The sequence below is a fragment of the Sarcophilus harrisii genome, chromosome 4, assembly GCF_902635505.1.
Source record: "Sarcophilus harrisii chromosome 4, mSarHar1.11, whole genome shotgun sequence".
In the NCBI taxonomy this organism is placed as follows: domain Eukaryota; kingdom Metazoa; phylum Chordata; class Mammalia; order Dasyuromorphia; family Dasyuridae; genus Sarcophilus; species Sarcophilus harrisii.
Window position 1 is genome coordinate 99,259,518 of NC_045429.1, and position 72,089 is coordinate 99,331,606.

Here is a 72,089-nt window from a genome sequence, read left to right on the forward strand (position 1 = left end):
ATTAATGGGCATCCCCTCGAGTTCCAATTTTTTGCCCTGAGAACAGAGTTACTACAAACATTTTTGTACCTATGTCTTTTTCCTTTTTTTCCTCCTTTTAAAAATATCTTTTGGTATTCAAGTCTAATTGTGGCATTCTTAGGTCAAAGGATATGAATGAATTTGTAACCCTTTACTATCTTTTGATCATTTATCAATTGGGGCATGGCTCTTATTTTTTATAAATTTGACTCAGTTTCCTCAATTTGAGAAATAAGGCCTTATCAGAGAAATTTACTTCAAAATTCTTTTTACAATTACAAATACAATTATAATTAAAGGTAATTTTTATAATTACAATTACTAATTTAGGATTAGTGCTAACTGTATTTCCCCCCATTTATTCTACTTTCTCTTTTATCCTGCCCATAATCAAGTGTTTTGCTATTGATTCTCCCAAAATGCTCTCTTTTATCACCCTTCCCCCTTCTATTACCCATTCATCTCCTATTTTTCTGCAGAGTAAGATAGGTTTCTATTGAGTGTGTATATTATTTCCTCTTTGAGCCAATTCTGATGAGAGTAAGGTTCATTCACTCTCCCAGTCCTCCCTCTTTTCCCCTCCATTGTAAAAACTTTTTCTTCCCTCTTTTTTTATGGTAGGTAATTAAAACCTATCATGCTGCCTTCCAAAGCCAAAGGTCATGTTGGATTATTTCAACTATCAATTGATACCCACTCCCTTTCTCCTCACCCCAATTTTTTACTTATCTATGAATAGTTTGATGCGACTTTTGTTTTTTGACCTCCTTCTTGTGTAAATACCCCAAAAAAGAATGCATGGATCAAAAGTGATCACTTTTCTTGCACAATTCCAAATTGATATGCAGAATGATTGGACCAGATCTCGACTATACCAAAATGAATTAGGGCTGGTACCACCTTTTGTAAGGATCCAACCAATTGGAGAATATGTAGAAGGGAGGCTACCCAGAAAGCTAGGAGAATAGAGATCAGACATATTTAGTTTAGCTTAGAGAAAAGGAGATGATGTGGGGATGAGATCTGACAGCCTAAAGAACTATCATATGTGAAAAAGAGTACATTTGTTTTACTTGATTCCAAAGGACAAAACTCGAAACCAGGGGGTTGCAGAGAAGGAGGCAGATTTCAGTTCAATGTCAGGAAGAATGTTCTGCCATATAGAGCTATCTAAAAGAGGCATGAGCTTTCTTGTGAAGTAGTTGATTGCCCCTTCCTAGAGGTCTCTAAGGGGAGGTGGAACAATGACCTCTAATTTGGGATGCCATAAAGCAAATTCCTGCTCAGCTACAATCTATGCCAGAACCCATTCTGGTTCATTTCATTTGAGATCCCTTCCAACTGGAGGGGAAGAAACATGAAGCCTCAAGCAGCCCTCAAGTCCCACAGGGAAGATTTAGGATCTTGTGAACCCTCCTCCTTCACACCTCCTCTTCCCTTCTCTTTCTCAATTTTATCATTTCTGTTTTTGCCAGGTGGACTTGGGTTTGGCTGAGAAGATGAGTCACCCCAGGGGGGCTTCAAGTCCATAAATGGATCCTCCCACTTGAAGAAATTTGGAAAGATCAACTTGCTTATCCCCCTGCTTGGTCATGCCATGGTCAGGCAGACCCCAGTGAATGAGTTTCCTTTCTGCTTAAAAACTCATGTGTGATAGAGGAAAGAACACTGATGAACGCCAAATGGTCTGATCTCAGCTCTAACATTAATTTCTTTGTATGACCTTGGATACGTCACCTTCTGTGCCTTGATTTTCTTATCAAAATTGAGGAAGCTGAAAGAGATTGATTCATAAGATTCTATCCTGCTCCACCATTCCCTTAAAAAATATTTTTACAAGCATTTATCATTTCTCTGTTACTCTCCCCTCAATTAACTAAAAAGAGAAAAATCCTCATAATAAATATCTTTGCTACAGAGCTGAAAAATCTTAAAGACTTAAGATTTTTCAGTTCTGTGGCAAAGAATCCACCTGCTACCTGAACTCATATTCCAACCTTGTACAGCCCCCTTTAAAGGAGAAAGTGGACGAGTGTAAAAGCCTCTGACCCCCAGTCCAGAGCCAGCAATAGAAATCGGAAATCAGGGGATTTTGCTTCTTAGTCTGGGAAAACCCCAACTTGGCCAGCCGGCAGTGTCTGTTTATCAGCAGATATGAGTCAGAGAGAGCTATCTCTCTCAAGGGCTGCTTCTGCCAAAGAATTCCATTTGTCCAGAGCCAGCTTGAGGCTCTTTTTCCCATCTCTGGGGAATTCCTTTGTCGGGAGGAAAGGAAGAGCAGTCCAGGCCTATCCCAAGAGACTTAAACCGGAGATATGACCATTTATGGACTTGAAGCCCCCCTCCCCCCTTAAGCTGACTCATCCTCTTACCCAAACCCAAGCCTCCTTGGGAAGATCAGAAGTAATACAATTGAGAAAGACGAGAAGGTGGGAAGGAAAGAAGGGTGGCTGGTTAGAAAAATATTATAGGAATGAAGACAATATGGTACAGCAAACTTGATAAGAAGTGGGGAGTAGATTGGAGATAGGGGAAGAAAGAGAAGAAGGCTTCCAATCAAGGAGTGAAAAGTAATGAACTTGATGGGAACCACATCATGTTAAGCAGCTAAGTTGAGAGCTTTTTTTTGGAGGCAGATTTCAGTGACTTGCTCAAAGTCACACAACTAATTAAGTGTCTGAGACTAGATTTGAACTCAGTTCCTCCTGATTCCAGGGCTTGGTCTCTATCCAATGTACCACCTAGCTGTCCCAGCTAAGCTATTCCATTCCTTTTCAGGAGTGGCTCCTACTTGGTGGTGGTCCAAAGCAGAGTTCATATCGAAAACATGGCTTTCAATTCAATAAGGTTTTAATTAATCATCCCAGGGCACTGGGCATAATACACAAATACAAAATGACAAATAGTCCTGGATCTCATGGAGCTTACATTTTATCAAAAGGAATTCTAAATCTGGAGTCTATGAACTTTTAAAAAAACATTCTTGATAATGTTATTTCAACATAATTCATTTCCTTTATAAGCCTATGTAATTTATTCTATGCATTTAAAAATATACTGAGGAGTCCATAAGCTTCATCAGACTGCCAAGGGGGTCTGAGACACAAAAAGGTTAGGAACTATGGCAATCTAGTGCTGCTTGGAACCCCAGTGTTGCTATGCTATGTGATCTTTAATCTATATTTACTCTTGGACAAATCACTATTGTTTCAAATCCAGAGTTTTGTTTCCACATCTGTAAAATGGATTATCTATCTCTACTTGGAGATATTCCAGAACCCTGGTCTATTCTATACACTATCCTTTGGTGGGAGATTATGTGCCCTGTCATTCCTTATCAGTCATCAGAATCTTTCTATCTTATCTATCTTTTCTCTATACATTGTCTCTCCAAGTAGAAGGTGAGCTCTCTGAGAGCAGGGACTATTTCCTATTTGCTTCCCTAGTATTTAATAAGAAGAGCTTAATAAAGTCCTTCATTATCACTAAGGTCTCTTCTAACTCTTAAATCTAAGGATCCCATGATCCTTGGAACCCTTGTCTCCCACGGAATGGCATTTCTGATGTTCTTAAAGCATAAAGAATGGTTTGTTTGTTTGGTTTTTTTTTAAGATACAAAATGTCATTAAATTGAACAGGAAGGGTTCAGCCAAGCCCCTCATGTTATAGTATGCTGAGCCCTAGAGAAGTAAATAACACTAAAGACTATTTTTTCCCATCATCCTACTTTGCAGAAGCCCTCAGTCCTCAACATCCTCATCAGAGTCAGACATCTGACATCAGGAAGTGGGGAATGAGCATAACAGTGGGATGATTCAATTGTATCAAAATAAAAACAACAGTAGCGAATACTTATATAATGCTTTGGGGTTTGCAAAGTGTTTCACTTATCTCATTTAATCCAAACACTGGAAGATGGGCATTATAATTCTCCATTTAATAGATACAAAAACAGAGATACATAGAGATTAACTGATTTGCCAGAGTTGCCCAGTATTTGAGGTGAGATTTGAACACAACTCCTCCTGATTAGTGGAGAGTTGCTAAGAAGCAGAAACTTAGTCTTGGTAGTTGGTTATCAACCCCTAATACCCTAACAGATGGTAAATGATGCTTGTCACATCTTACATCCTAATTCCCTCACCCTAACCTTGTTACTGGTCATTTTCTCACAAAGTTACTGCTAAGCAATTCTGCCACCATGGAAACAGCTGCCCACTCTATTCATAGAATCACAGAATATTAAGGAAGGGATTTTTGATGTGACCTAGATTCACTTCCCATACTGTTCAGTAGTTTCTCTTCTCTAACATCCTTAACAGATGGGCAAAGATATCTCCAGTGACAAGTAGTTCACTGCCTTCTAGGGAGGGATGTTCTATTGTTGGACAGGTTTAATTCTTAGGGAAAAAAATTTGGGGAGGGGGGATAATATTTACCTCTAGTGCCTTCTACCCACTGGTTCTTAACTCTGCCCATAGGAACCATGAAGAAATTTGATACTTCTTTTGCAATATATCTCTTCAAATTTTAAGTTCAGCTATCATGCCTCCCTTTTCCTCAAATATCTCCTCCAGGCCAAGTAACTCTGGTTCTATCAACTGTTTATTTAATTCAATTAGGAGTCAATATAGTTCATCGAAAAGCTTACTAAATTTCAAATCAAATTTCAAATTCAACTTCCATTCCAGAGAATGTTATGGGAGAGAACTGGTAATGATAGTGATACAAAAGAGAAAAGATATTTCAAAGTAAAAAAATACACAGAAGGTAGGAGGCGGTTCAGGAGACAGATAAGTAGGGCAGAGTTTTTTTTTTTTTTTTTTTTTTTATTGTGTTAAATTAAATCTATATTAAAATTTCACATAAAAGACACAGTCTCATGGAAAATTGTCTTTATTTTTTGTTTATTGAAGTGTTTATTTTTCATGTTTAAGTATGACAAAAGTTTTTTTTTTTTTTTTTTTTTAAGAATTCTCAAATTGATTTCAAGGTTTAAACCCCACTGGTTTAAATCCTAGAATTGACATTAGTTAGTTAGATAGGTGGCACAGTGGATAGAGGGGCTTCGAGTCAGGAAGACTCATCTTCCTCAATACAAATTGAGTCTCAAATACTTACTAGTCACTTAATCCTGTTTGCCTCAGTTTTCTCATCTGTGAAACGAGCTGGAGAAGGAAATGGCAAACTATTCCAGGATTTCTGCCAAAGAAACCTCAAATGGGGCATGGAGAGTTGGACATGACTGAAACGACTCAATAGCAGCGGAATAAAACACTCACCTCCATAAGCCTCAAGTAGAAGAATAGAGTATCCTGTATTAATGAAATTCCAGATCTTTCATGAATGCTAAAACTAGCATGATACCTTTTACATTGAAACTGAACAATAAACATATGAATTTAAAACAAACCGTGGGCAAATAACATTTCTTTGGTCCTCAGTTTCCAAATCTGTAACATATCTAGATATGTTAGCAGTAGACAAATATTCATTATCCAGTCCCAATATACAATGCTTACCAATAGTTACAAAAAAAAAAAGGGCTTAATAAACTTTAAAGTACAACATAAATATGGGTTAATATCTTCATTAAGTGTTCAGTCAGCCTCTGAATCTACTCTACTTGATGAAATGCTTCTGGTGTATTATTTATAGCTGGGGAGATTCCTGTAGGAGCAATACCTAAACTAAAAGCTTGGGGTGTGAAGGATCCTAAGACCCTGTTATTTATCTGATGCCAGGGAACAAAGGGGAAGCCCCAAGTCGCAGTGGCTGGAAATCAGGGGGAGGCCCTAAGTCAAATGGATTTAGGGAGTCTTACAGAGGAAGATGGATGTTAAGTAGCCAGTTTGGGGAGCTTCCTCAAAGAGAATTCCTGGTCTCTCTCCAAGGGATGGGGAATTTCCATTTAAGAAAAGAAAGGATATTCCTGAAGAAAAAGAGAAGTTGGGGAGGGAGGGAGAAGATTGGGGATTGAAGGATGGAAGGAAGAAGTTTTCACCAAGGAAAAGGTTCCATGATGTCCATACAAGGCTCTTTCCTGTTCTCCAAAGTTGCCCAAGGTCACCGTCTGGGTTATCCACATTCCGGAAGTGTTGATGTGGCACTAATCATTCCTGGAGTTTCAGACTCCCCTTTCCCCCCCTTCCCTGGGCCCAACATCATTTCCCAGAGGTCTGCTTTCAGGAATGCTTGTAGCTCTGAGAAGCCAAGGTGTGTGGGGGGAAGGGCCGAAGATCACAGGAGCCTGAGACTCTCTGCCATCAGCGGAGTTCTGGCTCTCCTCTTTCTAAACATGCTCCATTATTTTCCAGAAATCAAATGGAATTCCACTGCTCCACCCCACCCCCATCCTCTCAGCCCAGACATAAGTCCCGCAGTGAGAGCAGAGCCAACCCAGCCAGGGCCAGTATGGGGTTTGAAGGGGTTAAGTAAACACATGAAATAGAGAACAAAGGTCTCAGAACAGGACATCACTGGCCCTTCCTTCCTTCCCTACGATTACATATCCCCTCCTTAGCAATGACATCAGGATCTCAGCTTCCTCTGAGCTGCTTACTTAGTAGTTCTAGATTTCCCTGGTTTCCAAATCTCTTTTCAGGTTTTTAGGTATATTTCATATATTAGTCTGGAAGAGAGGATAGGGGAACACGGCTCATATTGCCTTGTTGCCTCTGTGAGGACGACCTAGCTCGATAGCCACTGTCAGGGAATATTCCTGAGTTATAAGAAGTCATGAATAGAAGACGATAGAGAAGAATGAGAAGAAATAGGAAATTATTCAGTGAAAATGAAAAGTGAAATAACCAGAACCAGAATAATTATATACCCAGTTACTACAATGATCTTGCATTACAGTAATGCGGGAGCCAGTTAGGTGATACAGTGGCTAAAATACCTGGCTTAGAGTCTGGATAGAGTTCAAAGTCCAGCTTCAGAAAATCACTAGCTGTGTGATCCTGGACAAGTCATTTGTCTCTCTTTGTTCCAGTTTCTTCATTTGTCAAATGGGAATCATAATAGCACCTACCTCCCAGAGTTGCTGTGAGGACCAAAAGAAAACTGTAAAGCTCTTAGCACAGGACCTGGTACATAGGAAGCACTAGATAAATTTTAGTTCTTTATTTATCTGGTCTCAGACATTTACTGGCTATGTGATCCTGGACGGGTCACTTAACCCTGTTTGCCTCAGATACTAATCTGTAAAATGAACTGGAGAAAGCAATGGCTTTCTCCCATGTGGTTGCCAGGAAAATCCCCAAATAGGATCATGAAGAATAGGACATGACTGAAATAACTGATTATTATCTACCTCACAGGGTTGTTGTAATGACTAAGTGAGATTAAAGGTGTAAAATGCTTGGCCGAGTAGCTGGCACATAGTAAATGCTATATAAATGTTAGCTGTTGGGGTAATATTAATAAGTGGGAACAATAGCAAAACCTCTTGCCCCATTAAGTGTTGTTTTTAATTATTCTAATGATGAAACTAGTCACTAAAGAACAGATGAGAAAATGCAACTCCTTCTCTTCCATTGTTGGATCAGTCCATTTGTTAGTTTTATTGATCTGTTTTTTTAAAAAATAACTTATTTTCAAAATACATGCAAAGATAGTTTTCAACATTCACCCTTGCAAAACCTGATATTCCAAGCTTTTCTACCTCTCTTTAGATAGCAAGCAATCTGATATAGCTTGAATATGTACAATTAAAGCTGCCTATATCTTTGCTACAAATTTTTTCCTTCCCTTCCTCCCATCCCCTCCCCTAGACAGCAAGCAATCTATCTTAAACCCGTGCAATTCTTCTACATATATTTCCACAATTATCATGCTGCACAAGAAAAATCAGATAAAAAGGGAAAAATGAGAAAGAAAACAAAAAAGCAAACCACAACAAAAAAGGTGAAAATACTATGCTGTGATCACTCTCAGTCCCCACAGTCCCCTCTCTGGATGCAGATGGCTCTCTCCATCACAGGTCTATTGGAATTATTCTGAATCACCTCATTGTTGAAAAAGTCCATCAGAATTGTTGATCTATTTTTCCCCCTCTCTCTCTTTTTAAATTCTTTGTTGCAAGGGATATAGCTCTCTGGATAAGGGAACGGAAAGAGATATATTTGGAAAGGAAGATGATGTAACAAAAGCTAACATTACGATAACAACAACAAAACCCTAGTCGCATTGATTTTTTTTTATTGCATTTGACTCTCACAGCTCCTTGGGTAGGAAGAGCAGGTATGATTAAACCCGTTCTGTAGATGAGGAGACTGAAAGAGAGAAGAAGGGCTTTGCCCCAAATCACCAAGCCAGTAGGGAGCAGAGCTAGGTAGACCCTTAGATAGCCAGACCCATTCTCTGATTTCAAGTTCAATTCTATACACTTGTTGGATTAAGAAGGGCTTGAATGCGGTCTCTTCTCCAGGTTTAAGGACGCTTTCTGGTCCCCCAGGTGTGTGGACAGAGAAATTCAGAGAGGAGAAGCCAGGTGAGGGGTGGGAGTTCGGGACTGCTGGGAGAACAGGTGTGGATCAGGGAGCCAAGGCCCTCAGCTGCCCCTGGTTTTCCTTTTGTCCTTGCCGTGCCCCATCTGTCCTCAGATTTCCTCGCCTGGGAGTTTCTCAATGAAGCAGGAGGCATGTGGGGAATGCTTTGCAGGGGACCTAGATGATGGCACGAGGAGAAGGGGGAGGGGAGAATTGACATTCCAAGCATTCCCTTCCTCAGGGGGTTGGGGGTGGGGGATTGTCTCAAACTCCCCAGGAACAAAAGGAAGTTCAGAAAGGCGGATTTCTTTGGAAGGCCAGAAAATCAGAGGCTCTGAGAAATCTGCTGAGCTTTTTGTGGGCTGCTGGGGTATGAACCCAGGACTCAATGGAGCTGCTGCTCCATTTAAGCAGCTACGATTGTTTCTGTCCCCCACTAATAACCGTTCAGTGGTTTCCCATTGTCTGTGGGATAAAGCATAAACTCTTGATCCTGGTATTCAAGTCTCTCCATAATCTGCTTCCAACCTAAATTTCCAAGCTTGTCTCAAATAGCCTACATTCCAGCCATATTGGACTGCATACCCTCTGTCGCAGTTCCCCGTCCTGCCCTCCCCCTTTCTGAGCCCCTGTTCAAGCTGTCCACCCTGCACGGATAGACCATCCCAATCTCCTCTGCCCCTCAAATCATGTTTCAATCTTTTCTTTCTTTCAACAAGGGACAATGGCATAGAGTGGCAAAAGGGCCAAACCTGGAATCAGCAGAAACTTTAGGTCAGATCTTGCTTCTGACACTAACTGAATGATCATGAATAAGTCATAATGTTACAGATTTCAAACTGGAAAGGACCTCAGGGGTCATCTAGTTCACTTAACCTGTCACATTCTCAGTTTTCTCAATTACAAAATGAGGACAATAATGCCTATAATACTTATTTCTTTTTTTTTAATAGTAACTTTTTATTTTCAAAATATATGCAAAGGTAAAAAGTTTTTCTTCCTCCTCTAGACAGCAAATAATCCAACATATGTTAAACATGTGCAGTTTTTCTTTTTTTTATATAAAGGTTTTGATTTTCAAATCATATGTATAGATAATTTTCTTTTTTTCTTTCTTTTCTTTTGCTGAGGCAATGGGGATTAAGTGACTTGTCCAGAATAACACAGCCAGGAAGTATTAAGTGTCTGAGGTCAAATTTGAACTCGGGTCCTCCTGACTTCAGGGCTAGTGTTCTATCCACTACACTAACTGGCTGCCCCCGTGAATACTTTTCAGCGTTCATCTCTGCAAAACTTGTGTTCCAAATTTTTTCTCCCTCTCCTCCTTCTACCCTCCCCTAGACAGCAAGTAATCAAATATATGTTAAACATCTGCCATTCTTCTTTTTTTATAAAGCTTTTTATTTTCAAAACATAAGCCTGCAAAACCTTGTGTTCCAATTTTTTTTCTCCTTCCTATCCCCGAGACAGTGAATAATCTAATATATGTTAAACTTGTGCAATTCTTCTATACATATCTCCACAATTTTCATGCTGTACAAAAAAAAAAAAATCAGATCGAAAAAGGAAAAAAATGAGAAAGAAAACAAAAAGCCAACAAACAACAACAACAAAAGGTGAAAATACCATGCTACTCTGTTGTGATCCATATTCAATCCCCACAGTCCTCTGGATGCAGATGGCTCTCTCCAACACAAATCTATTGGAATTGTCTTGAATCACCTCATTACTGAAAAGAGCTACATCCATCAGCGTTGATCATCACATGTTCTTGTTTCTGTGTATAATGATCTCCTGGTCCTGCTCATTTCATTTAGCATCAGTTCTCCAAGCCTCTCTGAAGTCATTCTGATGATCATTTCTTATAGAACAATAATATTCCATAACATCCATATACCATACTTTATTCAGCCATTCTCCAACTGAGGGGCATCCACTCAGTTTCCAGTTCCTTGTGTAATACTTATTTCACAAGGTTGTCAGGATGAGATAGAATGTGTAAAATTCTCAACAAACCTTAATGTGTTAAGGGAATGCCAACTTAGTATTATTTGAGGACCCAATCTAGGTGTTACCTGCTCCAAGAAGTCCCTGACTTCCCTCTGAGCATAAGCACACACACACACACACACACACACACAGAGAGAGAGAGAGAGAGAGAGAGAGAGAGAGAGAGAGAGAGAGAGAGAGAAAGACACAGAGAGAAAGTAATCTTTTCCTTTCAAATTTCTCCTTGGTGGTTGGTGTCCATCATTCTCTCAGAGGACCAAAATGACATTAGGGTGTCAGAATGACTGTGACTGACCAGACCACTATGAGCACGGAACCCTCTACCACAGGTTGTGCACAAATAGTCCACAGGAATATTTGGAATGGAAATGTCTCTAAATTTGCACATCCTTTATGCGAACTGCTGCTGAGTGAAACAAGCAGAACCAAGAATACTTTGTACACAGTAACAAGATCAATCATAAAAGACTTAGTTCTGTTCAGCAGTTCAGTGATCCAAAGCAATCCCAATAAATTCTGGTTGGAAAATGCCATCTATATCTAGAGAGAGAACTGTGGCCATTGAATGTGGATCAACATATGCTATGTTCACTTTTTTTTCCTGGTTTTTTTTCCTATGTCATAGTTTTTCCCTTTTGTTTTGATTTTTCTCTCTCGATATGTCATAAAAAATGTATATTTAAAAAGTTAATATACATGTAAAAAATGAAATACATGTGGGGAAAAAAATAAAAACAAAATAAATTTGCACATCTTACGTTTCTTTTGAGCTATTGCAATTCTTTCACTCATGGAGCATATCTTCTCTGACGGGGGCATGCCATGCTGGACAATCCTGTGTTAGTGTCTCCCATGTCTTACAGTCGATTCCAAAGTTCTTTAGAGAGACCTTGTATTGCTTTTTCTGACAACTGTGTAAATGTTTGTCTTGTTTCAATTCTCCTGGTAAAATAGTATTTTCAACGTCTCATAGGCCATTGCTAACAGCTCAAGGGAGGCTGAGATATGTTTACTTATCATATCTTACCTATTAAACTCCTAGAGAACAGAGCTTATCGCAGTTATCTCTGTGTCGCCAATACCTAGCACACAGTAGGTGCTTAATAAATGTTGTTGGGAACTATTCTCTTAAATCATAGATAAATTGCAACTTGCTTTCTTATGATTTTCCTTGAGTCCTTCCCTTAGACATTAGATCTATGAGTAAATGTAATTCACCCCACATTCTCCCCACACACTTCCCCATAGAATCTCTGATCTTGGACTCATACAAGATTTTTTTAATAGGTGGGAATTCATTTGGGGAGAGTGGCAGAAGAGAGATTGTCTCTCACAGGGTTGATGCTCCTATATCCAGAGCTAAAAATTGGAGAAGTAGGTTCTGGAAGACTGAGACAATGACTAGGACAACACAGGGGTTAGGGAAACTCAAAGCCATCTAGACTTTTCCCTGCCAAGAGCAATCAGAGCAAGAAGAGTAACAGTTCAGTGCTCTCCGCAAATAACTCTCATTATTTTGGGGGTGATTTTTACAGTCCTTATTTCTCAACACTACAGGGGGGCTAAAATAAGAAACAAAGGTATATTTGTCTCATCACAAAAGCGCTTGCAGTTAACCTGGGAAGCTGGTTGAACTGACATAGATATCCTTGACCCTGGCCTCCTAATTGGGCTTTCTCCAGACAGAGTCACGGCTTTTGAAGGCATGTGAAGAGCTCACAAAAACTTATGAACAACCAGCTTCTTGGGAGACCAATAATGAATCATGTTCCCCACTTGTTGGCAGAGAAATGAATGGATTGGAGGTAGAGAATAAGGAATTCGTTTTCAGACATTGTCTATGTCTAATTTGTTTATGATGTGTTTATGTCTGATATGACTATGTGTGAATTTATTTTACTTGGCTATGTTTATTTGTTACAAGGTAGGACTGGGGTTTTTTGAAGGGAGTATAGAGAGAATATGAAAAGAGAGGAAGATTAATGACCTCCCCTTTCTCAGCTAGCCTTGAAGAAAAAGCTGTCTATAGATTTTTTGTTGTTGTTGTTTCATTTTTTAGTTTTTTAATAGATTTGTTTTTCCAAATATATGCAAAGATAGTTTTCAATATTCATCTTTGCAAAACCTTATGTTCCAAGTTTTTCTCCCTCTCTTTCTCCCTCCTCCCTCCCTAAGACAGCAAGCAATCTGATACAGGTTGAATATATACAATTTAAGCTGTCTATACTCTTTGCCTCTACTTTTTCCTCTTTCCCTTCCATCCCTTGCAATCTGGCTTCTGACCTCATCACTCATTTGAAACTGCTATCTTCAAAATTACCAGGGATCTCTCACTTTCCAAACCTAATGAGCTTTTGTCAGTCTTCATCCTTCTTGTCCTTTCTGTAGCATTTGATACTGATGGCCACTCTTTTCTACTGGATATTCTCTCTTCTAAGGTTTTTTTGTGACTGATCCTTCAGTCATCCTCCCCCCATCTGTTTACTCTTTCTCAGTCTTGTTCTCTGTATCATCATTTACCTCCCACCACTTTATTATGAGTGTAAACACCTGATTCTGTACTGGGCCCTTTTCTCTTTCCTCTATTCATTCTCTCTCAGTGATCTCCTCAACTCCCAATGATTCAAGTACCATCTTTTTATGGATGACTCCTAGATCTCTATTTTTAGCCCCAATGTCTCTTTTGAGCTCCTGTCCCAAATCACCAACTGCCTGTAGGACATTTGAAGTAAATATCCTTAAGTGTTTCAAACATCATTTCCTCCCAAATGCATGTTTCTGCCTAATTTTTTTTTTTTTCTGTAGAGGGCACCAACATTTTTCTAGTCACTCAAGTTTATAACCTCAGAGGCAGCCTAGGTGCCTCAGCTACCTTATATATCCAATAAATTGCCACCTCCATATAATTTTTCATTCTCCTCAGGTGAAAGTGTGTTTTCCCTTCTCAAATTTGCCTAGATCTCTTTGCCTGGATCTCTCCTATGCTCATATTGCTTTCCACTTTGTATTACAATTTAGGCGCTGATTAGTGTGAACAATGAATCCCTTGAAATGGTCTTATAATTCAAATTTGTATTACATATTTCCATTGAGCTAAAACAAATGACCGTATTTTACATGTAATTATAACTTAGAAAAATGTGAATCCAAATATGTGACTGCTTCAGAGAATTCATTGTTCATTATAATTGAGACCTAGCTGTATGTTTCTCTGTGTGTGTAAACGCTTTGAAGAGGCAAGAGAGATGTGGCCTTCACATGCCCTGAATTTAGGAAATTCAGGAGCTTTTTTTCAATGATTCCAAGATACTCACTGGTATACAAATCCCACTGATATTTTCCCAGTGTTGTTATATTATGGTGGTTAATTATTGAACCCCATATTCTCCAAAGAATTAACAGTGTGGGCAGCCCACAGAGCAATGGAAAAACAAATGATAGATGACGGTAGGTTGAAGTATAGTACTGATGAAGATTTGAACAAAAAAAAAAAAAAAAAAAAAAAAAAAAAAAAAAAAAAAAAAGAAGGAACACTCAATCTTCATAAGGATATGTGACCTCATTGAGATGAATATATCCTCCAAGAAGGCAGGCTTACATTTAAAGGAACTTTGCAATTTCCCAAACATGATCTAGCCCACTTTACTCCTTTTTAATTATTGGCCCAACTCAATATATTGACCAAGATCTAATCTTTCCATGTCTACCCATCCTGTGCAATTTTTACCCAAGTTCTTCATGAATGTGCCTCTGGCCACCGCCACCCAACACATTTTGTTGACTTCTTTAGATTCTATGAGGATTCCAGTGCATCATGATCAGTCACTAAATTGTTCTTCACCTTGACTGTGGCACTAGCCCACTTTTTTTCTTCATTCACCAACTTGACATCCTTTGCACTGATTCATCTTTATGATTCCTAGTTTGTAAGAATACAGCCTGCTCATATCCACTCTGTACCTCTTCCTTGTCCTTTAAAGAACACTCAGTTTCCCAGAGATCTCAGCTTTTGGGAAAAGAACTCACTATTTGACAAAAATTGCTGGGAAAATTGGAAACTAGTATGGCATAAATTAGGCATTGACCCACACCTAATACTGTATACCAAGATAAGATCGAAATGGATTCATGATCTAGACATAGAGTGATATTATAAGCAAATTTGATTATAGGACAGTTTACTTCTCAGATCTGTGGAAGAGAAAGGAGTTTGTGACCGAAGAACTGGAGATCATTATTGATCACAAAACAGATAATTTTGATTAACTTAAGTTAAAAACTTTTTGTATGAATAAAACTAATACAGACAAGAGTAGAAGGAAAGCAATCAATTGGAAAAACATTTTTACATTTAAGGGGTCTGATAAACCTCATTAGGCCTCTGATAAGGCCTCATTTCTAAAATATACAGAGAATTGACTCTAATGTATAAGAATTCAAGCCTTTCTCCAATTAATAAATGATCAAAGGATATGAACAATTTTCAGATGAAGAAATTAAAGCCATTTCTAGTCATATGAAAAGGGGCTCTAAATCATTATTGCAAATTAAGACAACTCTGGGATACCACTACACACTTATCAGATTGGCTAAGATGACAGGAAAGATAATGACAAATGTTGGAGGGGATATGGGAAAATGGGGGCATTGATACATTGTTGGTGGAGTTGTGTGAATGGATCCAACCATTCTGGAGAGCAGTTTGGAACTAAAAAGTTATCAAACTGTGCGTACCCTTTGATCTAGCAGTGTCTCTCCTGGGCCTGTATCCCAAAGAGATCTTAAAGGAGGGAAAGAGACCCATATATGCAAGAATGTTTGTGGCAGCCCTTTTTGTAGTGGCCAGAAACTGGAAATTGAATGGATGCCCATCAATTGGAGAATGGCTGAATAAATTGTGGTATATGAATGTTATGGAATATTATTGTTCTGTAAGAAACATCAGGAGGATGATTTTAGAAAGGCCTGGAGAGACTTACATGAACTGATGCTGAGTGAAATGAGCAGGACCAGGAGGTCATTGTACATGGCAACAAGATTATACTATAATCAATTCTGACGGATGTGGCTCTTTCCAACAATGAGAAGATTAAGGCCAGTTCCAATGGTTTTGTGATGAAGAAAGCCATTTATATTCAGAGAGGACTGTGGGAACTGAGTATGGATCACAACAATATTTTCACTTTTTTGTTATTGTTTGCTTACATTTTGTTTTTTTTCTCATTTTTTCTCTTTTTTGATCTGTTTTTTTGTGCAGCAAGATTATTGTATAAATATGTATGCATATATTGGATTTAACATATAGTTTAACATATATTGGACTACTTGCCATCTAGGGGAGGGCATGGGGGAAGAGGGGGAATTGGAACACAAGGTTTTGCAAGAATTAATGTTGAAAAATTATCCATGTGTATGTTTTGAAAATAAAAAGCTTTAATAATAATAAAAAGAATACTCAGTTTCAATTTTTTAAAGCCTGATTTTCCATTATTTTCATGATGTAACAGATTCCAGTTAGATTGTAAGCTTTTCAAGGGCAGGGACTGTCTTTTGCCTTTTTTTGTATCCCAGGCACTTAACATAGTGACTAGTACATAGTAAGTGCTTAATAAGTACTTAATGAATGACCGATTTAAAGTTATGCAAGTTAAGCATCAGGGATATCATCTGGGAAATAAATGACAGGAAAAGGAAGGCCAGTCCGGTACTGAGAATGATAGATAATGTTGATGGACAAACCAATAGGGGACTCATCCACATTTGCCTATCTTTTCCTTAAATTCAGGGTCAGGGAGTCTTCTTTACTTTCTCCTGACATCACGAAGATACCTGTGGCACACAGTGGTCATCCTCTGGTTATCCCTCAGTGTAGCCATGTGGGCAAACTGTATCTTCCTGTTTTGCTTATACATTCATTTGATATCATCCTTTGTTTTAGTTCTTCTTTCTATATCCTTACAATGTACTTCCCCACTGCCCTCTGAGTACAGTTATTTTTAATTTTTCAAAGTGTCCTATGACAACAACCATCTGACACTAACAGAATATTATAAAAGATTGGCTTTTATTCATTTCTAGAAGTTTGGAGTCATTAAAGGACCTTTGAAATTTCCCAAAGGTGATCTAGCCCACTTTACTCCTTTTTAATTATTGGCCCAACTCAATACATTCAAATTTGATTAAGGAATTCTTGTGTGTGTGTGTATTTTGATTTTTAGTTGTATTTTTGCATTAATAGCATCTTATTTTTTCCAATTACATGTAAAGATAACTTTCAACATTCACTTTTATAAGATTTTGAGTTCCAAATTTTTCGTGCTCTCTCTCTCCTTTCCTCTTTCCCCAAGACATCAAGCAATCTGATATAGGTTATACATGTACAATCATATTAAACATATTTATACATTAAACATGTTGTGAAAGGAGAATCAGAACAAAAGGGAAAAACCACCAGAAAGAAAAAACAAAACAAAAGTGAAAATGGTATGCTTTGATCAGTATTCATAGTTCTTTCTCCGGATATGGATAGAATTTTCCATCATGAATCTTTTGAAATTTTCTCACATCATTAAATTGCTGAAAAGAGCTAAATCTATCCAAGATGATCATTGCACAATGTTATTGTTGCTGTGTACAATGTTCTTTTGGTTCTGTTTACTTCACTCAGCTTCAGTTCATTTAAGTTTTTTTAGGTTTTTCTGAAATCTGCCTGCTCATCATTTCTTATTGAATTCTAGTATTCCATTGCCTCCATATATCACAATTTGTTTAACGATTCCCCAATTGATGGGCATCCCCTCAATCCAATTCCTCGCCATCACAAAAAAAGTCGCTATAAAAATTTATAAAAAAAAGGACATGTAGGTCCTTTTCCATTTTTATGGTCTTTTTTATGGTTTTATGGGATACAGATCTACTAGTGATATTGCTGGATTAAAGGGTATGAAAAGTTTGATTGTCCTTTGGGCATTGTTCCAAACTAGTCTCTAGAATGGTTGGATCAGTTCACAACTCCACAACAACATATTAGTATTTTAAATTTTCCACATCCTCTCCAACATTTATCATTTCCCTTTTCTGTCATATTGGCCAATCTGATAGGTGTGAGGTGGTACCTTAGAGTTCTTTTAATTTGTATTTCTCTAATCAAAACATTTTTTCAAATGACTATAGATAGCTTCAATTTCTTCATCTCAAAACTGCTTGTTCATCTCCTTTTGTTAAGGGACAGGTCAATTCTCCGAGAGCCTCCATAGCTATGGATGATAGCATCTGAAGGAGTGGCAGGGCAGCCTTTGTTGACACAGGTGTTGTGGACTGGGAATGAGATAAATTGGAGTCAGAGGGAAGAGGAAAGAGATCAGACAATGCAATTTCCTGTCAGAGAGGTCAGAGAACAGCAACTGCTTCTAAATCTCCTTGTATCATCCTCTCACATGCAGCGATCCATTCTGGGTTGGGGTCTCCAGCAGCCACTGCCAGGTGGCTCTTGTGTATTCCAACATCCTTTCACCATTTATATTGGAAAATGACTTGTATTCTTATAAACTTAACTGAGTTCTCTATGTATTTTAGAAATGAGGCCTTTATTAGAAACACTGGCTGTAAATCTTTTTTTCTCAACTTTCTGCTTCCTTTCTAATGTTGGTTGCATTGTTTTTGTGCAAAATATTTTGGAAGTAATCAAAATTACCTAGTTTGCATTTCATGTTTTCTATTTGTTGCTTAGTCATAAATTCTTCCCTTCTCCATAGATCTGATAAATAAACTATTTTTTGGCATTCCTAATTTGCTTACAGTATCATTCCTTAGGTCTAAATCATGTATCCATTTTGACCTTATCTTGATATATGATGCGAGAAGTTGGTCAATGTCTAGTTTCTGCCGATATTATTCCAGTTTTCCCAAGAGTTTTTGTGAAACAGTGAGTTCTTATCCCAGAAGCTGGCACCAGTAGATTGTTATAGTAATTAGTTATTGTGTATAGTGACCTAACCTGTTTCACTGATCCACCAATCTATTTCTTAGCCAATACCAAATGATTTTGATGATTGCCACTTTACAACATAATTTTATGTCTGGCATACCTAGGTCATTTTCCTTTGCATTTTTTCATTACTTTCCTTGTTATTCTTCACCTTTAGTTCTTCCAGATGAATTTTGTTATTATTCTTTCTAGTTCTATAGAATAATTTTGGGTAGTTTGATTGATATGGAACTGAATCAATAAATTAATTTAGGTAAAATTGTGATCAAGGAATTCTTTGAAGCCTAAAGGGGGATCCTGTTGAAAAATGCATGGAAGACTGTTTGAAATATGACTGAATTACCTCAAAGATCCCTTCTAATTTGAATATATGATGAGTTTTTTTAACCCAAAGATCTTTTCTTACACAAGGATGATCCAATGAAATAAGGTTGGGGTTCTGATTGTCAAATAACTAGGAAGGTCATTCTATCCTCCAAAATATCTTTAAGAAGAGAATAAATTCCATTGTCTTGCATATGTATATATGTGTATGTGTATAAAAAAATCTGAGAAATATAAAATAGGAAAAAGTCATATTGAAAATATACATGTTTATGTACACTGATATTAATAGGTGAAATCTATATATTGTTCACCTAATCATGTCATTCTCATACTCAATACAGTCTAGAGGCTCACTATTATTTCTAGAATCAAATACAAAATCCTCTGATGTTCACAGTTCTTCATTAAGCTAGTCCATGCCCCACTTTTCTAGTCTTCTCACATCTAAGAACCTTCCAGCCTCCCCCTCCCACCACACGCTTTTTGTTCCCTTAATCTCTTAGCTATCCTATAAACAACATACTGTATCTCAGTTCCTTCACTATCTCCCAGGTCTGGAATTTTCTCCTTTCTAAACTCCACTTATTGGCTTTAAGTCCCAGGTAAAACTCTGCCTTCTATAGAAAGTCTTTTCCAATCCCTCTATTCCCAATTCTAGTTCCTTTCCTTTGTTATTTCCTATGTATTCTACACCTAATTTGTCCATTATTTGTTTCCTAATCTCTTTCTTTAGATTGTGAATTCCTCTAGGGACTATCTTTTGTTTTTGTATTCCCAGTGTTTATATCAGTGCCTAGCACATAGTAGGTGCTTAATAAATGCTTACTAATTGGATGTCATACTCTAGATAATAGGTATTTTCCCCCCTAATTGATTTTTCTAGTGTGGATGGTTTGGTCAAAGTCTTGAGAAATTAAAGATCTCATTCAGTGGACTCTGCAATGTCTAACACTTGTGGCTACCAGCATGCTATCTAAAAGTAAGAGCTTTTGGAGAACCTCATTATCCATCAGAAATCTCTCTTCAAATTGGCCTCTGTCCTAGAGCTCCCCAGATTTCATCAGCCTTGGGATTCCACCTTCACTGCCATTTTGTCTTTCTGATCAATTATCTCCTTTCTCACCAGCTGCATCACTTTGAGATATCTGAATTTTTCCCCATTCCCTCCTCTATGAGGTTGGTTGGTTTGTTTGTTTTTGCTGAGGCAATTAGGGTTAAGTGACTTGCTCAGGGTCACACAGCTAGGAAATGTTAAGTGTCTGAAAGCAGATTTGGACTCAAGTCCTCCTGACTTTAGGGCCGGTGCTCTCTGCACCAACTAGCTGCCCCCTGAGGTATGTTCTTCTTTCCTCTTCCACCTTGATTTTCAGCTTCCTTTTGTGGTGGTCTTCCTCAGTCCCAGTCCTCCCAGAAGGCAGGGAAAACTTTTTGCTTCTTAGCATAGTGCCTGGCCATTAGTATACACTTAATATTTATTGACTAATAGATTAAAATAAGGGAAAGCCTTTGGAAAAAGGTCAAACCTAATCAAACAACAGAGAATTCAAAGGGAAAACGTTATAACAAATGAAGGAAGATCCTTCAAATACACTTGGATCTATCACACATTGGAAGCTTCACAAGAATGTTAGTAAAGAAAGATTCAAATTTTTACAGATCTATTTCTTAATTAAAGGGCAAGCTGGATGACCAATAATAGTTGGGTATGCCATAGAAGAGGTTACTTTTGCATATAGCTTGTGGTAGATGGCTGCTAAGGTCCCTTCTAGCTCTCAAATTCTGTAAAAAATCTTGGGGGTCAAGGACATCAGATGTGTCTTTCTTTTGGAAGATTATAAATGATGGGCTTGTTTTCAGAAAATGCCTGCCTTGCCCCGTTTTGGATCCCTGGTTTGGCTTGCACAGTTCAGATATATTTGTGTTCCTTCCTCCTACTGTGACTGGATAACCAAGACTTGACTCTGACTCTTGCTGTTATGGCTGATTCCTCCTTGCTGTCTTTTAACTCACGGCGCTTATGATATACATGGTTCTCAGCTACACTAGCACTGGGATGGCCATCCTGAAGGCATCTTAGATTTCAGGAACCTTGTGGCCCAAAAGGTGCCATGCTGTTCTGATTCTTTGCCCAGTGAAACAGCTAATCTTAACTATTGGCAAGTAAGTGCCTTCCTGTCAGTGTGATCCTCGACTCAGCTTCCAAAATTTGAGATCAGTTTGATTTAAGTAATCAGATGACTGAAGTGGGGAAAGAGTTGTCATGTGTCAGTTAGAGATGATAAGAGTCCACAAGCTTTTCCAAAGTCCCCCAGTAATCAGGATCATGAGTAAATTGGGCCAATCCTAAATTCTGTCAATGGGATATGACAAAGAACCTTCTGCAATTGAGGTGGTAAAGTCAGTGGAGCTGAATGCTTGTGGGTCTGAAAAATCACAGCAGGGTTCATGACAATAACAAAGAAACTTAATTTAAAATAGATCAGTAAGCTGAGGAACTGAGCCACAGAATGTTTTCTTATGTACTTTCACTTCCCTGAAATTTGATTGCTGCTCATTTTTTGGGTGGGTATTGCTGTTTTATTTTTTTTCCTTGTGACCATGACAACACACAAAAAAAAACACCAAAACACCATTTTGGGAGGATTCAATCCATTCATATTATTGAAAACAATAAGATTCATTTTTCAAAAAATAACACATCACTGAGAAAATAGAAATAAATAGAAAACTTCTCTTTTCAAGACAAAAAGACCCCAGGACTGTGATCATCCACCCACCCATTAGAGAAGAGGTCAGATATGGGGTGGGGAATTGGGGAAAGAATAAGGAGGACTGGTAGCCTTCCTCATTTGAGGTTCAAAGATCCAGGAGCCTGGGCCCCACTGAGATGACCATTGTATTTGTGCAGCAGCAAAGGGCCCTTTTTCAAGTCCTGTGGATTTATAGCAGCTTCCCTCAGTGGCTCTGAGGGAAAAGCCTGATACGGGCTTAGGCAATAGGGAAAGGGGGAAGAGATGTGTAGTTCTCTGGAACTACTGAGCAGACCCTCCCCTCGTTCAGGGAGGTGCCAGAGACACCCCGCCATGACACTGTAAAAGTCACAAAGGCACCACAATGGGCACCTTATTTCCATTTTGGAGTTCAGGCTTGAGAAAGAATCCATTTCTTCTGAAAACTCGACTCTGGAAGTCTTCCAAGCTGATTCAACACCTCCCTCATCCTGGAGCGAGAGGCGGAGGCAGTTGTCTGGTTCCTTGGCGTATCAGGAGTTGGCCACTTGCAGATTGTCCATTCAGACGTCTTTGGCCACTTGTTTACCCCTCCGCTTTCTACTGGTGTGACTGAGGCATGGGGTTTAAAGGGAGATCTCTAACCGTCATCCCACTTACTTTATTTCCCTCCCTTCCTCAGGACTTGAAGTCCAGTTCTCTTCAGCCTACAAGGCAGCCTTCCGAGGCAGAGGGATGGCCAAGCGTTTGAGCCTTCTTTAACAGACACAAAGGACGGGGAGGAACTGCTGCCTTCCCACCCTCAGCTGAGCTTCATGCCAACAGCCAGCGCCTGCCGGTATGTCTCAGTCACCTCCTGACAGTCCGTCAGGGAGAAGCAGCTGTCGGCAAGGGGATCCTGCCTCCACCTCCTGAGCCCTGCACCAGAGCTCCGAGGCCCTGGCTCATCCAGGCCCACCAGGTCGTCCACCGACACGCAGCCACGCAGGGGCAGCTTAGGGTTGGGCAAGCGTTCCGGCAGGTCCAGCTGGTCAAAGGACTCTGTGGACAGGATGCTGTCCTCGCTCACGGCCCCCGAGGGGCGGGTGGCCCGAGCGGAGGAGAGGGCCGGGGCCAGCTCGTCCAGAGACCCAAAGACAGCGAGCTCTTGTGAGGCCCCCGAGAATTTGCCATTGTGCTTGAGGATGCCCTTTCGGTGGAGGGGAAGCTGTGGGGGCCTCGAGGGCTCCCTGACACTGGGGAAGCTGTTCACAAACACGTCGCCCGCATCCAAAAGGTCCCCTGAATCACTCGGCTCGGGGGAGGAGTAATAGCCCGACTCCCTCTGCCGAGGTTTCTTGAGAATGCCCTTCTTGGGGAGGGCCGGGGCAGTGTGCCTGGGACTGATGGGGGCCACGGCGGGCTCTGGGTCAGGCTCCCCCAAGCTCTCCCTCTGTCCCTCTGCGGGAGAAGCTGCCTTCTTCTTGAGGATGCCCTTGGGCAGCTTGAGAATGCCCTTGCCCGGGCCAGGGGAGGGCTCTGCCCCCACCCCGCCCTGGAGAGACTGAGCCATATCGTTCTCCTTGCGGGATTTCTTGAGCGAGTGCTGGCGCTCCAGCCCAGTCCCGCTGGTTGTGTGCTGCTTAAAGAAGCTGCACACCTTGGCGCCGTTCTCCAAGAGGGGCCGAGAGGAACGGCGGAGCCATTCGGCCACGGTGGCCCGGGGCGCATCCCCCCCTGGAGGTCCGCTTTCCTGAAGGGCCTCCTGCTCCCCGACTGGCGTGGCGTAGCCCCAGTTGACCCACCAATGGCTGGCCACGTCCTCCAGGGTGGCCCTGCGGGTGGGGTTCACCATCAGCAGCCACCGGATCAGTCCACAAGCATCTGGAAAGCAGAAAAGAAAGCAAGGGGATTAATAGAGCATCCCCCAATGGCCTCTCCCCTACTGCCTGTCTCCCCACTCAGGTTAATATTATCCCTGCTTGGCAGCTGTGTGACCGTAACCTTGATTGTCTAAAAAACTCCAAACTCCCCCTTCTAATTATTATCTCCCCTATTAGAATGTGGGCTTCTTGAGAGACCATACCAAGTTTTAATACAAAGAGTACACAGTAAGTACCTAATAAATGCACATCAACTGACTGACTAAACTTGTTCATTCTCTCCTTTTTCCATTTCTGCCATTTTTTATTCTACTCCTTTGCCACCAGGCCAGGTCCCTTTCAAACTCCGCCTTCTACAGGAAACCTCCTTGGACTGAGTCCTCCAGACCCCTCAGCATGGAGGTGGATTACTTTGGCTCCTGATCTCTGCTGGTTTGTTAGTGGTTCAGGTCCTTCTTCCTACTGGAGTATCCTCCTTATACTCACAGGGATGTCAAGTACCACTGGACTGAGTCTTCCATTCCATTCCAGGGTCTAGACCCTCTCAGGTGCTCCCTGGAGGGGGTTACTTTGGCCCCTGATCTCTGCTAGTTTGTTAGTGCTCTTGGTCCTGCTTCCTGCTAGAGTGTGCTCCTTAAGCTCACAGGGTTCTCAAGGACCATTGTAATCTGTGATGTTCTTGATTCCTTTTCTCCACCCTCCATCTCCCTGGTGCCTGAGGAAGAACTTTGTACAATGAGGTGGTCGTGAGGTCCTACTGTTGACTAGATCATAACCACAGTATGATTGACAATGATTCCTGAGGAAGAAGGCAATCATTTTTTTTTTTTTTTTGACTCTTCCTCCTTGGGCCTAAATTTTTTAAAAAATGAATTTAAAAAATCAAAGTATTTATTGGAAAGAACTTTCCCAAGTATAGGAAAGCGTTGTCTCAGGGAAGGAAAGTGACCTATGATCCCTTTTCCTGAGAGACGGTTCCATTTTTTGGGAATATTGACAGGCCGTTCAGAGGGAGAGAGAGAGACAAGATGATATCTGAAATGGAGGGCAATATCTAAACCTTTTTAGAGTTGGTCACTGCTACATATTCCTTCTGCCATTTATTTTACAAAGGGAACCAGAGAGAGGGAGGTGCTTTATCGGGCAAATCCAGTACATCTCATGCTGCTCACCAGAAGGTCTGATGGGCTCTCGGTATTCCCCGTTGCTGATCTGTTTCACAAGGCTCTTGTAATCCTGTCCGTCAAAAGGCATCATGCCATGAACCAGGATATAGAGGAGAACACCCAGAGACCAGCTGTCCACCTGACAGAGAGAGAGGGGCATTGGTGACTGAGGGCACCCACTTCCTGGGCAGATCTGCCAGCCTCCCCACCCCAGGATCCCTTTGGATAAGAAATGCCCTTTGGGCATAATGGCTGTTTAGGGCCACGGGTAGGCAGCCTTCCTTCCCTTGCCAAGCAGAAAGACAAGCAGAAAGGAGTGAGGTTATGCACAAGATAGTCCTTCCTGGCTCTAAGGAGTGGTCAGCTTTGACATGGCCTTCAGACGACAACTAGGACTGCCTTATATGTCATGGATACTGAAGAGAAAGAGCCTCCTCATTTTATAGCTGTGGGAAATGAGGCACAGGATCTGTTGCCTGCATAAATAAGGCGACTGCAGGAGATCCAAGGTGGAGCCCTGATTCTTACCAGGCTTGGTATCTGGCCCCACTTCTAACAACCCATGGAAGGCACCTGCACAATTGGCTAAGGACTCTTGTTTGTCCCAATGAGACCAAGATTCCAGGAAGGTAAAGGAATCCCCAGAGGGACCAGCGGATCCGGGGGCTACTCACCTCTGGGCCCATGTATGGCTTCCCATTGACAATCTCTGGAGAAGCATAGAGGGGGCTCCCACAGAAGGTCTGCAGGAGCTTGTCCTGCTGGTAGAGATTGGAGAGGCCGAAGTCTGCGATCTAGGGGGTCAGACAAGAGGTGGAGGTTACACGGAGGCTGGAAGATCTTTTCTCCCCTGCCCCTCTCTCCAGCAGGTTCTGCCCACTTTCCTCACCAAAGGGCCATCTGGGGGAGGAAGCATGTTAAGCTTCCTTGCTCATCTATAAAACAAGGAGTTTGGTCTAGATAGCCTCTAGCATCCTTTTTTAAAAGCTCTAAATCTGTGAACTTATGATCTCTCCTCTGCTTCGTGAAAGTTTTGGTGACTTTTATAGATCTCAGTGATCCTTAAGCATCCATCCCAGCCCGTGATGCATGTATTGTGGGGGTGTGGATGGGATAAGGGAGATGCTATCTAGTGGATATTAGTCTTGTTTTCCTCCAACCAACTAAGCCACTGAAGGAGAGTAGCCTATAGCCTGGACTTCTGCTTTCCTAGCACAGTGCTGGACACAAAACAAGACATTTTCTGATGACTGAAAGGAGGATCTGGGGAAAAGCATGGAAGGAGGAAGAGACAGACTCTTTACATCTAAATCCAAAGGCCATGACCTTAAGAGAGCCATTGGTTACTGATTAGCCCTACCAGCATAAGCTACCTTCCCAGTAAATAACCCATTTCTCTCTATACTGCCTGGAGTATGGTGGGTGTGGTGGAATGGTCTCTTTGCTGTTAAAGAGTTATGCTCAGGAGATAGCTCACTTACAAACAATCTGAACCTTTGTACTAATAAGACTTGGGGCAGGAGCCTCTAAAAGGTCAGGAACCCCAAGTACAGTGGTAATAACAACTCAACATGTATACAGAGATGTTTTCGTTATTTCAGATGATCCTCCCAGCAACCCCTACCCCCCATTTTGCAAATTAAAGTTGCAACTCGCCCTGGAACTCCCATCGAGTACGTGTCTGAGATGGGACTGAGACCTAGGTCTTCCTGACTAAATTCACCATTCTAACCATTAACCACCTTGCCGTTCAGTATTATCTGGGGTCCAGGGACAGTTCACACCAGGGTGGTAACCTTGAGACCACCTTCCTGACCGCCTCAGCCTCTGATGGAGGTTCCATCCAAATCACCCTCAGATTGATTAGTTTCAGTCAGTGGTTGTTTATGAAACTGTGGCTAGAAGGTTTATGACTTAATTGGTCCCTTATCAAGGTAGCCAGGTCATTAAGCAAAGACGGGAAAGTTCAAGCCTATTCTAGAAAACTAGTTTATTGGTGCCAGTTATCTCTGACCAGCTGCAAGGGAGGCCCCACCTGTTCCAGGAACCCATAGGCAAAGGGTACTCGAGGGCAAGGAACCACTGGGCTACCCATGGGAAGCGCATTCCCCATTTGGGATTGGGTCAGACCTCTTCCTCTAGGATGGCACTCAAAGCATGGCTATGCAGATGCCTTTTCTTGCAGAATCCTGGCTGAAAGACCCAAGTTCAAAGACACTTAGCTAAACCTACCTCCCAACACAGAGGTCATGGACTTAAGATGCAAAATGAGACATACATCTATTGAAATGGCCAATGTGGATACGCATTTGGCTTAGATTTGCTCTTTATTTTATTGTCATTTTGAATTTGGGAAGGAGGGAAAGCAAATACTTGTTAATCCTCCCCAAAAAAACTTAAGAAAAAAAAATTTAAGGCTACCTACTTAAATCTGAAATGACAAGGGTGTCTTCTAAAATTATAAGATCACAGACCTACACTGGAAAGGCCTTCAGAAATTCTCTAGTCTAATCGCTTCACTTTACAAAGACATTGAGATCTAAAAAAGTCATTTGTCTAAGGTCATACAGAGGGTAAATATCAGAGGTGAGATATGAACCTTATTTATTTGAACTCTAGAATTGGCTCTTTCTGTTTCTGTTGTTTTCCTGGCATTCTGAGTCAGCGGATTTACGTTGATAAAGAATTCCTTCTAACTTCAAATGAGCCGCTTATCATTGCTTGGGACTCCAGTTAGCAGAAACAAGATAGGGTTACATTATATGGTTAATAAGGATGCCCTGGGTGATTTCTAGGAAGTGGTGCAGAATGAAGACTCCCATCAAATGCATCCAACACAGAGGATAAAGGCCCCAGGCTGTGGGCAAAGGCCAACTGCCATGAGCTCTGTGAGCACCTGGAAAGCTCTGCTCAGCCACCTGCCCTAAGGGCTCAGCAGACTTAGAGTGGGGGAGGCTTCAGAAATGAAAATGAGACTCACCTTGATATTGTCATTAGCATCCAGGAGGATATTCTCCAGCTTTAGATCCCGGTGGACAATCCCATTCTGGAAAGGGAGGAAAGATAAGAATAGGTCAAACAGGAAGGTATACTGACCAGGGAAGTCAGTGGAAAAGGCATGGAGAAATTGGGGACCCTAAAAAAGAAGGGAGTCATAGACTAAACATTGGAAATGTGGGATAATTTATAGAGTTTTGCTTTTGGGGTCGAAAAACCTAGTCTACTTTTTGCTAGCTGGGGAAATCAATCTATCCCTCTGGTTGCTTTTGAAAAATGGGAGATGATAATGCACAAAAATATTTTACAGCAGTTATTTATAACAGTGAAAAACTAGAAACTAAAGGAGTGCCCATCAATATGAGGAATGGCTGAACAAATTTAAGGGACATTAATGTAACAGAACATTATTGTGCTGTGAGAAATAAGAGGCCCTTTGAAAGTGTTTCTTTATGATGTTATTGTATAGATCCAAGGATTCTGATCAATGTAATGACCAATTATAATTCCAGAGGATCAATATTAAGGCATGCCATCCACCTCTAGCTGGATTATGAACTCAAAATGTGAAATGAGACATTCCTTTCTGAACATATCCAGTTAAATAATTTGCTTTGCTTATAATAAATATACATTTGTATATTTTAATGGATGGGGAGGTGGGATACGTGTGTACATGTGGCTAAGAAATGAATTCTCTCTTCTACAAATAAGTGAATAGAAGGAATCACCTACGAGTAGGACAGTTTTGAAAGTTATATATGAAATTTACTGTATACTTAAAAAAGAAAAGCAAATTATGTAATAGATTCATGGTTTCATGTAAAATTCTCTCCTTCCATTGTACAATGGCTATGGAAACATTCTTTCCTAAGGTCCATCTCAGTATTAACATCTTCTATCCCTTTATGTGCTTCCTTGGAGGTAATGGATCCTAGAATAGGAATTTGAAGACCCTCTTGCCTGATTACAACAGACAAACTTTCCAGCCCCTTCCTAGAAGGTGGAGGGCAAATCCAAGAGTTCTTGGCAGGGGGGACAGACAGGGCAAGGAAGGACAGGCAGGTGTAGACTGGGACGAAGGCGCCTTACTTTGTGGCAGTAGTACACTGCTGAGACAATCTGTCGGAAGAAATGCCGGGCTTCTTGCTCACTGAGACGCTGCCGTTCACTAATGTAGTCGTACAAGTCTCCCCGGCTGGCGTACTCCATGACAATGACAATCTTGTTGCTGTTTTCAAACACTGTGATAAAAAGAGTGGGGAAGCAGTCAGATTTAGGGGTGTCTTGTTTGGGGCGACAGCAGGCAGGGCGTAGGGCTGGTAGCAGACTGGCATGTGCCCAGGAAGCTAGGGCTACAAGGTGTTGTGTTCAGGGGCTCAGATCTTCCTACCAAAATATAAGCTGAGTGAGGGTTCTGGCTTTCAAGGAGAAACTTGGGGGAGACTTAGGATGGGGTTATAGATCTAAGAGTCCAAATCCCTTAATCTATACTCAAGAAAACTGGACTTGGGTCTCTCCAAATTTAGCATCCTACTAATAGTACCACCCAAACACCTGTGGGGGCAATGGACTTCAAGTTTCCTTGCAACAGTGGGCCAGGTCTATCCCACAGGTGTGAAACTAAAAGCTATCAGCCTGCCAATTTTTAGTAAGAGCGGGGTTGGGGTGGGTGGAGTATCTTCTGAATTAAATTCAACAAACATTTATGAAGAGCCTAGAGAGCTCTGTGCCAGGAATACAAGCAAAATGTATATGAGACATGCTCCTTGCCCTAATATATAGTAAAGTATAAATGTGGAGAAGCACAAACAGGACTGTGAGGGGCCTGGCTCCCTCACCTACAATAGAAACCCCTCACAGGCCATCATCTCTCTGCTGCTACCTGTTCACATTCAGAAGGTAGGGAAGACTGTCTTAGGGACCTTTCAGAGAGCCTCTGACACTGTGCTTCTTGAAAAGCCTGTGAGGGTGTAGCATGGGAGGCCCATGCCCTAGCCCCAAGGAATTACCTACTTGTTGTTCCTGAAAAACTAGGGCAAAGGATGATTTACTAAGCTGGTCCCTCGGCAGGCAGGATGGGCATATGTGCACCCAAGTGCGAGCTCTGCCTGTTGCCTGAGCACTGTCCTATGAATTTAGCTTGCTGAGTCAGTCCCAAACATACGCTCTATACAATTTCTTGTCTAAGTCTGTAGCTCTCAAGGTCATAGGACTAGGACCCAGGTACACACCTGGGTCAGAGTTCCCCAGAATATAATAAAGCATGAATAGAATCTTGTGGGGAAAAGTGCAATGTTTGTACTCTTTTTAGGGGCACAAAAGAATTAAGCAGCTGCTTATGGCTCAGGTCCCTGGATTCCGACTGTGCCCGATGGCAGAGAATGTAATCTCTGTCCCAGAAATTCCAAGGAGATAAACCCCACTCAGAGCTAGTTAGGGCACATCCAAGAGGAGGAGCAGAGTCATTCTGCTCCCCTACCCCTACCCCAGAGGCCCGCAGCAGGATCGGGATGGGACCTGACCTTTCATAGCCTTTACCCCAACGCCTGAAGGAGCCAAAGGAATCAGACAGAGTAGTCTTCAAATTCATATATAAATGGACTTTGGGGGAGGAGGTCTAAGAACATCCCTACCGGTGGGGGTGGGGGTGGGAGAGTTCTCCTTGCAAGCAAGGCCATAGGCACTCGAAAGAAAATTCACATACATGGAACATACACACACCCCATCCAATCACCAAACTTGTCTTAGCCAATATATTGTCCCCTTCCCACCCTCCCCTAGGAAAATAAATGGATACAATCAGCCTTTTCTACCATTTGCCCAGACTTTCTGCATGATTGGCTGGGGTGGAAGGGCCAGGCCCGGGCTAGCTGTTCTTGCCTCCCCAGCCTTCCCGGGAACCAGAAACCGTCTGAGAGGGAGTGGTTTGGGATGCTTCCCTGCCTGCTCCCTGTCATTAAATGGGGATAAAGTGAAAAGTTGGCGGGTCTCCGCTCCTGGCCCCTTCTCTCCTCCCCTTTCTAAGAAGCATTAAGACCACAATGCAGACAGGTGCATGTGGGTGTCTGCCTTCTCCCCACTCCCCCAATTGTTTGGAACACAGGACAGAAGGTGGCTGGAATGAGTGACGTCAAGAAGAGGAGGCCGGGATGAAGGAGGGGAGGAGGAGAGAATAGAGCAGGGCAGGTGGAGAGCTAGCCCGCAGGCGGGAGTGACTCAGGCTACAGGTCCAGGGGAAATGAGACACTCCGGCTCTGTCTATGCTTGTGTGTCTGTGCGTGTATGAACACCTTTGGGGAGGGGGGATGGTAATGAGGGTAGCTTTGAATTCAGGATTTTGTGTGAAAAGGCATGGGAACATGCCATGGAAACTGCGCTGGAATGTCCAGACCCAAGAGCCAAGTGACCTTGACAAGTCTCAGAGACTTAGTCTTTTCATCTGTAAAATGGAGATAATAAAGTGTGTTCCAACTTCTGGGCCATTCTGGCTTACCCCACCCACCCCTGCTCTCATAGAGCCTCTGTAAAGGTCAAAATAGAGAATGCTTGGAAAGTATGTTGTAGCTGTAAAATGTTATCAAAATATGAACGGCAATTTGTGGATTGATGAGTGTTTGGATTTAAGCTTTAAAGCACTTTATAAAATGTGAATTATCCTATAATTATAGAGGCAACATAATATATAAGGTATGGAGCATTTTGAACTTGAAATTAGGAAGACCTTTGAATTTTCCCCCAGAATTACTAGCTGTGTGGCCCTAAGTGTATCACTTAATGTCTATTTGCCTCAGTTTCCTCGACTGTAAAATGGGGATCATAAAATAGCACCAGGGTTGTTGTGAGGCTCAAATGAGGTATTATTTATAAAGCATTAAGCACAGGGCTTGGCACACAGTAGGTACTTAATAAATGCTTATTCCCTTTCCCCATCCCCTTCCCTTAGTTGAATAACCTGTTATCTAAATATCTCCTGGGCACTGTGAAGAATTTCTTGGGGGCTGAGAAATTTGGACAACCTCAAATGATACCCTCCCTTTCACCACCACCCCTTCCTCTTTCCTTACCTTCATGGATGGTGATGATATGTGGGTGGTTAAGAGATGACATGATTTCAATCTCCCTCCGGATGTGCAGTAGGTCCTGCTCATCTTTGATTTTATCTTTCCGGATGGACTTGATGGCCACCTGGGAGAAGAAGGAGGGGAGAATTATTACTCAGAGGTTTTTTTCATATTCATTTTCCTGAAAGTCTCTTTGCACATAGATAATATCACTGACACAATGGGACTATAAAACTGAATAATCCTGGGTTTTCCTGAAATCCTGACTCTGCTATTTGTGGTCTGTGTGACCTAGGAGGGATGGTCACTTTATGTCTAAATTACAGACTGGGTAGTAGTAGACAGGGCACAGGACTTGTGAGTCAGGAGCATTTGGGTTCAAATAGCTGAACCCAGAATAAATCATATTACTTTGTGCCTCAGTTTCCTCATCTGTAAAAAATGAGGAGTGTGTGGTCTCTTCAAGTTCAAAATATATGATCCTATGGGATGGAGTGCTTTAGATGACTTCTAAAAAATTCCACCAAGTCTAAATGCTAACTGTCTTGTGAGATCAGAATACAGGGAAAAATAGGATTAAACTGGCTACAAGATAGGATAAAGAACTTCTGGACAGAGTTGTTACTCATCAGAACTGCTGACAAGAGAATCTCACCTGCTCAAGTGATTATAGGGTCTCATTTCCCTGAGGCCATTTGGGTGTGGTTTAGTCCTAGACTTGAAGGACTTCAGGAATGATGAACCCTTTTTGTGGATCCCTTTGGCAACTAGATAAAATCTATGGACCCCTTCTCACAATCATGCTTTTAAATGTGTGAAATCAAATGTACAGGATCACAAAAGAAACCAAATCTACTGAAATACAGTTATCAAAATATCAAAAAAGCAAGTTCAAGGGCCCCGGGCCAAGATCTCTTGCCCAAGGGGCAGAGTTTGTGTATTTGTTGAGGTCAGTAGGTGGTTCAGTGAGTGAATAAATCCATGGCCCTAAAGTTGGGAAGCTGCCATTTTAAAATCTGCCCTCAGATATTTATTGGCAGTTGTGAATTCTGGGAGAGAAAGACGAACTTCTGTTTGTCTCTGTTTCCTCATTTGTCAAATAGAACTAATAATATAATAGCCACCTTGCAAGATTATTGTGAGGATTAATAATATTTGTAAAGCGCTTAAGCATCGTACCTGGCTACATAGAAAGCACAAATATTATCAGACCTGGGAAAATCTGGGACATTAACAATATCAAGGCAATTCTTAGTGGAAGGGTATGTCTCTTGGAATGGGGGCTTGAGTGGGCGTCACTCTTTAGCCCTCAAGTCTCTTCATTTGTAAAGCTAGGGAAGCACCAGAGACTGAGCTTTCTGTTTCTGAGGAGTATAAGGGGTCATGTAGGAAAATAGGATTGATAGGAGCCCTTTCTCTGCAGTTCAGAGAGGCAGCTGCTACCTTACAAATGACAATGGAACAGCAGAACTTGGGGGAAGGAGGGAGGAGAAAGATTCAGTCAGTGTTCAAGGATCAAAATCAGAGACTTGGGATTGTTATGGGAAAGTCAACCACTATGGGGGGTGGAGGAGAGGAAAATCAATCTGCTCCCAATAACTCTTGTCTGCTGAGGGTTGGAACAGTAAACATAAAATTTCTTCCTGCATCCAGCCTGACAGACAAGTTTTTAGAAACCTGAACACAGACAGAGGTGAATAGCTTCTGATTTAATACTCCAGGAGGCTTCTCTCCAGAGGGACTTTGAATATTTGCCCCCCAACCCCCATCAGCCAAAGGGGGACAGAAAAAAAGAAACCATCCCAAGAGAGGAGGGGCCTCTAATCCACCCTTTCAAATGGGTCCCAAAGACAGACAATGAATGCCCTCCTTGGCTCAGAAGGACAGCCAACTCTGCTGGGACCGAGTTCCCCCATCGGACAAGAATGCGGAACAGTCATAATCCTGGTAAGAGGAGCTGGCTCACAAAGCCAAGAGCCTGGTCACCCCAGCAACAGGCCAGGGGGATGGCCTGGCCTCCCGCCCCCATCCCTCTATCTGGAGCCCTGGGAGGAGGGGCCCAACCTAGCCCCAGTGAATGGGCAAAGGGGAAAGCCCCTCTAGGAGCAGGCTACTGGGGACAATGGGCAAGGCGGGAGAGAGATGGAGGTCAGTCACCCTAGAGGCCTCTTTCCCAAATATTCAGATGAATGAGGCCCCGGTAAATGAGCCGGGCAGCAGCCCTAGTATGAGATGGGAATGCAGTTTCTGTTTTCCTCTCGTTTTCCCCTAGTATTTCTAAAGTAACCAACACACAGAATAGAAAGTTCCCTGGATGGGAAATAAGGAGATCTGGTTTCTTATCCATTTGCTAAAACGAATTCACTGTGTGACTTTGAGGAAATTACTTAAATTCTCTGGGCCTTGACTTTCACTGAGGAATCCTATTGGGGCCCTCCCTTCCCTGTTTCGGGAGAGGAGGTTTCAATAGACCTAAAATATAAAAGCACTTTGAGTTCTACAAAAGAAAGGAGCTATAGAAAAAAAAAATTATTGTCATATAATAAAAAAGCTATAAAATAAAACACACCCATAAATATAGATCAAACAAGTAATAATTGAGCAGTTATTAGAATGCCAAGCATAGATATAAAATATATACACATTAGTCATATAAATTAAACACAGGCCAACAAGCCTGGATCCCTAAACAAGTTGGGCCAGGCTGCAGAAGTCAGCAGATCTGCGTGTGAATCCCACCTGCATGTATAGAAGACAATCTCCTTCCCTGTTAGCTAGGATTTGGATACGCTTGCAAATATTTATTAAGCATTTGCTATATTTAAAGTAGATACTTTTTGCTGAATTGGACTGAACTGGATGATTGTGTGCAGTTCATTTCTTCTCTGTAAGCCTCAGTTTCCTCCTCTATAAAATGGGGATGAAAGTATGTATACTCCCTCCCTCAAGGCTGCTGTGAGAAAGGCTTTTTATGAACACCAAAGGACTCTATAAATGTGGATTGTTGTGATTATTATTATCATAAAATAAATTAAGTTGCCAGCAAATAGGAATGCCAATTAACAAAGGAGCACTATCTTGGCTAGCACCCTTACCCCTAGTAACAGGAAAGGAATGATGGATCACAAAGACTGGCCAACCATTTACCTCCTCAGAGGTCAAGGGGATAATTGAAGGGCCAACATAGACCAAAATACTCAAAGCAGCACTCTCAGTGGTAACAAAGGAGTGGAAACAAAGTACCATCCATCATTTGAGAAAGGACTGAAAAACCATGGTACAGGAATGTAATGCAATATTATTACTAAACAGAAAAGAATAAGAGGAATCAAGAAAAATGTGGGAAGAGCTCTATGAACTGAACTGAGAAAATAACTAGATGACGTAAATGAAAAAAGTTCTAAAAGGAAGTCAAATCTCAGGTAAATGAAAAAGTAATGGTATAATATATTAGTAAATTTTTGCTGTTTTCTTCCTTTTTCCTTTCTCTCTCTCTTTCTCTCTCTCTCTCTCTTTGAAGGGGGGAAATCTTTAAAAATATTATTTGTTATACAGGATGGCTCTCTGGGAGCAGGGCATTAGGGCTGAGACCTGAGCTCTTGACTTTTTAAGTGTTCTTTCAGTGCTACCAAGTTCCCTTCTTTTTTCTTTCACTTTCTGTCCCAAAGGACATCTCAAGCTAGTTAGGGTCCCCAAGGAATGGGAGGGGCTTCCCAGCCTTGTTTTCCAACCCAGAAAGAGATTGTGTCATCAGGGCTCCTTGTTGGTCCCCAAACAGGTGACAAATTGAGAGCACTAGTTTTTTCAGCATATCCGGGGAGAAACCAACTTCTACTCTGTCTTCTCCTCTGGTCTATTGTGGGTCCCTGATGGCCACCTTAATAATCCCACCACCTCTCACCGAGTTTTCCTACGGATCTTTGTCCTAACCCCATGCATTGGGAAAGGACAAGAGCTTCCCTCTTCACAGAGTAGCCAGTCAAAAGGGACAGTGATCCATTCTAGCCTCCAACCTTATGAACTTATCCAGAGGGAATAAAAACAATAATAATAGGAGAAACATGAACATCAATTCAAAGGCAGCCTCTGGTGGAAAAAGTCTCAGACTGAAACTGAACCTGGAAAATTCTGGCTCTGGAACTCATAGTTAGGTAGAGCCATAGTGTACAGTGCATTAAGCTCTGAGTCAGGAAGGCCTGTGTTCAGATTCAGGGATGTGAAAGGTATTTATGCTTATGAGTTCAAATGACTTCTAAGAGTCTTTCAAACTTTTAATTTTGATTCTAGACTTTCTCAAAAAGCAGTAGCTCTAGGCAACTGTCATATGAGATTTTTCATAAGATTATGATCTCATCTCTATTAACCAAACATGCTTCCATTAATAATAGCTAGCATTATGGAGCACTTTAAGGTTTTCAGAGCATTTTACAAATATTATTTCATTTCATTCTTGCCACAACCTTGGGAAGTAGGTTCTATTATCATCCTCATTTTGCAGTGAGAAAACTGATGTCTGAGGCAAGATTTGAACTTCAATTTTTCCTGACCCAGGTCCAATTTTCTATCTACTATTTCCCCTTGTTATAGTATTATTTCATCTGACTGGTAGTATTTCTACTAATTAATCTAAACTAGTTCATGGGGCCTTGGTGTATCTCCGTCAATCAGCCAATAAGCATTTAAGTACCTCCTATGATAGGTACTGGGGAATAGGTACTGGGCAAGCCTGAATGCTGCTGTTTCTCTTAAGATTTTTGTTCATGATTAGGAAGCCAAGCTGATACAAACTAAAATAAAGGGAAGGAGGTGTTCACAGGAGGGAGGAAGAGAATTAACTAGAATAGTCTAGTCCCAGGTAAAATCTTTTAATCTAAGATCTACTCCAGTGGGCAAGTAACTTCACATCTGAGCCTTAGGTTCCTCCTAAATTGAATAAGGAGTTTGGCTCCCCATCCAAGTTTCCTTTCCAGGTCTGCATAATCCTATCTTTCTCTTAACTTCCTACCCATCCCATTACCCCTCCACCAGGCTGCTAGTTCTTTTCTTTGCAGATGCCCCAAGGCTCTAAAGGAAGGGAATGTTCAGCATCCAGTTTTGGGCCTCAGGCCTTCTCCCCACACACCTGTTCTTCTGCCAAGGATCCCTGGGCTCTGGGTGTGGACAGCATCATTTGTCTAAAAGGACTCACAAATGAGAAAGGCCTGAACTTTGAGGATGAAGGCACAAGGAAGGAATCCCAAGGGAACTGGAGGGGCTAGGTTCTGAGACAAGATTAAGAAGTTAGATCTGACTTGGGGGAGAGGGGGTAGTAGGTGATGGCACCTAGAATAGTAGCTGTCACCTACAACTTGAACCAGGGAGAGAGGGCAAGGAGGTGTTGGGAGATGACCCATTTAGATAAGTGGCCAGAGAGGGACAGAGAGGCTAGGCATGAATGTGGGCACACCGAGTCTGCTGCTAGAAATTGTCTGCAAGGGAAGAAAAACTTTCTTGAGTGGCTGGCCTTCTCTGCCCCCATGGCAGGTCCCCCACCTCCAAGCTGCTCCACCCTTCTTGCCAAGCTGCCCGGACAAGGAGCTTCACAACCCAGCCCTGTGTGTGGCTTGGCCGGGGCCCAAGGACAAGAGCTGCCTGCAACCAGCAGTCTCTCCCTCTCCCTCTCTTGCTCAGAATAGGCAAGCAGAAGGGCTCGGGCTAGCACCAGGGGAGAAAGGAGTCCCGTTTAGGAAACTATCAAGAGAGGGCCTATGAATCACTGCCTGCCTACCTCTGGGGACAGTGTGAAAGGAGAACTAAATCTACCAGCACCATCCTCCTCATGGGCTATAGGAGACAAGAGCATCTTTGATCAAAGGATTACAGATCAAGACACCTAGAGGGTTCCCCCAGAGCTGGTTCCTGCATTTTACAAATGAGAAAACTGAGATACAGAGAGGGAGGAGGGGGTGTTAAGTGACTCGCTCCAAGTCATATTGATAGGAAGTATTAGAGGGAAAATTTAAACCCAAGTACTTGGACTCTGAGCACTGTACTGAGGAGGGTTGGCCCATAGGTACCAAGGAATAAAACAAAACCATTTTCTGAAGCACCCTAACCCTAACTCAAAAGCCTAGAAGCACCGAGGCACCCAGGACAGTTGTAATGCAGAGAAGAAAAAAAAAAATCAAAGGAGAAGCACATGAAGGACAAGGCCACTCTGGGCAAAGACCAGGTGCTAATAATTACATCAACACCTCTCCCCCCATTATTCTAGGCAGAAGGGATGAGGACCTAGGCCTTCCTGGACTGGGTCCAATGGTCAAGACTTATTAGAGAAAGCCATACACGGACAGTGGCTCACCTGGCACAGATCTGATTACCCAGACAGTCCTGAGGTTAAGGCCCTATAGTAGACTCTGATCTAGGGTTTTATGGGTGGATATGCTCTGGAATTAAGCCCAGTGTGGAATTCAGGGAACTATTCCATCATAAGCACATGATACAGGAGATGAAGGAGAAGACAACTGGGTAATGTAAACAACTGACTGCTTGAGCCAATTTCCAGTCCATCCACTAAGTTCCTAGTTGTACGGGACCTGAAGTCAGTAGTATTCTGTACCCGGAGCTCTGTGTGTGTGAGGGAGAAGAGGGTTAGCACAACAGCTCTAGGAGACAAGTGTCTTAAGCTGGGGGCACAGGTCCTTGAGCTTCCTGCTGGGGAAGAACAGGAGGAAATGTCATTTAGATGCCAAGAGTATCCTCAGGAGACAGAAAGATCCAATGCAAATATTTGCCTTTCCTTTGATGCCTTTCTGGAGTATCCATTAGTACTGTCCCTCCTTCCTCTCCCCAGACCGGACAGTCCCATCTGGCTTCTGATGATGCCTTCTCAAGCTAGTTGGGGTAGGAAAGAAGTCACTCCTCCCTCTATTCTCATCCCAACCCTAGTGGGTAGAGGCAGGGACCCCTCAGGATAGCCTTTCTTAGAAGGTAGGACTGGGAATTCAATTTCAACAAATCCAGGTTTTAAAAAATTGTTTATTAAATACCTACTGTGTTCAGCACACTAGAGACAAAGATAGAAATGATACAGATCTTGTTTTGAGGACACTTACAGTCTCTGCCACCTCTATCTCAGTAACTTTGAATAAATCTTTTAAATTTTCAGGGTCTCACTTTCCTCATCTGTTAACTGAGGAAATTTAACTAGATGATCTAAGGCTCCTTTCAGCTTTAAATCCTTGATTCTAATAAAAGGTAAAGCTATATACAAACCAAAATAACTGATTTCAGAAATGTAAGAAGTGCTGAGAGTTCTAGGCAAAAGAGTATCAGCCTTTTCAAGAGGAAAGAAGGGAAATGATGAAAGACTTCATGGAGTAAGTGCACAATATCTGGCATACAGCTATTTTGTTATTGAGTCTTGTCTGAGTTTGTTGGGGGGGGGGGTTGGTAAAAATACTGAAGAATGTGGAAAATTGTCTTTATATAGAATTAGAAAACATAAAAGGACAAAAATACATAAAAACAAAATAATAAAGAAATATAAAAAAGATGAAAATGCATAAAAAATATAAAGATCTTGCTGTCTGGGGGAGGGGGTGGAAAGAAGAGAAGGAAAAAAATTGGAACATAAGGTTTTGCAGGGGTGAATGTTGAAAACTATGCATATATTTTGAAAATAAAAATCTTTTTTTAAAAAATAAAAATACAGGTTTGCCATTTCCTTCTCCAGCTCATTTTTACAGATAAGGAAACTGAGGTAAACAAGAGTTAAATGATATGCTTAGGTCACACAGCTAGCAAGTATCTGAGAACTTGAACTCAGAAAGTTAAGTTTTTCTGACTTCAGGCCCAAAGTTCTGCTCACTGCACTACTTAGTTGCCACCTTGGCATACAGTAAGCATATTTGCTGACTGATTGAAGTGGTTGGCAGCAGAGTAGAAAAAAGTGCCCTTTTCTCCCCAGGAACTAAGAGGATGCCTTGTGAATTAAGAGTCTATATCCACTATTCCATTTTCAAGGTGGGAATATATAGCCTTGCGTCTGAAGTTTAGATATCACTCCCCAAGAAAAACATCTGCGGGTGATCTCTGGGAAGCAGCTGCTCCTAAGTTCTTTAGAACAGAAGTTGAGTACCCAACACTGCCAGTTCTTCCTTCTGAAGGAAGAGAAGACGTTCCTAGAAAGGTTAAGACATCTTTTTTGGGGGGTCAAGGAGAGGGGATGGAGGCAGTGGCAATGATTCCAGTCCAAGAACCACAGAATAAAGACTCAGACCAAGTAATCTCAAAACCCGGATCCTCCTCACCTGGCCCTCTTTAGAAACAGAAATGTTTTAAGTATTGCCCAACAGCTCTAAGTTGGCAGCCAGAATCTGGGGACTGTGCCAGGCATTAGAAGTGAAAATACACACACAATTCTATTGATTGGTCCATAATCCATCCCCCCATCTCCACCCATCTCCAGCCATCTCCCTCCTTCTCCAATGAATGACTTTTTGCATTTCAAATCAGCAACTGACTACAAAGGCACCAAGCAAACAAGTAAGGGGTGGAGACTGGGGTCAGATCCAAAACGCTAAACCTTGACCTTTAAGGATATTAAAAAACAAAACAAAAAAACCATCAAAAATCCCCATAGCCTTTTCTTAAAAGAATCCCTTCTTCAGGGGATTTTGCTTATGTTCTGGTACTTCTCACTCCAAATAACCATTGGCCTCTTTTTCAAATTTCAGAAACTTCAAACTACGCTGAAGAATTCCCTTTCCTCTAGTGTTGGAGGGGATACTGAAGCCCCCATTCCCAATGCATCTAAAACCCACTCCAAAACAGACTCGCTGCTAATTCCCAGCAGTCCTCTCTCCAGCTCATCACCCACAGTCCCCAAAGGTCCTTTGCAACCTCTGCTTTTCTTTCTTCCCCTCAAGGGGAGAGGGGGCGGGGGAGCAAGCTTGTCTTTAAATCGAGCCTTGGATGGCCCCCGAAAAGAGAAACCGAGACAATGGAGCAATAGCACACTTCTCCCCAGTCAGTCAGCAAGCTGCTCTTGCACAGCGGCTGGCCGACAGGTGGATCTCAGATGTCCCCCAATAAAACACATCATTCCTCACTGCGGTCTTTGAGAGGAAATAATTCAAAAGCTACCCATGTAGGTACTTCAAGAATTCGCGCCTCTTCCCCCTTTCTTCCCAATAATCTCCATCGAATCTGAGCCACCAGATGGTTGGATTTTCCCCCCAAGGGGGGGAGGACGGGACTGAGGAGGCAGCTCTGGGCATCTAAATGGGATCCGGGGTCCCTCGATCACTCCGTCTCCTTCCCCGCCACCCAGACCTCTGCGAACGCTTGGCGGACTCCCCCTCCCCGCCGAAGCCGAGGGCTCGGACTCACCAGTCTTCCCGACCGCTCTCTCGCTTTCTGCACCTTTCCGTAGGTGCCTTTGCCCAAGGTCTCCAGGAACTCGTAGTGGTGCCGCAAGTTGTGCTTGTGGTGGTGCCGCTTCACCGCCTGCTTCTTCATCAGGGGCTTGGGAGACTTGATGAGCCCGTCTGCCAGGGGCAGGGCGAGCCCCGTGGAAGGGGAAGAAGCCAGGCTGGAGCGTTTGGGGAAAGGGAAAGGCTCCATGGAGAGAGGGAGGCGGAGACTCCGCAGGGGACGCGGTTCGGAAGGAAGAGGGAGAAAACGCGGCAAGCAGCCGCCGCCGCCGGGAAAGCTCAGCTGCGCCGGGGCCCCGGACACTTGCGGGAGCAGCCCGGAGGCCCACAAACACACTTACAAATCCACGAAACTGACTGAGACTCAACGTTCCAAGTTCCAATAAAACTTACAAGCCCCCTGCAAGCTGGTCCCGCCCTCAGCCGCTCATTGGTCGGAGAACAGGCCGCACGTGACTTTGGACGCTTTGATTGGCTTATCCCCGTCTTCGTCCCAGATTCCCTCCTCCCCTTTCTGTGTGACTGCAAAAGGTGTCAATGAAGGTCCGGCTCTGCTGCCCTCCCCTCCCCCGTACCCAGGAATGACGAAAGGGAAGGAAGGAGAGGGACGGAGGATTTTTAGCAGAGAGTGAATGGGAGGAATTTTTTTTTTGGGGGGGGGGTTAGTCTTGCTGATGGACTGAGAGTTGCTGATTCTTGAAGATGGGGAATTCCCCAGCTATAAAATTAAACCGCTCACTTTGTGCGGCTCGGACAGCGTTAAATGCGCTGGTTTTTCCCTGGCGATACAGATGAGGAGGTGATGTCAGCCGCGCTGCTTCGGTTGTGTTTGTGCTTTCTATGGGAGGACGCAGGGGAGAAGACAGGACGTCAATCTTTTAAAAAGGGTCATTAATCTTTTTTTGTGTTGGACCACTAGCGGTGAAGCGGCTGGCTCCATCCCGTTCTCAGAATAATGCTTTTAGATGCATAAAAAAAAAAAAAGTACGAAGGATCTGAAAGGCATATTTCAAAATGCACATAAATTCACAGGCCCCGGATCAAGAACCCCATTTTTTTTTTTTATTTAATAGCCTTTTATTTACAGGATATATGCATGGGTAACTTTACAGCATTGACAATTGCCAAACCTCTTGTTCCAATTTTCCCCCCTTTTCCCCCCAGCCCCTCCCCCAGATGGCAGGATGACCAGTAGATGTTAAATATATTAAAATATAAATTAGATACACAATAAGTATACATGACCAAAACGTTATTTTGCTGTACAAAAAGAATCAGACTCTGAAATATTGTACAATTAGCTTGTGAAGGAAATCCAAAATGCAGGTGGGTATAAATATAGGGATTGGGAATTCAATGTAATGGTTTTTAGTCATCTCCCAGAGTTCTTTCACTGGGCGTAGCTGGTTCAGAAGAACCCCTGTTTTAAAGGAAGTCTGTTCTTGAAATCTATGCTGATTCGCTTCAGCTAAAGGAGATCTTTACACAAATTTTCAGAAACTACTGTGGCAGGGACCTTTCCTTGCTCCCATCACCTCTAGCTTGTGCTGCGCTTATCTGTGTGCGTGTCTTATTTCTCGTGTGTAATTCCAGTACACTGTAAACTCCTGGACAGCACTGCTGTTTCTTTATATTCTCAGTCTGTCGTACATAGTAGATGTTAATTGAAGCACTGTAAGTGTTTACCTGTGTTGGTGACTGAGACTTTCTTATCTAGGAGTTTCTTATAATTAACTGAATCACAAGTCTAGTCCCTGACCCTATTATTTGTAAACTCAGAGGTTTACATGTAGTAGATAGACACAGACTTATTGGATTCACCAATAACATTAAAATATCTAGTTCCAGTGAAGATTCTGAATAATCCAAATATCGTCAGAGGGAAAAACAAAAACAAAAACTGATTATGGGAAATGCTCTGGTGTGAAATGACACACCTTTTTTTTTTTTTTTTTTTTTTTTCCGGGAAATAACAATGTGCTGGTATGTAGTTTGCATTTCTATAGCTGTGTACAGTTTATAAAGCACAGCCCTCACTATGGATCTTTGAGATCAGCGGAATAGCAAACACAGAAAAAAGCTCAGCTCACCTAATCCAAGTACTTCATTTTTACATATTAGGAAATGGAGGCCCTGAAAAGTGAAGTGAATTTTGCATGAAAACAGGTGTGGAAGAAAAGGAAATCATTTGATCCAATTCATATCCAAAACATAAATCTTGTCTATAACATCCGTAAATGGGGGAACAATCAATTGGCCTTCACTTGAAAAACTCAAAGGCTGGAGGACTCATTTTATAGCCTGTGGAAAAAGTTAGCTCATTCTATTTCAGCTAATTATTGTTTTATCAATTTGAAATGGTCATATGGCATTTCTGGCAATGTAAAGACTAGAACCCAGTTTTCTAGACTCCCATTCCAGTGAGTTTCCTTCCACTATGCCAAACTTTCTTCAAGTCTCTCTTGGAGTGAGGAAAGTAGAGGGGAGAGAGGAAAGAAGAGACAGAGAGAGACAAAGACAGAAACAGATAGAGACAGGGAAGAAGGGAGAGAGAGTGAATAATGGACTAAATAGAAAAGCAGAGTGAAGACTAGGGGAAGAGAAAGAGAATAGCTCATTTCTATCCAGTTTCTGTTGTGCTTTCTCTATACTTTCTGAATCTGAAGAGATGCAGTTGGGTCACAGAATTTATAATATACTTAGAATGGACTCTAGAGTTCATCTAGTTTAGTTCAAACATGATTCAAAAGCTTTAGGTTTATTTCCCTTTAGACAAGATAATTTCATCCAGAAGATAAAAACGGAGCTCTATAGATATCTTCCCACTCCTAAAAACCTTGCATCTTCAGGGGAAGGGGATTGGTTAGAGGAGTTGGGATGAGGGATATTAATCTTCTACTCCATTTTCTCAAAGGGATTCCCACCTCAACCAACCACAGTCCTCTGAATGGATTCTAGCAGCTGTTGGTGAAAGCCCAAGATGATATCTCCAGCTGTGCCTTCCAGAATCCATTAGGGCCAATGAACAGGTCAGTGTGAGTCTATGGGGTAAACGTTGTAGAAAGACCAGGCTCCCAGAAGGGTCATACCCCGGTTTCTGTGAGTACCTGTCTACTTTCCTCTTCCCAAGCTCCTTTCACTGGAGGAGGCATGTCCCCTGGAGTAAAAGGGAAAAAACCAGGATTCAGGAGGTAAGAAAGCTGTGGGAATTTAGGCACTGTTGATTTCAACATGTCTCTGTTCAGTTGAGGTGTTAATATCTACATTATTTCCCTCCCTAAATTGTAGGGAGGAAAACACTTTTTAAACCATAAAGATCCATTGTTATGGTTACCGATGTTGTAGGAACCAAAACAGGATTAACCTGATCAGTTCAGAGGATTGTAAGGGAACCATCATGCATAGAGGTGGAGAAACTCCCTTAACTTGTGTACCATTTTGTAGTCAAATCCTCATATTGCTCTTATAATTGAGAGAAGAGAAGACAGCCAGTGCCAGAGCAGGCTCAGGAGGCAATTCAGTCTTAGACTGGAACTGCTCCCTATACTGATGGAGAGGATAATACCTTCAACCATACTGCCAGTATATTGAGAGCCATAGAATGGGCATCAGCACTGTGTTCAAATTCTGTCTCAGTTACTTGTACAGTCCCTTGACATTCATCAACCTCAGTCTCCTCATCTGTGAAATGAGGAGGCTGGATTTGATGGCCTCCAGGGATGTGATGAAACCAGCTCTTGAGCCAGGATCCTTGGAGTTAGTTATTAAATTTTCTTCCTTCCTTCTCTTTTGTAGGTAATTGGGGTTAATAGACTTGCCCAGGTCTTACAGCTAGGAAGTGTCTGAAGTCAAATTTGAAGTCAGATCCTCCTGACTCCAGAAGTGGTTCTCTATCAACCACTACATCTAGCTGCCTCTGACTGTTAAATTTTCAGTGTGAGTATTTATACCTCAGAAATTTACAAAAGTTACTAATCTGGCTTGACTTATTGTTTTGTTGATTGTCTAGACTTAAGAAAGCGATTAAAAAATAGTAGTTCAGATTAAATTCACAAGTGTATCATGCATTCAGTTGTTTGTTTTTGAGATCCTGTTGTTAAATAATTACCAGCATAGCCCTCGTGGCCATTAAAATTCCTTCTACCTCTAACTCAATGTTCCTATGATTCCTGAGTTTAGCAAATCATCAAGATGAATTGGGGGTTTAGGGAAAAAATGTCATATCTGGAAAAGCACAGTAGCCAAAAATTTGGGACTAGAGGTTTGATCTGCCCTACCTAGAAGGTATTTTCCATATCTTAGTTTCACTCATTATCTGTTAGGAATCCTTTTCCCCCATGCCCGAGAGGAATCAAGTAAGCCATTTTCCTCTCTAAGGACTTCAAAATAGGACTTGAAATTCTTTAGATGAAGCAGATAACTTGTTTAGGTAACAATTTCCTGGGAATTTGACTGTGTTGGGAACTCATTTCCAGTGGTCCTTTGATTTGACCATCTAGAAGTGGTTCACCATTCCTGGAGATGGTTACACCATCAACTGTAATGTGGAATCAACTTTTTGATCCTACCATTGCTCTAGAATTGTTAAGGTTTCTTACAACTCTAAAATACCAAGCTATGTTTCTAAACCTCCCTAGTTTGTAAGGTCCCCATTTCCACCCCATTGCTCCCTCCAATTATGACTTTCTGCAATGTATGGGACTACGGATTTAAGGATCATGAATCTTATCAGTTAGATTAAGGTATAGATAGTGTACAGGCTTCCATTAGTTGTGCTCCAGTCCAGGTAATTCCTTTCTTGCATTCCAGCTTTCTATTAAGAACCAGTGATTCTTAACATGGTAAGAAACTATCCTTTGATAGTTTTCAGTCAGTGATTCAAGTCTGGGGACTTAGATAGAAATATATATATAGTTATTTCAATATAATTGGTTTTCTTTGTAATTCTATGTATTTTATTTTATATATTTAAAAAAACCTTATTCTAAGAAAGGGTCAGTATGCTTCATTCAACAACTACCAAAGAGGGGTCATCTCTGGCCTAAACAACATTCAATCACAGAATTACCTATTGGGACCCAGGACTTGGCTCTGACCCAAACCAGGGTATCTTGATGATTCCCATCTGAGCCTTATCTGTTAGCGATGGCCCATGAAGGAAATGAACACCAGCATTTAGACCAAGGTAGATGTCTTTGGCCTGGCAAGCAGTCTCTATAAGTCATGCCCAGGAGGCAGATAGAAGGCCCAACAGAGGATTCAGAGCCAGGAACAGTGAGCAAATGATGCTAATCTCTGAAACTCAACTCTTCCCTCCAAACAACAGTCTACCCCAATCCCTGCCCCAAAGGGAAATTGTACAAAACAGTGAGTGACTGACAGGGGAATTTGCTTACATCACAGGGATGGATTTCAGGGAAATTCCTGAATCATATGTTAGGGGATGACATATCTAGATCAAGCAGATCTGGGCTTCCTAGTGCTTCCTCCATCCCTTCACCCCACCCCCCAACACGAGAGTGATGAGACTGGGAAATAGAAAGAGAAAAATCCTCTTTTCAACTCCTAGTCTTTAAATCAAAGTAAATAAAGCAACACATGCATCCCTTCACATACAAACACACACAAATGCTTGTGCCCTCTTGGCCTAGGTGGGCTTAGGAATTATTCTGCTTAGAAGCAGGATTGGGGGAAGCTTGCTTGACATGATGGAAAAGATATTTGTTGAAACTCCAGACAGAGATGCCTGACATAGTCCCATCTCTCAGACAAGAGCTCAAGGGGTTCTCCAGAGTATCAGATCCCTGTGGGTCACACAGAAGCTTTACTACTCACTCCAGCCAGTGAGCTTAGCCATTGTGTTCCCTTTACCCAGAGCCTCCTGGAAGATAAATCATCAGCTTCCTTTAGGGCCCCCCTCGGCCTCCCCCTGCCCCCCCCCCATAGAGGACAGAAAGGATCTGTAGACCATTTGGTTCTAGACAGACTCTCTGGGTCAGGAATGACCACATTAAAATTGTGCCTCCTAGCTCAAGGACAGTGGGAGACCCAAAGAGTACATCTTGGAATTCTTTGGCAAAGGGTCAGGTTCAGCTCATTGGTGCCCTCTTCTGGTTCTGTGCCCAGGGCCAGGTTGCATAACTAAGAGTATTTGTGTCTTGGGATGAGTACCTGCCTCCAGGAGGTAGGCTCTTCATGGATCACAAGATTATAGACAGAGTTGTAAGGGATCTTGGAGACCATTATCATCAGCAGTGACTATAAATCTTCTTTAATTTAATATTTTAAAATTGTATTTTAATATTTTTATTCCCCCTAGTTACATGTAAAACAATTTTTTTACATTTGTTTAAACTTGTAATTCACAACTTCCTCAGAAAAAGTGAACCTATTCTAGTCCATATGAAAAGATGCTCAAGCATTATTAATGAAATGCAAATTAAGACAACTAAGATACCAACACATTCAGATTGCTAAGTAAGGGAAAAATATATGATTGATTGGAGGATGTGGAACTGGGTTCTCATCATTCTTGGTCGATTGAACAGATCCATTGGAGAAATAGTTTGGAATATGCTCTAAAGTCTAGCTTTAAATCAAACTAAATAAAGCAACATTTACTATGCATTATATCCAAAGAATAAAAAGTGAGCGACCTGTATGTGGATGATTTTGCAGCCTTTAGTGGTTGAAACTGGAAACTGAATGGATGTCCAATGGGAAGATATTTGATAAACATGCGATTGAAATTATGGCATTTCTTTCTAGAAAATGACCAATCCGGATATAGTTCCTAGAAGGCCTGGAAGATTTAACGAACATGCTACAGTGAAGATAGCCATGGATCCATTATCAACCTTCATGGAAATATAGATGATGACTTCCTTGATGGATCACGGCCATCCTCACAACCCATAGAGGCAACCAAAGATCATTTGCAATGGAGCATAATGAACAGACTACTCGTCCAGAAAAGAACCTCGTGAATGACTAAACCATTCAATGAATTCGAGCCCTAATATTTATCACCATCTTTGATTTCCTTCAAGCTAATTGTCAATAATTAGCTCTTCTTTTGTCAGCAAAATAATGTTTTGTCATTAATAATTATTTGTTCTATGGATTTTACATATATTTAACATCTAGGTCATCCTCCATTTAGAGGTTAGGAAAGGTTGAAGGGATTGGAACAGAGGTTTGCAATGATTAATTTTAATTAATATTTAATCCTGTATTTAAATTTATCCTATAATAAAAAAAAATTTTTTACATTTGTTTTCAATCTTCCTCCTTCCTTCTTCCTTCCATCTTAGAGAGACACTTGTGAGGTTATGTAAAACATCTCCATAAAAGTCAAAACAAAATAAATCATAGAGCTCCCCCCCGAAAAAAAAATCCTCAAGAAAAATAAAGTAAAAAAAATAAGTATACTTCAGTCTGTATTCAGACACAATCAGTTCTTTCTCTTGAGTGTGGATAGCATTTTTCAGCATAAATCTTTCAGAATAATCATGGATTTATGTATTACTGAGAATAAAAACATCATTCACAGCTGGTCATCCAACAACATTGCTATTAGTTTGTACACAATACATTTTACTTTGCTTGAGCTTATAGAGGATTTTCCAAATAATGTCTATAAATCTTAAGTACAAATTGAAAATCGAATAGATCTGCTCTGTGATTCTGGGTTAAAAACTGAAGATCCCAGAAGATTTAGTCTTAAAATCGTAGGATCCTATATTTAGAGTTAGAATCTGGGAATTTAAAGGTCATCTAATCTAAGGAGCTGAGGTCAAGAGGTTAAATGACTTGCATCCCTGATAGCTATCTTCCTCTATCTCTTTTCCCTTTAAATTCCTACAGAAAGCTCCCTCCACTTCCTCTTGTCTCACTATCATCTACACTCTGGCTTCTCCAGATGAAGGGGTTCTCTCTAAAAGCTAAAAATAATCTCAACTATCAAATCCAATGGCTTTGTCTCCATCCGCATCCTTCTAGGTTTCCCTGCAGAATGTGGCCCTATTGGTCCCCTCCTCCTAGCTACCCTCTCCTTCTAGATTTTTGGGACACTGCTGTCTCCTGGATCTTCCATTGCCTCCTTCTTCCTTATTTCTTACTGGGCTACACTACAAGGGATCATCTCTGAATTCTGCACCATGCCCCAGAAGGCTCATTGGGAAAGCTTCATCATCCAGCAAGATCCCATCAGGCTTGGGACTTCACCTCATCATAGCCCTTCAGATTGAAGAATGGAAATATGAATTCCAAAACCTCTGTTTAAGGAGGATACTTAGCTCCATCTGGCTGCACTTCTTTGGAGCATCTCTGATGTCTCCACTAGACCCCCAACTTTCAAACACTTCCCCTACTTTTAGCTTTCTTTTGTGGGTTGTTTTCCCCCACTAGATTATAAGCTCTCTGAGGGCAGGAACTGTCTTTTGGGATGTTTTATTTGTGTCCCCATCACTTAGCACGGAGACTGTCCTGTAGTTGGTACTTAAGTGTTTACTATTGACTTTCTATCTGATTACTGTTACATTGGCTGGCTCTTCATCCCTGTCATGCAGTCAACTATAGGTAAAGTCCAAGTCTCTGTCCTTGGTCCTTTTATCTCTTTATTCTACATGGTGATCTCCCTTTTCAGTTCTCTTTATTCAGATGATTCTCAGATTTATAAGTTCTGCCCTAGTCTGTCTCCTAAACTATGGACTCTCATTAACAATTGCCTTTTGAACCTCTTGAACTTGATATTCCATTGGTATTTCCAATTCAACAAGTCTAAAACAGAACTTATCTTTTATCCCAAACTTTCCTGTCTTCCAGATTTACTTGTTACTTTTACCTGCTCTATTATCTTCCCAGTCATCCATGCCCACTAGCTTAGTTTTATTTTTAACTCTGCCCTCTCACTTACTCACACATTCAATCATAATTTATCATTTCTCCCTTCACAAAATCTCTCAGGTGTCACTTACACCTATTCCTATAACCACTACCTTCAATCAGAGTTTTATTACCTCTTCCTTGGATTGTTATTGCCCTAGACTTCTAATTTATCTCTCTTCCTCAAGTCTTTCCTTACTGCAATCCATCTTCCTCCTGGCTACCAAAACAATTTTGCTGCTGTTCTGCTCTGACAATGTCAACCCCCTCACTCATTGAACTCCAGTGGCTCCCTATTACCTGCAGGATGGAATAGGAACTCTGACATTTAAAGTTCTCTCTCATCTGGTGCCTTTTAACTTTTGCAACCTTTTGCTTTATTTTCCTTTATATCAGTATGATCCTGTAACTTGATTACCCGCTAGTCCTTTAACAGGACTCCCCATCTGTCTTTGCATTAGCTGTTCCCCATGTCTGGAATGCCATCTCTCTCCCCATTGACATCTCTTAGCTTCCCTGGTTTCCTTCAAAACTCAATTCAAATCCCACCTTAAGTAAGGGAGCTTTTCCAGTTCCCCAGGCTGCCAGTGCTTTTCCATGTATTCAATATGTATTTTTTATGTATCTAGTTTATGTTGAAATAATTATATATTTATAAATGGGCAAACTGTACGTGGCAAAGACCTGCAGTTACTTCATGTGTACTATTTTGCTATGTTCACAGAATTACCCTTTTAAAAAAAAAAATATTGCATTTAGAACATGTTGTCTCCATGGGAGTTCTTAAAGAGCCTGATTATTTTTGTGTCTTTGTCTCTCCAGTGACTAGGGTTTTGTTCAATCATGTACTATTCTCTGTGAACTTACGTGGGGTTTTCTTGGCAGAGATACAGAACTGGTTTGCCATTTCCTTCTTCAGTTCATTTTACAGATGAGGAAACTGAGGCAAACAGGTTTAAGTGATTTCTCCAGGGTTACCTAACTAGTAAGTATCTGAGGGCACATTTTAATTCAAGAAGATGAGACTCCTTGAGTCTCCAGGCCCAATGCTCTATCCACTGCACCACCTAGCAGCCTCCAAATTGATTTAACAAAGGTTTATTCCTCCATGTATGATGAGGGAGGGGTAGGTCATGGGAGAGGGAAGGGAGGGAAGAAGCATTTACCAAATGCTTTACTAAGTGCCAGGCATTGTGATAAGTGCTTTACAAAGATACCTTATATATCCTTACAACAACCTGTGAGATAAATGCTTTTTTATGCACAGGTTATAATTGAGGACACTAAGGCAAAGTGATTTGGTTATGGTTACCCAACTAGTAATGGCCAGTGGTAAAATCTGAATAATATTCTTCCTGACTTCAGGTACAGTACTGTATCCATTATGTTGGAAGTTCTCATGCTTTTAAGTCTCTAGGCTCTTTATACTCTTAAAATTCATAAAAGATTCTCCAAAGCTTTTTCGTTTATGAGTTAGCTCTATTGACATATCATATATTGTCTCAGTATTATTATAGGTAGTGCAGTGGATAAAGCAACGGCTTGAAGTTGGGAAAAACTGACTTCAAATTTCCCCTCAGATACTTGGGAGCTGTGTGATCCTGGGTAAATCACTAAATAATTTCATCTTTCAGTTCTTTTTATTCAGATGATTCTCAGATTTATAAATTCTGCCTTAGTCCGTCTCCTAAACTTTGCCTCAGTTTCCTTTTCTGTCAAATGACCCAGAGAAAGAAATGGCAAACCAATCCAGGAGCTTTACCAAGAAAACCCCAAATGGGGACATAAAGAGTCAGATAGGATTGAACAGTAAAGTGTTATTATAAAAATAATTTTGGTCTCTGGGACCCAGAGACCCGCACTTTGAGAAGCACCATCAAGTTTCCTCTTAAATTCGAGCCATTTCACAGACTCCGGGAGGGCCACAGACAAAAAAGAGAAGATTACCCTGGAAGAGCTTTCCGTTCCACCGGATTCTCCCGATTGTAAGTAAGATCAAAAGCAATTTAGTCAAACTGATCCTGAATAGTGCCTACCGTGGCAGGGCAGGGCAGGGCAGGGCAAATCTGCGGTAACAGCTGGCTTAATCGATGTTTGCTGAATGCAGTGGATCGGTAGTTGCAGATAATAGAAGCCAGATGTCGAAAGTGTGAAACCACAGCTGCTATAAAAGGATTAAGCGTTAGGAAGGCACGAAATTATGGGGACCTGCTACGGCAGTTCAAAATGGGGGCGGAGGGCGGATTTTATGACACCCTCCTTTCAAAAGCCCAGCCCCCTTCCTGACCGAGGGAGGGGCGGACTTTGTCAACTCTTAGAAGTCGGGCTTTATCTGATTCTACCCGCATTCTCCGGAGTTCTAGAATCTGGTCTGGAGGGAAGGGAAGATAAAGAAAAACCGACAGTGAAACTGCCCTGGGGGAGAAGGAGAGTGGGGGAAGGGTGGGGGTGTTTTAATTCCTTTTCTCTTTTTTTTCCCTTCTGATAAACATTTCCTAAGCACCTTCTGGACTCCGTGCCCTTAAATTCAAAATTTACTTAAGACTTACTTTCTGATAGAGAATAGGACAAAGCGATAACGTAGATAAAATATAGATATATTAGATCATAGGCATAATAATCATAGATGTAACCTATCATATCATATCGTAGATATAATAAGCTTAGGCAGCATTTGGGAGCACCTTGGGATGGAGGAGGTAAGCATTTGAATTGGTGTATAAGCCAGTTAGGCATTCAACTGAAGTGAGAGGCTGGCTTGATCTCTTGGGGCTTTTTAGCGTTGGGGTTGGGGAGGTGGGGGAGGTAAGTGCTGGGGTGGAGATGAATGGGAATGACTATATTATCTATAATTCCCTAGTCAAGTTTTCTGCAAGGTGTTTTTTTGTTTGTTTGTTTTAAGTGAAGAGGGTTCTCTTAGACTGGGGATGAGGGGAAGGTGAAGGCAAAAATTCTTCAAGATTTTTGTGAGGAAGGCCTGAGATGGGATGGTTTAGTGGAAAGAGCCCTAAATTTAAATAATCAGTCAATAAACACTTATTAAGAGTCTACTAAGTAAGTGCCAGACATTGTGTTAATCCCTGGAGGTATAAATAAGAAAAAAAAAGTTTGTGCTCATAGTTTAATAGGGAAAGACACAAAAGGAAATTGGGGGGGGAGGGTGGGTGGAAGTTTTGGAGTTCGTGGCTAGACCCTTCAATCAGTGAGACTGAGGACGGTGGTGTGATGGCTTTATTTAGGATAATGAGATCAGAAGACAGAATCACAAAAGTTCAGGGGCCCAAGGGCCCTTAGAAGTTATCTATTTGAACTGCTCTGCTAGGTCTTAACGAGTGGTCAATAAGATCTCTCCATTATCCGTCTCAAATTCAGTGCTCCTGAGTCTGGTTAAATTCAGAGGAGAGCTCATTACCAGAGGATCTGGCTACCAGATGGTCAATTTATTTGAATATCTATCCAGATTTAAGAGACTGTGATCTGTGTTGGTAGAACTATAGCCATATCAATGGAATCTCCTTTTTTGGAATGAACTCAAGTTGTTGGGAAGTTTTGCCTCACATTAAAGTCTATATTTGACTACTGATGCTAGTTCTGACCCCCTAGTTCTCAATAATTAAAAAAAAATCCAATCCTACTTCTAAATGAGAACATGTGAAATACAGAAAAGATATCCATCATAGCTCATTTTCCTGGAGAGTTCTTTCAATTGATCTGCAAAGGCCTGATTTCCTGGGCCTCATCATCAGTTTCATTGGGGTGTCCACGTTGTGGTTCAGTCATTCAACTGTGTCTCACTCTTCTTGACCCAGTGCATTATTCTACATCAATATCTGTCTTGAGATTTTCTTGGCAAAAATACTGGAATGGCTTATTATTTCCTTCTCCAGTGGATTAAGGCAAACAGAGTTTATGAGACTTGCTCAGGGTCATGCAAGCAGTAATTGTCTGAGGTTCAGATTTTAATTCAGATCTTCCTGACTCCAGGACCAGAGTTCTATCCACTGAGTCACGTACCTGCCTCCCCAGGTATGCACCTAGGAATTTTATTTTCTTAAAAGTTGATTATTTGATCATAAATGATATTTAAATTCATCAAACAAATTAAAGAAAATGAAACTTAATTTTAAAAAATCTTAACTAAATATTATGTTTAAAAATGAGCACTTTGCAAAGAGCTCACATTAATCACATCCTTCTTTCCCCACTAAGGTACAGAACAATCTTTTTAGCTTCAGCTTCTTGGGTAAAGAACATCTTTCTGATCAGATCCTATCATCTTATCTCTCTCTTTTTTTTATTTAATAGCCTTTTATTTACAGGTTATATGTATGGGTAACTTTACAGCATTGACAATTGCCAAACCTCTTGTTCCAATTTTTTCCCTCCTTCCCCCCACCCCTTCCCTCAGATGGCAGGATGACCAGTAGATGTTAAATATATTAAAATAAATTAGATACACAATAAGTATACATGACCAAACCGTTATTTTGCTGTACAAAAAGAATCAGACTCTGAAATATTGTACAATTAGCCTGTGAAGGAAATCAAAAATGCAGGTGGGCAAAAATATAGGGACTGGGAATTCAATGTAAAGGTTTTTTAGTCATCTCCCAGAATTCTTTCACTGGGTGTAGCTAGTTCAGTTCATTACTGCTCCATTAGAAATGATTTGGTTGATCTCATTGCTGAGGATGGCCAGGTCCATCAGAACTGGTCATCATATAGTATTGTTGTTGAAGTATATAATGATCTCCTGGTCCTGCTCGTTTCACTCAGCATCAGTTCGTGTAAGTCTTTCCAGGCCTTTCTGAAATCATCCTGTTGGTCGTTTCTTACAGAACAATAATATTCCATAATATTCATATACCACAATTTATTCAGCCATTTTCCAACTGATGGGCATCCACTCAGTTTCCAGTTTCTGGCCACTACAAACAGGGCTTCCACAAACATTTGTGCACATACAGGTCCCTTTCCCTTCTTTATGATCTCTTTGGGATATAAGCCCAGTAGTAACACTGTTGGATCAAAGGGTATGCACAGTTTCTATCATCTTATCTCATGCCAAATATCTCACTCTGCTGTGAAGGGCCAGCAATGTACTTTAAAGATTGGTGACCAGAAACCCATTTTTTTTTTTAAAATAATAATAGCTTTTTGTTTTTCGAAACGTGTGTAAAAATAATTTTCAACATTCACTCTAGCAAAACCTTGTGTTCCAAGTTTTTCTCCCTCCCTTCTCCTCTCCCCCCTCTCCTAGATATCAAGTAATTCAATATAGGTTAAACATGTGGATTTCTACTATACATATTTCCACATTTATCAGCTGCACAGGAAAAATCATATAAATAAAGAAAAAATGAGAAAGGAAAAAAAGCAAGCAAACAATAACAGCAAAAAAGGTGAAAATACTATTCTGTGATTTACATTCAATCCTGATAGTCCTCTTTGCAAGTGAAGGTAACTCTCTCCATCTATTGGAATTGACCTGAAATCTCATTGTTGAGAATCACATCCATCAGAATTGATCATTCTTGCTGTTGCTGTGTACAATGTTCTCCTGGTTCTGCTCATTTCGCTTAGCATCAGTTCATGTCAGTCTCTCCAGGCCTTTTTAAAATCATCCTGCTGATCATTTCTTATAGAACAGTAATGTTCTGTAAGAAATGACCAACGGGAGATTTCGGAAATGCTGAAACATGCTGAAGGTTAAACGGGAAGAAGAAATATCTTCAACAACAATCTAAGATGACCGTTCTGATGGATCAAACCATCCTCAACAGAGATCAACCAAATCATTTCAATGACGGTAATGAACTAACTAATACCCAGAAAAAGAACTCTGGGAGATGACTAAAAACCTTACTTGAATTCCCAATCCCTATATTATCACACCTGCGATTTCCTTCACAACTAATTGTACAATAATTCAGAGTCTGATTCTTTTTGTACAGCAAAATAATGTTTTATTATACTTTTGTGTATCAAAGTTATATTTTAATATATTTTAACATCTACTGGTCATCCACATTTAGGGAGGGGGGGGGTGGGGTGAAAAATTGGAACAAGAGGTTTGGTTTTGCTGTAAGTTACCTATGTTATATCCTTAAATAAAAGGCTTTAAATTAAAAAAAAAAAAAAGAGTTGATTATCACATAAAAAAAAAAAAAAATTTAAAAAAAAAAAGTATTTGAAACCCTCCTTGAAATTTAATTGGCCCAGGACCTACACAAACATTACTAGTTGGTCTAATTAAAATCACTTCTAAGAGACAAGAAAAAAAAAAAAAAAGAACAGTAATATTCCATTACATATATAATATACCATAATTTATTCAACCATTCCTCAACTATTGGGCATCCACCCAGTTTCCAGTTCCTTGCCACTACAAAAAGGGCTTCCACAAACATTTTTGCACATGTGGGTCCTTTTCCTTTTTTTATGATCTCTTTTGGGATACAGACTAGTATCAAAGAGTACAAACTCATCTTTTGATAGTCCTTTGCACATAGTTCCAAATTGCTCTCCAGAATGATAGGATCAGTTCACTACCAACAATGTATTATTGTCCCAGCTCAGAAACCCATTCTTTAAAACTTATCATTTTCATCTTTTTCCCTACCTTGACCAAAACTCCAGGGATAGCCCCAGACTGGAAAAAAGAATTGTTTGGGGGCTACACTATCTGGAGTGGGGGTTTTCTAAAGTCTTCTAAAGAAGGAGAATTAACTGCTAACACCAACAGAAACTGAACTCTGCCAATAGAAGCTCCTCCATCAGGGCAGGTGAGGCAGAGCCTTGGAGAGTCTGAGAAAAGGTCACAGAAGGGCCCTGGACTCCAGTCATCAAGGTAAGAAGGGAAGGACCAGTGGAACGGAAGCTGATGAATGAATGAAAAGCACTGGAAACCCATAGGAATGTAGTCTTGGGGCTTCCCAGGGGTTCCTGGACTCCACAGTGATGTAGTGGAAAGAATGCTGGATTGCGAATCAGAGAGTGTAGATTCAAATCTTGTTCCTGCTGCAAGCCATGTGATTTTAGGAAAGTAATTTAACCACTCTGGACTTCAGTTTCTTTCTCTGTGAAATAAGGAAATGAAATCAAATGACCTTTGAAACACTTTCCATCTCTAAATCTGTGGGTTAAATACTATAGCATATGATCAGCTTTGCAATAGGACTCTATGAATGTGTACAGTGAGGATGCCTTATGGATGAGCAACGCTTAATATCCATGACCCCTTGTGATGTCCAAATTTGAGTAAGAGCCTAGGTGGCACAATAGTTACTGATTGGTTAAGTCTGTAAGGTGCTCTAAGGTCATTCCAATGTGGGTGAATCATAAATAGAAGGGAACATTTGTCCTCATTATCCCTCTGGATCTTAGGTTCATAAATGTAGAATTAGAAGGGACTTTAGCAGGCATCTATTCCAAACTCCGCATTTTACAGATGAGGAAACTGAGTCCTAGAGAATATAAGTAATTGAACCCAAGTCACAGATAGCAAATCCTGAACCAGGATCTGAAGCCCAGACCTCCAAATCCATGGTCTCATCTTTGTACTACGTAGCAGTACATTTTATGTCATCCATTTTATATCTCCAATCCCTTTGAAATTATTACTAGTAATTCAGTAGTAATTTCAACATTGAAAACATGAATTTTCATGTTTTCAATGAAACATGAAAAGTCATATATTGAGCCAGTTTTCTTTTCAGGGAGATCTTTCTCCAAAACATATTCACTGAATGACTTTGTTTAGTACGTTAAGTTTTTCAGAGCCTGGTAAGTTCTCTAAAATTAGAAATTTCAGAAAATGAACAGATCTTAATTGTTGGAGAGATCTTCCTCACTAGAGTTCTTTATATCAATGAAATCACAAGTCTAGTCCATTAAAAAAAAAAAAGAGCACAAACTGTTTTTCTCATAAGTGTTGTTATCCCAGTTTTACAGATGTCAAAACTATGGTATGATTTCAATCATAAGATTAGTAAGTTCCAGTGCAAAGAACCCAGTTCTTCTCACAACCCATAGCATCTTTTGAGGTTGTTCTATTTACCTGGTATCTGGTCTCATCAAATTTGGCACATTTTGCTCTGGACTGACCCATTTGGGAGAGGAATGGGTATACACAGCTGGGAGGCATAAATGGACCGTGCCCAAAGCCCGCCTGCCCTGTGCCTGGCTCCTGCTGGCAACCCGAGCCCTCTGCCTCCCACGCAGACCCTGGAATGTAAAACCCAAACAAAGCACATTCTTGAGCTGGGTCACCAGCTCCTAGACCCGGGAAGGCCGGTGCCAGGCCTCTGGCCTGGAATCTGCTTGCCACAGGCAGGCAGAGGCAGGAGGACACTGCTCCAAGGACACAGTCTGCTGCTGAGCCAGTCCAGGACCCACCACTGCCTCTCAACAAGGGTACCATTAACTGGCCAACTGCCCTCATTGGCCCATTCAGTCACCCGGTTGACCCCTTCCCCCCATCGAGTGCTTTTGTATCACCCAGCCTGCCATCCTAGGAACTAAGAAAAAGGGAGAGGGAAACAATATTCTTTGGGACTCGGCTCTCAGCCAAGGGGATTTGAAATGCTGAATGCTTCCTGGATCTAGGACTGCATGCTTGAACTCTTCTGTATCAACCCCCAGGGAGCAGATGGTCTGGGGTGGCTAGTGGGGGTGGCAATAGAGTAAGACACCAAGCAGCCAGGATGCTCTGAACTCTCTAAGCCTGAGGCTAAGGGCTGAACAGACACCCATTAGATATAAGATGGTGGGCAACAGGCCCATCCCCAAATCAGAATCACAGATTTAAAAGATTTCACAGTGAGAAGGAATCTCCAAGGGCATCTGTCTGACACACACCTGAGAATCTCTTCTCCAAAATCCCCCTAAAGTTCTCCTCCAGCCTTCTCTTGAAGACTTCCAGTGAGAGGGAGATCATGAGTTCCCAAGATGGCCTATTTCATTGAGGATGAATGAATCCTGCTTTCCAGGATTCTGAATTAAACAGAAATCAGCCTGAGCTTATAATCATTGCTGACCATCATTTCCAATCGTTAACTAAGTCCTGCTGCAAAATCTCTCTTATCCTCTGACACTACTATCACTCTGGTATAAACACTCATCACCTCAAATCTGGACTATTGAAATAACTTAGGAAGGCCACCAGGAGTATACAATCTAATGGGCTAGATAACATGCAAACAACTATGTACAAAAAAGCTATACACAGGATAAACTATATGTTTGAAATCGTTTTTATGTGTGAGAGTTGTATCTGGCTCTTCATGACTCCATTTGGGGTTTTCTTGGTAAAGATACCAGAGTGGTTTGTTATTTCCTTCTCTAGCTCATTTTACAGATGAGGAAACCGGGGCAAATTGGTTTAAGTGCCCAGGGTCACACAATTAGCATCTGAGGACAGATTTGAAATTAGGAAGAGTATTCCTGATTCCAGGCCCTGGTGTCTATCTACTGTACCACTTAGCTGCCTATAAATTAGATGTAAGAAATAATCAATAGAGGGGAGGCACTAAAATTAAGGGGGATCATTGAGAAAGACTGCTTATAGAAGTTGGGATTCTACTTGGGACTTTGAAGGAAGGGAAAGGAAGAGATAGAGATGAGGAGGCAGAGTCTTCCAGGTATGGGAAATAGCCAGTGAAGATGCCTGGAGCTAGGAAGGAGATGGAGTATCTTAAATGTAAAGGAACTGGAAAGGTAGAGAAGGGGGTTGGATATGAAGAGCTTTGAAAGTCAAAGGAAGAATTTGCTCTTTGATCCTGGAGGTCATAGGTAGCTACTGGAATTGAGTTCAAAGGGGAGACTGGTTTAGACCTCACTTTGGGAAGATGACTTTGACAGCTGAATGGAGGATGGACTGGAGAGGAGAAAGGAAAGAGGAGGCAGGGAGGTCTACCAGCCCAATAGCCATGTGGGAGGTGATGAAGACTTGAACCAGCACACCTTTAGCATCAGGCGGGGGAAAAGTGTGTGTGTGGGGACTATAGGAGAGATGCTGCAAAGACAGAATCAGCAGGATTTGGCAAATGATTGGCTATGAGGGCTAAGAAAGAGTGAGAAGTGGAGTTTGATAGGTAGATTGCAAAAGCAAAGTAGGAGGAAAGAGTTCAAGGTTTCTAGAGGTCCATTCATTCTTTCTGAGGACCTCTCAACTCTATTCCACTATAAAGAGATTTTTCCCTCTCTCTTCCCCTTCTAAGCCAGCTAACTACCATGGAGCCTCCGCCAACAGAATGTGAACCCAATTAGGTAAGGTGCTAATAAGCTGCATTCCTAGAGTTCCTCCACCAGTCCCTAAGGGACTCCAAGGAGGAAGAGAAGCCACAGACTTGACAATTCTCATTTTTCACATTTAAACCAAGTGTGAACCACAAAGGTCCTGTTTTAGGCACTGCACTTCCAGTTCCCTCTGCCATGTTTGTCCTCCTCCCCCACCCCCCCCACCCCTCAGTTCCAGCCAGATGAGTCATCACTGAGCAATTTCCTCTCTAGTACAAGGTGGCAAGGAAGCTTTTAGCTTGAAAGAAGAAATGAAAACAACCTTTAGGGCCCAAGAGGTGGGCTTGGGGAGGAAAAGGGGCAGAGGAGGATGAGAAGTAAAAGGAAAGAAATCAGAGGGCTGAATTGAGAATGGAGACCAGTGGATTTAACTCAGTTTCTCCCCTAAGACATAAGTCCTGGACCAATTCATTGGACTTCTCTGTAAAGTGAAAGGAATGAAAGGCATTTGTATAGCACCTACTATGTGTTAGGCATTTTATTAATATCTCATTTGATTCTCACAGCAATCTTTGGAAATTTTTCAGTCATGTCTGACTCTTTGTGACTCCATTTGGGGTTTTCTTGTCAAAGATATTGAAGTGGTTTGCCACTTTTTTCTCCAGCTCATTTTACAGATGAGGAAACTGAGGCAAGCAGATCTTGCCCAAGATCACACAGTAAGTGCCTGAGGCCAGAATTTAGTTTTCTTTCATTATCAAACTTCCTGAAAAAGATGAGACCAAATCCCACCTCACTTCCTTCCCCACTCCTCACTTCCAGGAGGAAGAGAATTCTTAGAATCTTGCAATCTAATACTATTATTTAAAAGGTGACCTGTGAGCTCTTTATTGCCAAATCCAATGACTTTTTAAAAATACTTATTCTGCTTCTTGGAACATTTGACACTCAACTGCCTTTTTCTTCAATTCAACACAGTTTAGTTCAGTTAGATTCAGTTCAAATTGATTAGCCACCTACTATGTCCCAGGTACTAGGTGAACAAATATGAAAAACACAATCACTCCTTTTAAGGAGCTTACCATTTCCTGGAAAATACTACATATATAAAATAAGGGTGTGAAGTAGGCAAAGGAGAAAAAAGGTTGCTAGGAACATTTGAAAAGGGAGTGAAGAAATATTGTGGACTGAAGAAATCAGAAGTGGAGGAGGCGGTGCTTGAGCTGCCTTGAAAGAACCAGAATCTGTAAGGAAAAGATGAGATTGGGAGTTAATTGCTATCTTTATGAGTACCCTTAGGAAGTTTGATCTTTTGAAATTTAGTAGGAATTCGGATGAGGTCATTTATGTAAGCTGTTTTTCGAATTTTAAAGGGATAGGAGAAGGACTAAACCCAAGATTTCAATGGTAAATTTCCAAGTGAGAAAACATCCTCTACCAATAGAGAATGGTATTTCCCCTGCAATTTATATTCTGAGAGTTGTCTAAAGATTTGACTGATTAAGAAATTGGTTCAGTCACATGGCCAGTGTGTTGTAGGAGTGTTACTTAAATCTAAGTCTTCTTGACTTTGAGGTCTGTTTTTTTTTTTTTTTTTTTTAATCACCATGCTATCCTGCTGGATCTCTTTATTATTTATCCCTATTAAATTTCCTTATTGAATTTCCACTCCAGTAGTTCTCCCTCCCACCTTGGTGTCAACTTCATGACAAAACAAAACAATTTCACAAGGACAAGCTGAGGGATGGCCACTATAGATGGTAGTTCCTCTGGGGGAAAAAATTGGAGATTTCAGTGTATTTCAAGCTTAAAGTGAGGCAACAGTGTGATATAGCATTGAAAAATGTTAATATTCATTAAAGGAAAACATTGTTTTCAGGTTTTGGAAAGTGATAGTCTTACTTAAAATAGATAACATTTACATAGTGCCTATTATGTATCAGACACTGTGTTAAATTTATACAATTATTATCTCATTTGATCCTTGCAACAATTCAGGAGGGTGCTGTTAATGTCCCAATTTACAGATAAGGAAACTAAGACAAACAGAAGTTAAATGATTTGCCCAGGTCACACAGCTAGAAAGTATCTGAGGTCAGATTTGAAGACTCAACACTTCATGCACTGCCACTCCCTAAGTGTTTTATATCATGTTTTGAGTACATATTATTATTATTATTATTTTCCTGAGGCAATTGGGGTTAAGTTACTTACCCAGGGTCACTCAGCTAGGAAGTGTCAAGTGTCTGAGGTCAAATTTGAACTCAGGTCCTTCTGACTTCAGGGCTGGCTCTTTAACCACCATGCTACCTAGCTGCCCCTTGAGTATATATTATATTCAATTCTTGAGATCATATTTTTATTAAAGCTTGTCATTTTCAAAATATATGCATAGATTTCAACATTTGCCCCTGCAAAACCCCGTGTTTCAATTTTTTCTTCCTCTTTTCCCGCATCTCCTTTTTTAGATGGCAAGTAATCTAATATATGTTAAACATGAGCAATTTTTCTATACATATTTCCACAATTATCTTGCTGCACAAGAAAAATTAGACCAAAAAGGGAAAAAATGAGAAAGAAACAAACAACAACAACAAAAAGTGAAAATGCTATGTCGTGATCCACACTCAGTCCCCACGGTACTCTCTCTGGGTGCAAATGTCGGTCTTCTTGATATTATTTTTTAAGAAGTACATTTATAAATTGGCTAGTGTTCAAAGAAAGGTCAATAGGATAGTGGAAAGGCCTTGAAAGAATGAGGAATGTTTATCTGCAAGAGGAGATGAATTTGGTATGGGGGATGAGAGGAATGACAGCTGTCTTGTGAGTTTTTGATAGTCTGCCATCTGGAAGAGTGATTCACCCTAAAGGACAGAAGCAGGAAGTAGAAGAAACATAGATTTCAGCTCTGTATAAGAAAAACCTTCTGGAGAAGCAGAGCTGTCCCCAAGTATGATGGGCTGCCTTGGGAAGTAGTATAATATCCTTCAGTAGAAGTCTGTAAGCCAAAAAGATTGACTAAGTTTCAGGGATGTTATAGCAGATTTCTGTCCTGACACAGGTTGGATTTAGATTATCTTCATGATAAAAATATTAGGTTTAGAACTGGAAGGAATGTTAATGGTTTAGCCTAATTCTCTCAGTTTATAGATGAGGAAACAGATGCTAGAAGGTAGATTTCTTTGGGGGTTTTTTATGATTTTCTCCCCCCCCTTTTTTTTTAATTTGAAGCTTTTTATTTTCAAAATATATGCAAGGATAATTTTTCACCATCGACCCTTGCAAAACCTTGTGTTCCAATTTCCCTTCCTTCTCCCTACCCCTTCTCCTAGATGGCAAGTAATCTAATATATGTTAAACATGGTAAAAAAATATATAAATCCAATATAGGCATACGGATTTATACAATTATCTTGCTGCACAAGAAGAATCAGACCAAAATGAAAAAAAAAAAAGAAACAATAAAATTCAATCAAACAACACCAAAATAAGTAAAAATGCTATGTTGTGAATCATATTTGGTTCCCACAGTCCTCTCTCTGGATGTAGGTGGCTCTCATCATCACAAGACCATTGGAATTGGCCTGAATCATCTCATTGTTGAGAAGAGATACATCCAGTTTAGCTAATTGGTGTAGTGGATAGAGAACCAGTCCTGAAGTCAGAAGGACCTGAGTTCAAATCTGGTCTCAAGTCACTTAACACTTCCTGACTGTGTGACCCTGGGCAAGTCACTTAACCCCAATTGCCTCAGCAAAAAAAAAAAAAATTAAAAAAAAAAAAGAGAGAGAGAGAAGAGTCACATCCATTAGAACTGATCATCATATAATCTTACCATTGCTATGTACAATGAAATCCTGGTTCTGCTCATTTCACTCAGCATCAGTTCATGTAACTCTCTCCAAGTCTCGCTAAAATCATCCTGCTGATTGTTTCTTATAGAACAATAATATTCCATGATATTCACATGCCATAACTTATTCAGCCATTCTCCAACTGATGGACATCCACTCAGGTTCCAATTTCTTGCCACTTCAAAAAGGCCTGCCATGATAGGAGATAGATTTAGGGACAGCTAATAACTAATTTGGTTGGTTTTTACACTATGTTGAGGAAACTTTCTTCCGTTGGCTTCAGGGATGCTGAATGCTGCTCTCTCTGGATCTTCCTCTGACCTCTTTCTTTAATTTTTTTTAAATTTTGAATTTAACCAACACCACAGAGACATAGACAGAGAACACTTACATATACAAAACAGAACAGAAAAAGATTATATGTGAAAATATGAATCTCTATTAATTACAGCTTGCTTTTTAAAATAAAAAGCCATATATCCCAAAGAGATTATAAAGAAGGGAAAGGGACCTGTATGTGCACGAATGTTTGTGGCAGCCCTTTTTGTAGTGGCTAGAAACTGGAAACTGAATGGATGTCCATCAGTTGGAGAATGGCTGAATAAATTGTGGTATATGAATATTATGGAATATTACTGTTCTGTAAGAAACGACCAACAGGATGATTTCAGAAAGGCCTGGAGAGACTTACACGAACTGATGCTGAGTGAAATGAGCAGGACCAGGAGATCATTATATACTTCAACAACAATACTATATGATGACCAGTTCTGATGGACCTGGCCATCCTCAGCAACGAGATCAACCAAATCATTTCTAATGGAGCAGTAATGAACTGAACTAGCTATACCCAGAAAAAGAACTCTGGGAGATGACTAAAAACCATTACATTGAATTCCCAATCCCTATATTTATGCACACCTGCATTTTTGATTTCCTTCACAAGCTAATTGTACAATATTTCAGAGTCTGATTCTTTTTGTACAGCAAAATAACGTTTTGGTCATGTATACTTATTGTGTATCTAATTTATATTTTAATATATTTAACATCTACTGGTCATCCTGCCATCTAGGGGAGGGGGTGGGGGGGTAAGAGGTGAAAAATTGGAACAAGAGGTTTGGCAATTGTTAATGCTGTAAAGTTACCCATGCATATAACCTGTAAATAAAAGGCTATTAAATAAAAAAAAAAAAGAAATAAAATAAAATAAAATAAAAAGCCAATACAATACATACAATGTTATTTCTGATTCTTTGTTTCCATTTTAATTGTTTTCCCTTATCTTGTGGATATTAAAAAAATGATCCACTGATCTTTTCATTCTTTTTTGGCAACTTTGTCACTAGTTCCCCTCTCTTCTTTGCCTGTCCCTTCCCCTACAAAAAGAAAAAAACACAATAATTGTGATTAGACTGATTCCAGACAGAAACTGTCTTTTGTCTTGTATCCCCATTGCTTAGCATAGTGCCTAGTGTATATATATAGCAGGAGCTTAATAAATGTTTGCTGATTGATTAGTGAAGCAAAACAAATCCACACACTGGTCATATCTAAAAAAAATGTACCCTAAATCTGTCAACTCCTGTCAAGAGGTAGGTAGCATGATTCATCATCAATCCTTTTAAGTTATTGTTAGGTCATTTAAGTGATAGGAATTGTTCAATCTTTCAAAGTTAGCGTTTTTGTTTTTTTTTACAGTGTTGTTACTGTATCAATTATTCTTCTGATCATGCTTACTTCACTTAGTATCTGTTCATTCAATTCTTCCCAGGCTTCTCTGAAACTATCCCCTTCATAATTTCTTTCTTAACTTTTATCACTTTTCTTTCTCTGTCTCTGCTAGTTCTTTATTCTCTTTATGCCCATTTATTGTTTACATTTCAAAGTTTAACCTCTTCCCCCCCCCCCATCTCTACTCTTTAGCTGGATAATCTCATTTATTCCTCAGAAACTATATATCTGGTTCTATTTGTTCTCTGAAGCTTGATCCACACTCTTACCTGAACCCAGTACATCTCTATCTATATCTTCCTGGCATCTAAAACCCAAAGTGAGATGGTCCTTTTCCTCTAATAACTATCCCCAGTGTGATTTAGTGAATAGAAATCTGATGATCATCTTCTTCTTCTTCTTCTTCTTCTTCTTCTTCTTCTTCTTCTTCTTCTTCTTCTTCTTCTTCTTCTTCTTCTTCTTCTTCTTCTCCTCCTCCTCCTCCTCCTCCTCCTCTTCCTTGTCCTCCCTCTCCTCCTCCTTCTCTTCCTTCTCTTCCTCCTCCTCCTTCTTCTTTCTTTTCCTTCTCTTCTTCTTCTGCAGTAGATACTTAACAAGTATTTATGAGCTGATTAATTTCAAATGGTGAATCCCAAACAGCTTTTCCCCCAACCTCCTTCTTCCCCTTCAGCCTTGAGTGCATTTGTGCATATTCTTATTCATACCTGGGATAGACTTCCTCTACATTCCCATTTGTTGTGATCTTTTCTAGGATCAGCTAGGATCCACCTTATACCCAGCTAGAAGGGTTTCTTACTTCTCCAATCTTTCATGTTTGACTTCTCTTATATGCTGATCATATTCTAACTTGAATTCCATGAAGTTTGGGTTGAGCACTCTGGCCACTTCAAAGATCCTAGCCATGAGCATTTCTCACTGAGGGGACTTGATGCTTTAATAACCTAGTAGTCCCTTGGTCCCTGTTAAGGAAGCTTCCAGAATAGAATGTGTTAGTGAGACAAGAGGTGGAAGAATCACTCAGTCAGTAAATGCAATGTTCTCTTCTCTAAAATATAAAGTTCTCTGGGAGTAGGTTTCTTGGAGAGCTTCTGGAAGCAGCTTTCCTTTCAGTTCAGTGTAACAATCACCTCAAATGCAGCCAGGGATTAAAGTCCAGTCCTTTATTGTCTCTTCCAAAATAGCCCGGGTAGCTTTCTTAGAGGCCTCTCTCTCTCCTTGGTTTCGAGAGCTCTCGTCGCTTGTCCTTTGCTTCTGCCAGCTTCAGCCTCTAACTCCCTCTGAATCCAAAACCTCCAGCTAGCACAAAGATGGAAGTTGGAATGAATCTGTCTTGCCTCTGGGAGTGGGCTCCTCCTCTAGTGGGCTTGTCCTTTAGTGGGCTTGTCCTTCTCACTTGTGAATCTCCCACTGAATCCTGGCTCTGAATCTCCCAGAGTACCTATCAATTCCAGTGACTTATCACCTTATATAAGAATCATAACAAGTAAACTTGAAAGGATGAGATGATTTCTACTATTTCTAATAATAAAAATAGCTAGCATTTATACAAAACTTCAGTAAAGTGCTTTACCAATATTATCTCCTTTGATCCTCACAACAACCTTGAGTCATTCTGCATTTTACAGATAATAATAATAATACCTAATATGTAAATAGTGCTTATTATGTGGCAGGTACTGTACTTAAATGCTTTATAACAACAACTAACATTTACATAGAGTTTTCTATCTGCCCAATATTGTGCCAAAGTGTTTAATAATAATAATAATAATAATAATATAGCACTTACTCTGTGGCAAAAACTGTGCTTAAATGTTTTATAACAACTAAGTAACAGTTACAGAGGGTTTTTTATCTTCTAGGTATTGTAACAAAGTGCTTAATAATAATAATAATATAGCACTTACTATGTAGCAGGTACTGTGCTTAAATGCTTTATAGCAACAACAACAAACTAACTTTTATATAGGGTTTTCTATGTGCCATCTGCTAAACTGCTTAATAATAATATATTCATAATAATGTAACACTTACTATGTGGCAGGTATTGTGCTTAAATGCTTTATAAGAACAACTAACAAACATTTATATAGGGTTTCCTATGTACCAGGTACTGTGCTAAACTCTTTAATAATAATAATAATGTAGCACTTACTATGTTGCAGGTACTGTATTTAAGTGCTTTATAATAGTTATACTATATATGTACTACACATACACTATATGTACTATATATATAATAGTTACTATTTTTATAGTGCTTATTATATGTACTGCACTAAGTGCCCAAATAGCAATGACAATAAAAAGCTAACATTCACATACTGCTTACTATGTGCTAGGTGCTTACTAATAACAATAATAGCTAACATTTATATAGTGCTTTTGTGCCTGGCCCTGTGCGAAATGCATTACAATTATGATCTCATTTGATACTCACAACAACCCTGGGAGATAGTTATTATCATCCCCATTTTGCAGATGAGTAAGCTGAGGCAGACAGACAAAGTAACTCACCGGAGTCACACAGCTACTATGTATCTGAGGCAGGATTTGAACTAAGAATGAATTCCTGCCTCCAGGCAGAAGGCTCTGCGCTCTTTGGCGCCACCTAGTGTGGAGATATGAGAATACAGCGCTGATGCTCTGTGCCGGGGATTCCCCACTAGGTGATGAGAGGACCGTTTCTCTCCAGGCAGCCGCAAGGTCAGTTGTTCCTCCTCGGGAGAGCTCACGAACCACACCAAGCTTCCAGTGGCTTTAGATTTCTTTGTTGTTTTCACTCATTCCTGACTCTGTGAGCCCGTTTGGGGTTCTCGATACCAGAGCGCTTTGCCATTTCCTTCTCCGGCTCATTTTACAGGTAAGGAAACTGAGGCAAACAGGATTACGTGAGCTGCCCAGGTCACACAGCAAGTAAGTGTCTGAGGACAGATTTGAACTCAGGGGAAGATGAGTCCTCCTGACTCCAGGTGTATCCCTCTGTCCTCTGCACCACCAGGCTGCCCAAAGAAAGGATAAATACTAAGACTATGTGAATGGCTAGACCAATATAAATTAATGGGTCTGAGGCCAGGTTCAAACGCAGGAAGTGAGTTTTCTTGACCCAGGCTTAGTACTCTGCCCAGCTGCTGGCAAGTTATTTATTTATTAGCTTTTGGGTTTCATGTATTTCTTTTATATGAAGAAAGGAAATAGCTGTCCTATACCTGATCTAAATTGTACCTTGAGTACCTTTTTATTTATTCTTTTTTTCCCCTGAGACAATTGGGATTAAGTGATTTATGCAGGGTCACACAGCTAGGAAGGGTTAAGTGTGTGAGGGAGAATTTGAATTCAGGTCCTCCTGACTTCAGGACTGGTGCTCTATCCCCGGGCCACCTAGCTGCCCCTAGCTATTATTATTTTTAAAAGTACTTGTTGAATTGAATGGAAAATACCCGAGTAGCATGGGGGGAGGAAGGTTAATAAGAAGGGAGCTAGATTAGTCTTTAGATTTTGAGAATTTCTTTTGTGTGGAGAAACAAATAGCTGCCCTATATCTGAGCTGAATTGTTTACTGAGTACTTCTGCACTGAAGAGACCTTAGATTTGTGCCGTACCTCAGCTTTAAGTTACTCAAGGAAAAACCTGGATTAGATCCCTGCCTTGTATACCATGGGATGGGCAAGTCATTCTCGGAGTTTCCTGCTGTGCCCGTGAGACTTTAGAAAATCAAAACAATCTCTCTGAGCTGAATTTCAGCTTCCCTCACCTGCTTTATAGGGTTATGCAAAGATATAGATTTTATAAACCTAAAAGCTTCATAGAAATCTGAATTATTGTCTACAAATGGTCCTTTAGTTTCTACCCCGAATTTTTCCATGTTTACAGTAGGGGGCACCAGTGACCGAGTGCCGGACATTCAGAAGCCTTTCCGTGGGGCTGGGATGGAATTGTTCTGAGTGGCCAGCAGGTGTCAGAGCTACCCTAGGTAGGGAGGCAGCCCTGACCGGGGAGACAGCGAGGGTAGGGGACCCCCCCAATCTCTGAGCTTTGCTTCCACGCCAGAACACTCAGTCTTTGAGTCTCGGGCTGATAAGGATGGGTCAAGTCTAATGTTAGGGCAGGCTATTGCTCCGGCATAGAAGGTGCTGTATCCCCAGTCAGAGAGCTTGGATTTGGACCTCAGATACCCGCGTGCCCCCGAAAAGTCCCTTGATGACACATTGTGGACAAGAGGCCCCTCCAGCTCTTAATCTTTGATAGCAGGATGAGATGAGGCTGGACATTAGAAAGACTTCTTCATAAAGGATTGGGAAATGTTTTTCACTCTATTTTCCCAGGGAGGCTTAAGAGAAGGGGTCTCTCCTTGGTGTCTCTTTCCCCCATGGTGGTCATCATCCTGCCCCACCTCCCATCCCATAAAACGGTGCGAGAGAACATAGGAATATAGACTTTAATCATTGTGCTGCTGCTAATAACCAGAAGTGCAATTAACGCATCCAAGGTGGATTTGGATGGCACAGTGTCAACAGGAAATCCCTATCCCTGCCCCAGGGAAAGGGTCCTGGGAGAACAGTGACATTAATACCAGGCCTCAGGGGGAAGGGAACTGGAAGAAGAGGGGGCACTCCTCTCGGATTAGGGTTCAGCTCCTGCTCAGAACAACTCCAAATGGAAATAGGCCATTCTAGGAAATGGTCTGATAACCAGACCCCTATGCAGCTGAGCTGCATCTCCTTTCTTTTATGTCCAAGTTCAGGTCTCTCCAGGAAGCTAGGGTGGAGAGAGGTTCCCATTTGAATGGTATTGAGAAGAGAGGAGGAATTGAGGAACTCTATTGTTTCCGTCCCCAGGCTAGGCCCCAGGAAGCCAGATTATTCTCACAATGCCAATTCACTGAAATCAGTGAGATAAGAGTGGTAATCTGGTTTCCAACTCTTTCAGTTCATAATTTCCTTATCTTCTTATCCAATATAACAGGGTGTTAGAATTCAGTACCACTGGTGAGTAGGAAATCCCCCACCATTGTTCTCCGTGGCCCTCTCTGCAGAATTGCCCTAAACCAACAAATATCTGGGGCTAAACCTTGACTTGCAAACAGTCCTCCAAACCTGAGGGAAAGGAAGGGCTGAAGTCTAACATGTGGACATAGGACTGAATGTGCTTGATAGTGAGACGAGGATGGCGCCAGGCAGGAGGAGACAGGGGACCATGACTGTAACCAGAAATTTGTTGAGGACTGGAAACTATCCTGGGAGAGTGCCAGCTGTGCCAGGCTACAGGGCAGAGACCATCCTCTAGTAAAACAATGCACCAGAGACGTGAAGTTTTTTGGATTTGCTTAAAACCATTCCGATCACTGTAAGGATTCCTCCTGCCCCTCCTCAATGTCAGCCAGAAAGTTGGTGGTCAAGTCTGCAGATATGGAAACGCCCATTAGATCGCTTTGATTTTACACCTGTGTGTGATATGGGGGGGGGGGGGGGGCCCGCAGTCTGTGGCCGAAATGCCACATGCACTAAATATCTCAAGGATAGAATAATTCGGCCTGCTATCCCCTTGTCTTTAGGTTGATGTGAAAGATTCCCAGAGTCAGCGTGGGACTGTCTAGAGAAAGAGTCAATGCTCCAAGCTCAGCCCAGGAAAGAGCTCAGCCTTGGACACCTTCCTTTTCCTACCTTACCCTAACCTGTCTCTAATCTCTGCACCGTGCCTGTATTCCAGCCTGTATTCCTCTCACCTTTCAGTGGGCAAGCCTCCATCAGAAACAGCTGGGTCAGCCATCCTGATGGGAAACAGCTTTATGCGGATCCATCGCTTTTTTGATACTGATACTTTGGCATCTGGGAAGTTGCTGATGTAGACAAACCCAGCAGGAGAGGGGTTTCCTGTTTCTTTGCTCAAGACCTGGACATCCAGTGACCCCATTTTCTTGTTGGGTCTCAGGGTTGCTGCTATTGCTAGTTCCAATTTGGAGCAGAGGAAGTATCCAGACTTGTTTTGCAAACCCCTTTCAAAAATTGGGAGGATCCCCTTCTCTGTGCTTATTATGATCCTAGGGCGGCCTGAAGTTACATGGTGGGGAGGGGGTGGTGAGAAGAGGGCTGGCCAAACACACCTGGAACTGCGGCTACAACTGGAGGAATCACCGGCGGGATGTCAGCATGCTGAACAGTTTTAGTAAATCCAGCATCCGCTCCATGACTGGTTGGGCAGCCCCTGTTCTGTAGCCTGTCAGAGCTGGTCTCTTCAGCTTCTGCTAGCCCCCACCACTGCCACTATGGAGATGTCTTCTCTGTCTCATTTTTCCTAGGGCCATG

General features: G+C 41.2%; 2 protein-coding genes across 2 annotated transcripts in view; both read right to left on the reverse strand.

The window, feature by feature from the left end:
• Positions 1–21,469: 21,469 nt before the first annotated feature.
• NUAK2 (NUAK family kinase 2) lies at positions 21,470–41,261 on the reverse strand. Its single transcript, XM_031937228.1, has 7 exons — positions 41,028–41,261; positions 31,659–31,779; positions 28,684–28,835; positions 27,575–27,640; positions 25,269–25,388; positions 24,601–24,733; positions 21,470–23,429 (listed from the first exon to the last, which is right to left on the reverse strand). The coding sequence occupies exons 1-7, from the start codon at positions 41,259–41,261 to the stop codon at positions 22,369–22,371; spliced, it is 1,887 nt and encodes a 628-aa protein (XP_031793088.1). The 3' UTR covers positions 21,470–22,368.
• Positions 41,262–70,114: 28,853 nt separating this feature from the next.
• KLHDC8A (kelch domain containing 8A) overlaps positions 70,115–72,089 on the reverse strand; it is a 15,471-nt gene continuing 13,496 nt past the window's right edge. Inside the window, exon 6 of the mRNA XM_031937229.1 lies at positions 70,115–72,089. This exon is cut by the window's right edge and continues 654 nt beyond it. The gene's annotated coding sequence lies outside the window, so the exon portion shown is untranslated.

Coding starts and splice junctions, on each gene's coding strand:
- NUAK2 (XM_031937228.1), bottom strand. CDS start 41,261: ATGGAGCCTTTCCCTTTCCCCAAACGCTCCAGCCTGGCTTCTTCCCCT. Junction 28,836..31,658: donor TATCATCACCATCCATGAAG/GTAAGGAAAGAG, acceptor TTTTTATCACAG/TGTTTGAAAACAGCAACAAG. Junction 27,641..28,683: donor CAGTGTACTACTGCCACAAA/GTAAGGCGCCTT, acceptor CTCCCTTTCCAG/AATGGGATTGTCCACCGGGA.